At 44.8% G+C, this 52,657-nt stretch overlaps 3 protein-coding genes across 6 annotated transcripts; all 3 read left to right on the top strand.

Annotated features, from left to right (window-relative positions):
• Window positions 1-282: 282 nt before the first annotated feature.
• CCDC28B (coiled-coil domain containing 28B) lies at window positions 283-14,990 on the top strand. 4 transcript variants are annotated; one of them, XM_070949915.1, is made up of 7 exons: window positions 283-415; window positions 2,856-3,041; window positions 7,237-7,406; window positions 11,084-11,238; window positions 12,447-12,520; window positions 13,771-13,903; window positions 14,507-14,990. In XM_070949915.1, the coding sequence occupies exons 2-6, from the start codon at window positions 2,884-2,886 to the stop codon at window positions 13,823-13,825; spliced, it is 612 nt and encodes a 203-aa protein (XP_070806016.1). In that variant the 5' UTR covers window positions 283-415; window positions 2,856-2,883; the 3' UTR covers window positions 13,826-13,903; window positions 14,507-14,990. The 4 variants fall into 4 exon arrangements, with proteins under 4 accessions (XP_070806016.1, XP_070806017.1, XP_070806015.1 ...); XM_070949916.1 differs by lacking the exon at window positions 283-415 and adding an exon at window positions 736-1,078; XM_070949914.1 differs by lacking the exon at window positions 283-415 and having other exon boundaries at window positions 736-3,041.
• A 430-nt stretch (window positions 14,991-15,420) lies between these two features.
• On the top strand, window positions 15,421-20,286 carry IQCC (IQ motif containing C). The gene is made up of 5 exons (XM_070949913.1): window positions 15,421-15,661; window positions 17,157-17,300; window positions 18,664-18,985; window positions 19,201-19,319; window positions 19,720-20,286. The coding sequence occupies exons 1-5, from the start codon at window positions 15,497-15,499 to the stop codon at window positions 19,756-19,758; spliced, it is 789 nt and encodes a 262-aa protein (XP_070806014.1). The 5' UTR covers window positions 15,421-15,496; the 3' UTR covers window positions 19,759-20,286.
• A 99-nt stretch (window positions 20,287-20,385) lies between these two features.
• Window positions 20,386-38,617, top strand: DCDC2B (doublecortin domain containing 2B). Its single transcript, XM_070949912.1, is given in 12 exon segments — window positions 20,386-21,580; window positions 21,582-21,922; window positions 24,097-24,154; window positions 25,345-25,421; window positions 26,804-26,935; window positions 28,697-28,843; window positions 30,531-30,570; window positions 31,756-31,809; window positions 33,522-33,699; window positions 34,766-34,869; window positions 37,844-37,906; window positions 38,439-38,617. Coding segments are annotated over 12 exon segments (1,440 nt in total). The 5' UTR covers window positions 20,386-21,343; the 3' UTR covers window positions 38,448-38,617.
• Window positions 38,618-52,657: the final 14,040 nt, after the last annotated feature.

Genomic DNA, 52,657 nt, shown 5'->3' on the forward strand with positions numbered 1-52,657 from the left:
GTATCTCCTTGGGCGGTAGAATCACAGCAATCTCGGGGTCCTCTGATTAGCGGGGCTCCCATAATTCCGCAGGCCGGGGCTTTGCCGATCGGGGCCTCGAAGGCTCCCCTCGGAAAGCTGCTAGGGCTGAGGAGGCAGGAGGCGCCGGGCCCCCTTCAAAGCTTTCAGCCGCGGAGGGCGGAGCAGACGTCCCCCCCCCCCCCCCCCCCCGCTGAAGCTCCGGCATCCCGCGCGCTTGATCGGCAGCCCCGGCACTGGCTCTGGCCTCTTCCTTCGGAAGCAAGCTGGACGGCTCCGACTCGGCGCTCGGAGGGGCCCGGGCGAAGGGCGGCGCTTCCAGCGGGAGCCAGCTCCTCCAGGGACCCCCAGGCTCGGCGCCGGAGAGCCGCGCGAGAGAGGCCGGGCGGCGGGAGAGGTTCCCTTTGTTATTTCGGGGGGGGGGGCTTCCTCCGCTCCCCGCCTGCGCTGCCCTCGCCCGACAAGCGCGACCCGGATGCTGCGGAGCTCCGGCGGGCGGTGCCGTGGCCGAATCCCGGGGCGGAGGGCAGCAGGGAGGCCGGGATGGCTGGGCTGGCCCGGAGGGCTCTGGTGCCGAGGGCGCGCAGCGTGAACGCCTCGGAGCCCCTTCGGCGGAGCGCGGAGGAAGCAGCTGGAGCTGGGGAGTCCCGGCGGGCCGTGGGGCTTCCCCCGCGGGGGGTGGGGCCTTTCCAAAGCGCCTCCTTTGTCTGAGGAAAGCAAGAGAAGGGGAACAAACTGGGAAGGCCCCGATGGGAAATGAGGCCGTGGAAGAGATTTTTAACCGTTGCTGGTTATTGTGAATCGCTCTTGCGCCCATCCTGAAAGGTTCCTACCCCGGGCTGGCCTTCCGAGACTCTTTCCTCGGGCGGGCACATTTTCCAATGAAACAGATCGAGACAGGAAGATCATTTTATTAAATGTGAACCTTCTGCCCAAAACCGATTCTTTCATTCAAAGAGGGAACCCAAAGACCAGCTTTCGGTCCCTTTGATCAAAGAAAATGCAAGAGAAAAGTTGATTGAACAGAGCAAAAATAACCCCCCTTTGCACTGTAAATCAGGTACATGGAGCTAAACATTGCATGTGACAACACATATGTCCATTTAAATGAGGTCTGACAAAAGGGGGGGTGTAAAATTTGTTAGGGTTAGTCAAATTAAAATACAAAATAACCATGTTAGTTAGCAAGTATAACAATACTACAAAGTCAATGTTGGTACTACAAAATCCATCCTTTGTAGCCCTCAGCCCAAAACATGAACCACTGTATCCAAATCACTGGTCACTGGTGAGAAAGAGCCCTTGCCTCAGATTTAGGTGCCCTGCTCCCCTGGAGAAATCATCATCTCGAAGGAGGTGGGCAGGGCTATTAAATTAATTTAATTTAATAAAGAAGCTGTTTAATTTGCTGTGCAAACTCTCTCAGCCCTACATGCCCTTCCCCTAAAATTCCATAAAGGGAGGTGGCTGGAGTCAGTCTTTAAGCATCTTAAAGTCTTGCTTCAACAAGATAAGGCTGCATATAAATTTAATAAATCAATAAATAAGGCTCCCCAACTTCATTCCAAACTTTGCAAATGACACCAGACTCCCTGTTTCTTCCAAGATTTAACTGATGCTTCATGGCATTTAACCTGTTTCTGAGTACATGTTAAGCCATGGTTTTCACCAGTGTAGTTTACAGAATGAATCCCTATTAACTGGGTTTAAGGGATAAATTAAGTCATAAATTATGGGCTATAAACTAAGAAGGCTGGTTTAATAATCCATGCATAAAACGAATACTTTGATTATGGTTAAGTTGGTAATAAAAAACCTCCAACTCCTTGAGATGCTCGTTTTCTGCACATGAGGAGCTAACAGGTCACAAAATAGTTGGCTATTTTCACATACCCTGCTCTGTTTCTGTCACCATTTTCTCAGTTTCTCTCTTACAAAAGGGTCAGGGGTTGTTTTTCCACACCTGCCATCTGGAGCTCGGGGGACCAGAGGGGTCTTCGTGTATGTGAATTATACCACTTCCTTGAATTGTATAAGTGCCTCCATATCCTGCTGTTTTCTTTAATCAGCATTAACATGAGTGGACTCTTTTTTTCAATTTTTTTTTCAAATTTTATTAAAGTTCGTTATACAATAAAAAGAAAAAAGAAACAAACACTCAGGAGCCTGAGTGGTGTAGGAGGCTAATGCCTCCTAAGGCAACATTTAACATCCAGCTGCCTGCAATTACTGCGAGTTCAATTCTCCCCAGGCTCAAGGTTGACTCAGCCTTCCATCCTTTCTAAGGTGGGTAAATTGAGGACCCAGTTTGTGGGGGCAATAAGGTGACTTTGTATAAATATAAAAAGTATGAAGGCTATTGCTTAATGCATTGTAAGCCGCCCTGAGTCTCCGGAGAAGGGCGGCATATAAATCAAATTAAAAAAAAAAAAGTTAGAGAGATCAAAGAAGGAAAAAAGAGGTGAAAAGAGAAAGACAAAAAGTAGTGACTTTTCCCAACTTTTTTCAGTGCAGTAACATAAAAAAAATTACATCTTCAATCTTTTTGTTTTACAATTACTATATATTTCAAACCATTTCTATAACAACAAAGTCATTCTACTTATCAAAACCTAAAATCAAAGTTTCAGTGTTTTCATTTTTGAACAAAAAGCCCAGAAGTGGTTGCCAGCGTGGACTTGCCTGTTTAGGCAACATTCCTAGTCCTCATTGTCCTTCTGTTCCAGGGCCTGTGAGGCTTTCCTCAAGTATGGAATTCAATGCAGGGCTTTCCAAAGTCATTGCTCAATGGTAACTTTTGCATGGCCTCCTCCATCTTGCTTGCTCTTCTCTTACAGGTTGGGTGGCTGAGAGGGAGACCCCACGATGGAGGAGAGGAAGAAGAAGAGCCCCAAGGCTCACCTCAGCCAACCGGTGCCTGCAAGTGCACTGCGCAAGCTGCCTGGCCCGGCCAGTAAGAGTGCCTCTTTCTCGCTGGGGACACCACACCTCCCATCTCCGAGACCAAGAGCCAAGTTTAAGAGGTCAGCATGAGGATGGGGAAGCCAAGTTTAAGAGCAGGAGGACAGGGAAGTGCCCTCAGGAAGGCCTGAGGGCACTGAGCCAGGTGTTGGCATTCTGGCAGCACTTTCGGGAAGAGTTGGTAGAATCTGAGTCTCACATAGATGGGAGATTCGTTTATTTTCTGTCGCCGCTCCAGCTCATGTCAGAAGCTGTCTCAGAGTATCATAAAGCATTTGAATCAACCCCAGCGAATAAAAGTGATAACAAAAGGCAACAGGGAAAAGCATTTGACTATTTTAAAAAAAATCAATAGTAAGAAACTGTATTAGAACTGTTTCAACTGGGGGCAGCACGTGGTAGGAATCTGAGCTTGGAAAAGTAGCAGGGTCAGGGCTGGGATGAAACTTCAGAATTGGCAAAAACCTCTCAGAAGCCAATGAAACACTGCTCCAGTCTTGCCACTAAGAAAACTTCCTAGTCACGCTGATGAAGTCACCAGGAGACAACCTTGACTTGGGGGAGACTTTATTTATTAAAACACAGAGCTGGAGCCCTTCCTCACATAAGTGTTTGTGATACCCGAAGGGGCTCCGTTTGCATTTTAATCTGTTTTGTGTGTCGCACTTGAGTTCTTGGCTTAGTGATGGGGGATGCCAGCATAATCTACTCTGGATCTCTCTTTTTTTAAAAAGTTTTTTATTTTTTAGACAAACATTTAATACATCAGTTTTCTCTTCCCTGTGACATCTCAGTGTTATCTTCCACAGTTCTTTCTTCATCTGTATAGTTGTCATTACTTCTATCTTGATCCTCATCCACAATATCAATTCGTCACTAACATAATATTCTACTCATCACATATTTTTACACACTTATATAATTATTCATTTATATCTCTTCTCCAACCAATAATAAAAATCATCCCATATTTTAAAATATTCTGAGTCTTCTCTATCTTTAATCATCAAAGTTAATCTATTCATTTCTGCACAATCTAAAATTTTTTTTATTACTTCTTCTTCCAAAGGTATTTTCTCCGCTTTCCAATTTTGTGCATAAACAATCCTTGCAGCTGTTATTACATGTATTATCAAATAAACATTTTCCTTGCTAATTTTTTCAGGTAGGATATCCAGTAGGAACAGCTCTGGTTTAAATTCGATACGTTAATGTATCATTTCCTCCAAGTCTCCAAGACTAACCAAGTCTTGAGTTTAATCCAATAGTTTTTAGCTTCCGGACATGTCCACCACATATGATAATATAATCCTGGTAATTGATGACATTTCCAACATTTAGCTGATTTTTCTTTAAACATTTTTGCTATATTGATTTTCCTTATATGCAGTGGACATTGTTAATTTATAATTCCTTTCCCATAATTGTTGCCATTTTTCCAAATCAATTGAATATCCAAAGTTTCTTCCCCAAGCTATCATTGCTTCTTTTACTTGCTCCTCCTCTAATTCAATACTAAGCAAAAAAGTTATAATTTTTTTAATTAAATTATCGTCTGTTCCCATGAGTATCCTATCCAACTCAGTCTTTTCCATATAGAAACCATATAATTTAGCATCCTTTTCATATCTTGTTTGTATCTGCATATACATATACCAGTCTGTCTCAATCCCCTGTCCTTCTAGTTCCTGTTTCCCTTTCAATTAATTCTCCCTCGTCAGTAAATCTTTATATCTAACAATATTGCCAAAATTAAAAACATTTGGGTGTATGAAAGCTTCCATAGACGATAACCATGTTGGTATAACCATGTTGGTATTTTCACATAGTATTAAGTAAGTATCTCTTACTTTCTCCCAAACCAATAACAATGCATTTCTTACATAGTGTCTATGAAAATATGTGTGTATCTTATTTCTACCATACCACAAAAAGGCATGCCAGCCCAGTTGCAAGTCATAACCTTCCAATGTTAACAACCTTATATTTCTTAACTCCACCCATTCCTTCAACCATGTCAAAGTTGCTGCCTGGTAATATAGTTCCCAATTTGGTAACCCAAATCTACCTCTCAATCTTCTTTCTTGCATCTTTCTTATGCTTATTCTTGTCTTTTTCCCTTGCCATATATATATTTCCTTATTATCTTATTGAGATATTGAAAATAAATCTTTTCAATTTTTATTGGCACAATCTGAAATAAAAATAATAATCTTGGTAGTATTGCATAATACTACCAAGTATCTTTATCAGTGCAATTCGTCCCATGAATGATAGTTGAAAATTCTTCAATTTTTCCAGGTCTCTTTCAATTTGCTGTTTTAATTTATAATAATTATCTTCTTTTATTGTTACACATCTTGAAGTTAAATATACTCCAAGGTACTTAACTTTTTTCACTACTTGTATATTCGAATTTTCTTCCATCTCTCTTTTTTGTTTTTCTGTCATGTTTTTAGCCAACATTTTTGTTTTGTCTTTATTTATTTTCAAACCGGAGACTTTCCCATAATCTTCTATTTGCGCTAATAATTTAGGGCCTGTTATTTGCAGATCCTCTATAATAAATACCAAATCATCTGCAAAGGCCTGCAATTTATACTCTTCTTTTTAAACTTTTATCCCTTTTATCTCTTCATCTCGTCTAATATTTCTATTTAAAACTTCTAATGTCAAGATAAACAACAGTGGCGAAAGAGGACATCCTTGTCTAGTACCTTTCATTATGCTGATCTTTTCTGTCATTTCCTCATTTATCATTATCTTAGCAAATTGTCTATCATATACTGTTTTTATAACATTTATAAATCTCTCCCCAAAATCCATTCTCTGTAATTGTTGTATCATGAACTGCCAACTCACATTATCAAAAGCTTTTTGGGCATCTAAAAACATCAATGACATCTGTTTTTCTGCATGGTTCTCATAATATTCCAAAGCGTTCAAAATCATCCTTATATTGTCTTTAATTTGTCTTTTTGGTAAAAATCCGCTTTGGTCTGCATGTATATATTCATTTAGTAGATTTTTCAATCTGTGTGCCATCATTGACGCAAAAATCTTATAGTCTGCATTTAACAACAAGATCGGTCTATAATTTTTTATCAATTGTAAATCCGTTTCTTTTTTAGGCATAAGTGTTACATATGCCTCCTTCTATGAATCTGGCATTTTTGCCTTTATTAATAAATCATTAAATAAGTCCAACATTATATTACTAATCCCCCCCCTTCACTCAAAGTCTGATAAATTTTTAAAATTCCGGATGTGGATGCAGATATGCACCCACTCCCACTCCTCGCTCAGTCAATCTTTTCCACCCTATCAATCCTTCCGGATGGAGCAAGAAAAAAAAAACCTCAAAAATTAGTAAAAAAAGACAGAAAAATCCTCATCTCGATGTCACAAGCTGTCTCTTTACTTCCTCTTTTGTTGCGGCCGTCCCAGCTTTTTAGCGACTTCTAGGTCGCTTTCCACCCTGTCTGATTTGAGGAGCTTCTTCCGGTCTTTCCATGGAGATTGTGATCTCCCTGTGCTCCTCTTGTTTGTTGTCTCTACAGGACGACTTAGGTCACCGAGGACCCTCGCACAGCGGGGATATCAACGACCCCCTGGGAGGAACCAAGGAGTCTGTGGTATCGCCGCCATGCCTCTCCCTCTGGATCTCATTGAATGATCAGGGGTTAGAAAGCACATCCTGCAGTGATGGGTTTGAATCGAGGGTCTTTGATGATGCCCCTCAGCTCAGTTAAGATAGTTCTTTCACATCCTCCACCACAATTCAGTAAAAGAAAACTCTTTAATAGGGCCAGTTGGGTCCAGCTGTATTCACACAGCATGCTTGGTGTGGTCGCCAAGTAGCTTCCTTTCTGAGTTTGCACAGTGCAGTGAACCCTAAGTCACAAAAAACTATTCAGAGCCTAGGCTTGTGTAAATGCAGGTATATATATAGTATGTTGAGGGACCACCACATTTATAGTGCAGAGTTGCAGGAGAGCGGGCGGGAAGAAGAGACTCAGCCAGCACTTGAGAACAGATCCCATCAGCAGCTATTTAAAGGGCAGCCAAAATGCCACTCCTTGCAGATCACCCTTCAGCAATGCCAAAGCCTTTTCCGCAGGAGAGGAGAGCTGCTGTGCCAATCAGCTGACTGCTTGGCTGATCTTGGGGGAGAACCTGCTTTTCTCTTGAAGGCTGGCTGGCTGGCTTCCTGCCATTCTCACCCCAGATTTTATTTTTCCTTATTTTCTGTTGCAGAGCAAGCAAGGAGACATCACGAGTTCCTCAGCTTGGGGGCAATGCGGGGTCTGTGGTGAGCACCCCCCTGCAGCATTCGTTCCTGACTGACGTCTCTGATGTGTATGAGATGGAAGGGGGTCTCCTTAACCTGCTGAATGATTTCCATTCAGGGAAGTTGCAAGCTTTTGGTAATGTTTTTTTTTATATTAAGTTTTTTATTTTTTCCAATATAAACATACATGTTTCGTGGACAGTACATTGATTGAATCAGGTCTTTTTTATACAACGTTAACAATAACAATACAAATAGTATGTAGAATTCTAATTTCCAATTTCAAACAATACTAGTCTCATTTCATATTCCTTTTACATTTTCCCTTTAATTGGTTTAAGCATAAATAATATTTCTTCGCACCCTGTGTTTATTATCGCTTAGTAAATGTTGTCATTCCATATTTTAAAAATCACTCATTATTCCAGCATAACATCAATATTCCAAATGTATAGGATTACAAATAACACCAATTATTAACAATATTCAATCCATCAATGGATTGGACATCTTAAAGTCCCCACCATTTCTAATCCTTAATATTTTAAATTCACAATATCTTTTAACACACTTAATATTAGTACTTCAGTTAAATTGTCTACTCTTAAATTACCATCTACTAACCTAAAACATTGGGGTTTTGGTGTTTTCCCATTTTATTAATATATTTCCTCATTATCTATCCATCTCTTAGTCTTTCTAAAATTCCATCGTTTATTGATTTTTTGGTCAGTCTTTTATCTCTCTCTTGGAATCTTATATCTCTTTTTAATTTTTTTGTGTCTACTAAACTTTCCCTTCTGGGTGCCTTTTGCCTCTTTCTGCTGCATTTTTTGTACACCCATCCACAAAACTTCCTTTTGTTTTTGTTTTTAAAAAAAGGGGTTTTTTCTCTCTTCTCTCTGTACCCTTATAAATTATGATGTTATATATTTATCTTCTACTTATTAGTCTCTTCTCCTCTTTATTCCTAACTTCTTGCTTCTCATTTTTATTCTCCCCTTCCCCTGCTTTTTTTAGTTTCTTATCTACTTCTCGAATATCCGGTTCCTCTTTTCCCCCCAATTGTTGAGTAGCTTCTACATTCATTTCTGTATCTTTAAACAATTCCTTTGTCTTTGTCATTTCTTAAGAATTCACACAGACTCTTTAATATGCACAATATTTCTTCATACATCTCTAGATCCATTTTATAGTGATTTAATACAGTTTATAAAAAGTATATTTCTATTATTCCAATATCTCAATATTTAAGAAACTTCTATTTAATCCCATAGTTATACTTCCAGAACCCCATATTTTATTTCATAATAGTTTACAACCTTATAGTTCCCCAATTGTCCAAATTTTAAAGTCTTATTTCCTTCTTCTCTCTTTTCTTTTGACCTTTTCTTCTTTTGCCTCTTAGAATATTCTATTAAATAACATTAATAGTCCAAGTCCAAATTTGTCCAGGTTACTCCACTAAATTCTTCCAGTCTTTCCAATCCATAATCCAATGGTCAATTTTAGTAAGATTTAGTTATTTGCAAATTAGTTCCTTTTGTAACTCTTCAAAGGGAAAGAAAAAAAGAACCCACTATTGAATGTTCTTGAATTTTCCCAGGTGTCTTCTAACAACAGAGTCAAGGTCAGACTATTCACTAGATGTTGTTACTTCTGTTTTGTGTATCAGACTTTGTGTGTATTAGATTAGCTTTCATTAAACATATTGCGGCTATAGTGTTGTAGTACTTCTCTTTCTCCAGTAGATGGCTCTCTTATGCCCCATCCAACATAAGCAATCTGTCAAAAATAGCTAATTGTGGGATAAATCCAAGGGGTTTAGAAATTCAAATAAACAAATAATTTCTCCCTCATGTCGCTTTCAGATTATTTGGGCTTTTTTCCACGCTATCTGTGTTTTATAGCTTCTCTTGGGCTATAGCTATAGTTGTATAGTTCTCTTGGGCTTTTTTTTTTTGTCTTTTCATTTCCGGGTTTTTTGTTTTCCTCCGTGTGTCAATTCCTCATTATTTTAAGCTTAGGAGTTTTCTTTTCATAATCTTTTTGTTATTGCAAGTCATTAAAATGAAAGTTGGTAAATATCTCACCCAATTTCAATGTCTGTCCATACATCTTGGTTCCTGATTGTCCCGGCTTTGTGACTGCCAGCAATGGCAGCTGTGCCTGCTGCCGTTCGGGGAGAGCTTGCTTCGGACTTAACGAGGAATTTGCAGATTCCTTGTAGTCTGCGAAGTGCCTCTCCTTCCTTCACCCTCCGTACAAGATGGCTGTGACCCCGAAGGGTCTCCTGGCAGCAGTTACCAGCTGGATTTTCACAGGGCTCAGCAGAGCCTGCTATTTTCCAGCTGTTCTTGCCAAGGTTGCAATTGGAAGTCCTACTTTTGGTAATGTCTTTGATGCTGGAATATCTCTAGACTGTGTTTTGCTGGAGAGAAAGAGAGGAGGCTGGTTTAAATCCAAAATTATCACCAATCTCTCTAGCTGGTCAAGAAAAGCTCTTAGCCATTTGTGAAATCAGAGATGAATTAAATGGATAATTAATTTGGATTTCTCCCCCTCCTTAGTTCCTCTCCTACCGATTCTCTTGTCTCTCTTATGTTAAATCTTGCATCCGCTTGTCAGTCCCTGGCCACCGATTTCCCAATTCTTGGCTAGATGCATTTCTATCTCAAACGGCTCCATCGTTAACCCGTTTGTCTACATGGAAGAAGGTTGTCCTGTCTTTTTAATAATTCTCTTGCTGCAACAATTAATGTTCCTCAGACTTGATAGGGATAGAAAAATTGTCCCAGTATCAACTCTTGATTTTCTCCATAAGATGTGGCAGAGAAGCTTCCCTTAGCAACTTACATATGGATTATATATGGGCATGTATATAAGCTCCAATGTTGGAGGAGGGTGGGGGGGAGAATCAAATTTCAGTTAAGTGCAAGGTTTATGTTCCTTTGATACTTTGGTTTTGTGCTTCTAAGGCTGCATTTCGAAACCTTAGCAACCATGCTGGCGGGGGAATCCAAAGAGTTAAAGTACACACATCTTCAGACTGTCAAGGTTGAGAATCACTGTTCTAAGGATTCCAATAATAGATATAGTTCGTGTTTTTACCAACTGTGATCCTTTTGATTTGGAAGAAATTGTGATGGACTGTTTAACACACAGTGCCTGGTCTGGAGGCGATCATTGAGTTGGGTAGGACTATGACACTGTTAGCGATAAATGCTGGCAGTTCCATTACCTTGCCCAAATAGAACCCGAGCCATAAAAGTAGATTAAAATGTCTTAATTATATACATAAGTAAGAAGAGGCACCTCACCCAAGCAAGGAGATGAGCAGCTTAGAAAAGTAGAAAATCACTTTATATACAGTTCAAACTTACTGGGTTCAGAACGAGTTCTTTCATTTGGTTAGCATCATTTGAGACATCTCTGATGCAGCACACATGCTCAGTACCTTTAGTATGTTGCATTAATATTCTATAGCATCCCATAATATAATTAGTATGATCTTGTTAATGCATATCTTCATATTCAGGAAGTTTTTACATTATAATGAGGCATAAAGAAGATTGCAAGTAACTAAGTCAGGGCCCCCGACAGGTTTAAACCAGTTCTCTTCTCAGGCTGTACAGAGCTTTCTTTGTTCCCTCAAGGACTAGAAACATTAATCAAAGAAACTCCTAGTTTCTGGAAACATTTATCAATGCTGCTGCCGCCATTAATACCTTGGTAAGGCCAGGTCACCTTTTCTTTCTTTTTTCTCTTTGGCTCACCTTTGCTCTGCACCCCTGTCCTCGGCTGGGCCTGCAGGCAGAGAATGTTCTTTTGAGCAGCTGGAACACGTGCGGGAGATGCAGGAGAAACTCGCCCGCCTGCACTTCAGCCTGGATGTCTATGTGGAGGAACTTGTGGAAGATCAGAAGAAAACTGTGGCTGACAGGAATCTGGACCAGCTGCTGACCAATGTGGGTATCCCAAGCAACTGCCCTCTTCCCTTCAAAGGACCCCTCCCTTTCCTGTCCTCCTCAGAAGATCCACCTGTGATGGAATATTGTGCGGAGGTGGATTCCCAGAGGGTGGATTCCCAGGATGAGGGGGTGCATTCCAGAGGAGGAAGAGGCAGACCGGATATCCTGTGTGAGAGAAAGAGGATGAAGACAGCCCCTCCCTTCACAGAGCAAACGGTAGATGCCGATGGCTTGCAGAGTCCTCGGTCTGGCAAGATTCCATCCATAGAATCAATAAATAGAGTTCAATAAAGAACTCGGCTTGGCAGAATTGCCACATGCCGTTCTTGGTTTTGGACTTGACATCAATCTTGCCAGGCTTGGGAGTCTGCTATTGGCATCTACCATGTAATCTGAGAACTCTTAGGGAGGATCTGTCTTCCCCCTCTTTCTCTCCCACAGGATACCTGGGCTGAGTTGCCTCTTCTACCTCTGGGATGCAACCCTGCCTCCTCGGGACCCACCTCCTCACTCCCTTCCATCACATCCCTAGACTGAAGTCGGCTTGGTATTTTGTCCTTTAGGAGGAATGCAACACATTAGAACATAAAGTTTGGTTCACTGTTGCATGGATCCAGCAGCTCAGGATGAAATGGTGGTGGTGGGAGGCACAGCAGGCAGGGGCTGGAAGGAGGAGACCCACCTCCCGCCCTGCCCATGTGAGAGGAATGCAATCTCCAATGAAATGAAGCTAAAGCACAGTTTGAACGGCTTTCTTTGAGGCAGAGCAGGAGGAGACAGGGAGAGCCCAGAGACAATGCTGTGCGTTTGTGTCCTTGGCCAGAACAAGTGGGATGCGATGAGGCTGACTGGGTTCCCACAACACACTGAACGTGCCCCAGGTTAGTCTAGCCGAGGATGAGGGCTTAGACAGGCCCTGCAGAAGGGCCCTTCTCTAGGCCTCCGGAGATGGAGTGAAATGGGCACTGAGATGAGGTTGCATCTCCTCTCCAATTAATTCTGGTTATTCCAAACCCAGCCTGGCTACCACATATCTTTATCTTGTTTCATTGTTTAAATTAAGCTCTTGGAAGGATAGTTGGGTAGCTTCCCCAATGCCTGTCCCTGCGCCTGGTGTGACGTGATCTTGGACAAGGCTTCTGGGGTTGTGCCTCCTGCATATGTTCATAATGCCTTTTTTGCTTTTTTTTCATTTGTTTTTGCAGCTGGAAGAACTCAGCAATTCCATGTATCCTTTCTGTAGGGCCCAATGTGGTTCTCCTGGCAAATTGATCTGGAGGTGGGAAAGGAAGAAGGATGTGAATGGGGTGCTGTTTCAGAGAACACGTTGGGCTATGGGGAGGCAGTGCCTGGGTGTCCATGGGGATGGTGATATCTTGTGTATAGGGCTTCATTGTGCTTTGTCCTGGACACCTAAATCCAAGTGACAGCCAATCTCTTGCCTACAATAACTCTAATTAAGATAATATAATACAATATCCCTGCCATTGGATGACTTGAACAAAGTACAGGTAGTCCTTGACTTACCACCCTAATGGAGCCTGGAATTTCCATACGTCATGATGGTTATAACTTGAGACACCCACAGGACCGCCTTGATTTTGCAACATTTTTTGAAGCAGTTGCTAAGCAGAAGCAATTATGTTGTGGGCTGCAGTAGGCAAGAACAGACAGCATAGATATAACATAGCAATCCATGCTAAAATGGCCCTGGGTGGCTCATGTATGGTGTGAAACCACTCACACAATTGTTACAAGAGCCAACCTGGTTTAAGAGTGCTAAATTTTGCACCTTGCATAAATCCACATTCGGTCATGAAGCTCAGAGACTGATCCTGAGAACTGTCAGTATGCAAACATTCCATGAGCCACATCTATGTTGCTTGGTCCTCCCAAATCCAAGCCAGCAGTCTTAACCGATGTTTGTGCCCATCCTTCCAAGTATTGGTATGGGTGTACACTTCCAGCTTCCTCAATGTTCATGTTACATCCTGCAGATTCAATAGAGAGCTGCAGTCTAAACTAAGTCAGCATGGCTGATGTTCATAATATTATGCTTCATAGGATGAACCAATGGCAGAGACGTCCCTGGGTAGATGGGGGTCAAAAAAGGCAAGATCAGCGTTTCTCAACTTTGGCAACTTTAAGATAGTGGACTTCAACTCCCAGAATTCCCCAGCCAGCAAGTCTGTTGAAGTGCACCCATCTTAAAAGTTACCAAGCTTAAGAAACATTAGTCAAGACAAGGACTGCAGCTGCACAACTGAAGCCTTGCCCTTTTGTTTACATGTATTTGCATCTGTAAAACAGGGTGGGACTTTGGTTGTGGCTGCCATCTTGGCTTTTTTCACCCCGAGATGCAATCTTGCATCAAAGTTAGCCAAGATTCCTTGCTGTTGGTCATTTGGACTGAGACTGATAGGAGCTGAAGTCCAAAACTTCAGGCAGCTGGTCTATCCAAGCTATAGAAGCCTGGAGAAATGGCTGCTCTCCGCCTCCTCCTACTCATTTCTTAACCCTTTACCTTAGACAAAAGCTTCACCTGGCTGAAAATCCTGATGTGGAAGAAGCTCCCAACGCCTAGAAGAGGCATCGGGAAGGGCCAGGCCAGCCCCCTTCTGACGAGGCCTCAAGAAAGATGTTCCACAAGGATGTCTGGCAGGTAACTACTTCTGAATTGTGCTGTAAAAAAGTTAGGGGCTGCTGGATGGAAAGAGGCAGAGGGACATAAGCAGCAGGACTGGAGATCGGCCGGAGGCAGAAATCTCAAGGGAAAAGCCTATCCTGCATGGCTATCGAAAAATAAAAGAAGCAAGGAAGGCAAAGAAGAGGGACCGGCCAGGATGCTGATCCTCCACATTGGAGCCCCGAGTTGAGCTGAGAGACCCCCTTTTGTTCAGGTGTGGCAAGAGGAGGCGGCTTTTGGTTTCCTTCCCCTTGCAGTGTTGCTCCAGGTTCCATAACTGACAAACCTCTCAGGAAATTTGTGATGAGCAGCAGACACAATACCAATGGCAGCCCTGCATTCTCGCTCCTCCTGCACCTCTCATTTTAAATAGTTTTGTTTTTGTAATGCTGCATGAGTTTGATCTCCTGCATCCTATGCCTGCTCTGCACATGGCCTTAGTCTGAGAGCTGTATATTATTCTTTCTGAGAACACAATTACTATATTAGGGGTGGGACAATTGCTTTGGGGAGAGTTTGGAAAAAGCCCCCATTATTCTTGATACTTTTTTGTTCCTCCTTTTTCACTTGGATCTATAGCTGTGGGGAACAGATGAATTCCAACAGCATCAAACGTGAAGGCAACTGGGGAACATTTGTGCTGAGATGATTCTTGAGAACACGATCTATCCCTGCAACCCCCACCCCCCTCCAATCTCCTGGGCTGGGGATGTGCAGAAGAAGGAGCAGGCTGAGCTGCTTGGTTTGCTTGTCGCAGGCTGTCAAGTCAGAAAAGCCTCTTCAGCCGGGAGCCACCGCAGAACCAGATGGAGAGACCTTCTGCTCAGCAGTGGGGAAGCAGGGAATTCCATCCCAAAAACTATTTGGATCTTCTATTAGCCTATTTCCAGAAGGCTTTGTCTGTTGCTGGAATTGGGGACGGTTTATTCCTTTGTAACCGATTTCTAGGGAGAAGAGGCCTGCGTTGAGTTCACTCCTAATTGCGGACTCTGAGCCAGCAATGTGGTGCCGAGAGCGCTTAGCCATGAGTCTTGGTCATAAAAGAGAAACACATTTGAAATTACACTCTCTGTTTTTGGTTACTTTTATTGGGGGGGGGGGGTGCTGCTCGTTCTGAGGTCTTCCTGTGGAACGGGTGGGGAACTAGGGCCCCTTTATGACTTGAGGACTTCCAGCTCCCAGAATTTCCAAGGCGGCTCTGCCGGTGCGCGGATTCCGGCAGTCGGAGTCCGCAAGTGAAAAGGGCCCCTAGTTCCCCACCCGATGTAGGGTAAAGCTTTAGGAGCGGCGTTGGATCATTTCCCTGTTTCTATGGCCGGGAACGTCGGCGGGGGTCGGGTGGGGAACGGGGCGGGCGGGCGGGCCGGCGTTGGAGCGTGGCTGGCGGGGGGAAGCCCCCCCCCCCGTTTTACAGCCGCCTCTGCCTTCTGGCGGAACGTCGCGCAGTGAAGACGTCAAACGCAGCCGACGTCCCGTCGCACATCTGACTGAGGGATCGGCCCCTTGCGCGCTCTTGTTTTAGCCCACAGAACCTCTTCGGCCGATCGGGGCTGGGGCTTCGGGCGCACAATGGAGATGATGGGACCCGGCACTCAGCGCAGCTGGAAAGCGGACCCCGCCCAAACAGCCTCTGGCTGTGGCGCGAGTCGCTCTTCGCTGACGTCATCAGGGGGCGCGATCGCCGTTTCTCGCAGCAGGATGCGGGGGGAGGAGGAGGCGGCGGCGCGGCTGCAGGTGCGCGCGGGCTCGGCCGAGGGGGGCGCCGGGGTCGGTGGCCAGAAGTCCCGGGCGGGCCGACCCCGGGATCCCCGGCCGCAGCGGGGCCGCCTCGATTCGGGGGTGCGCTGAAGCAGCGGCGTTTCCCAGCCTCTGAGAGGCGTCGAGGGGGGGAAGCGGAGGGAAGCGCTGTGTGGCGCCGCGGGGACCGTGCTGGCTCTTACGGCGGGGGCCTCGGTGCCGCCCAGCCCTTGGCCCGGGAGATGGAGGCTCGGGGAGCAGCGCCCGCCCCTCGCGGACCGTCCGAGGCCCCGCAGTGGGAAAGAAGGCGCCTCTCCTGCTTCGCCCCGGGATTTGCGTGCTCCCTCGTGGGGAGGGGAGGTCTTTGTCGACTTGGAACCATTGATTTAGTGACCGTTCGAAGACACAACAGCACTGAAAAAGTGGCTTACGGCCGTTCTTCACCGTTAGGACGGCTGCGGCGCTCCCATGGTCGCGGGATGAAAGCTGAGTCGCCTGGCAACGCGGGTCGGAGCGTCCGGGGTGACGTGGTCCCCTTTTGCGACTTTCTGACAAGCAAAGTCAATGCGGGAGCCAGATTCATTTAATAACCGTGTTACTAACCTAATAACTGGAGTGAATCACTTAACAAGGGGAGCAAGGAAGGTTGTAAAGGGGGGCAAAACTCATTGAACTTGCTTAGCAATGGAGATTTGGGGCTCGATTGTGATTGTAAGTCAAGGACTACTTGTAATAGAAATGGTGAGGAGTTAAAAGGTCCTGGGCTTCCTTCCTCCTCTTCCGTATTTCCTGGAATTGGAACTGGCACAAGTAAGTGCTGACTTCCTCCTTGCCCTCGCTCCCATGTCAAATGGCAGCTGGACGAACAAGATGTGAGGGAGAAAAACCACCTGTTAGATGTCTCCCTATCAACTCCTGTGTCAGGACCAGCCTCTCCCCCCCCCTCCAAGAAAATACGAACTCTTAAGAACTTTATATTTCAAAAGGAACCTTTTATTGAAAGGGATGAAAGCAAGTCAAAACTCAAAGCAAGCTCATGAGGTCTCAGAGCATGCAGTTCAGGATAAAGGAAATTAGGAACCCCTCCCCACCGTCCAATGTGCATTCCCACCAATTGGCTGGTGTGAAGATTAGCCTCTCTGAGAAGCAGATAAGAAGAGCTTCTCAGGGCCATCTTGCAATCCACACGTTTCCCCCCCTCCTCTCATTTCACAGAAGGTGAGATTTCTTCAGGCACTCCTGGTGCCAGGCAACGGTTATAAATCAGGTTAAAGTTTATATAAAGAGGACCAGGCAAGAAATAGGATACTTAGGATACATAGGAAAGAGAACTAAATGTGACGAATCCAAATACCCCCCTTCTTCTACGAAGAATGGCAGATACATGGATCTGACATCTGTAATACTGGAGAAACTCAATCCTTGTTCTATGCCAGGACTCATCATTTCTGTGCTGCTGTGATTGTGCTTTTAACAATTTGTTCCCTTTTAGGCTGTTGTCAGGGGTTACCTGATCAGGAAAAGGCTTCAAAGCATAAGGAGTAAGTATGAGAGCATCGTCAAGGAAATTGAAGGTGACTTGGATTGGGTCCAGTGGACTGGCCATTTCTTCCCAAGACCAGCGTTTCTCTCAAAGGTAGGACTGTTGATCGGCTCAACTCTTAGCAGAAGTGGGAGTATCGACCCTTTCTTGAATTGCTCCAGAGGGGAATTAAAGGCCTAGAGGTTAAGGCATCAGCAGAATCAGCACAACCAGAAGGCTGTGAGTTCTAGTTTTACCTTACGCATGAAAAACATCTAGATCAGCAGTCCCCAAACTTTGCAGCTTGGCAGCCTGGCTTGTGGGGGTGGGTGGGGGTGTTGAACTGAGCTGTGCAAGCATGTCAATGCACACACAGCTCGACTGCGCGTGGTCCGTGGCCCGATTGCAAATATGCCACAGCCTGGTAGTGGGCTAGGGATTGGGGACCCCTGATCTAGATAACTATTTTTCAGTCTAATAAACTGCCCTGTTTCCTTTTTTTTAATGCACTATAATCTGCATTTGATAATATATGAATGAAAAAGCTCATTAGGACTTGAGGATTTGGCTAGAAATAGTCCAATATGCCCATTTGTTTTTACAGCTGATCTGTGGCTCTTAGTGTAATATCTAATAGGAGAGCTTGAATTTAGCCAGGTAACAAGGAATGCAAGTTTCCCCCAGACTCCATGGATTGTTGTAACAAAACTAAGTCTGGTGGCATTCAGTATAGAGCCGTGATGGCGAACCTATGGCACGCATGCCACAGGTGGCACATATAGCCATATCAGTGGGCATGCCAGCTTAGCTCTGGCATGCATGTGCGTGCCGGCCAGCTGATTTTCGGGCCTTCTGGGCCCACCAGAAGTAGGGAAACAGGCTGTTTCCTGCCTCTGGAGGGCCGGGGGTGGGGGTGGGGGTTTAGGGATAGAGTTAGAGACTCCTAGAGGCTCTGGAGACTGGGGACAGCAAAAAACGTCACTTCCTGTCCCACCGGGAGTTGGGAAATGGGCTGTTTCAGGCCTCCTAGGGCCTCCGAGGGAATGGGAAAGACTGTTTTCACCCTCCCCAGATGCACAGAGAGGATCTGGAGCCAGGTGAGAAGGAAAAATGGGCCTATCGGGCCATCGCATGCCAGGAGTGGGAGGGGGTGGGTGTTGCGCACGCATGCGCAGGGTGGGGTGCATAGAATTATGGGTGTGGGCACGCACGCGCGCACACCTCCCCCACCCCCTCTCCTGGCACGCGATGGCAAAAAGGTTAGCCATCACTGGTATAGAGAATGCTGCCTTTGCTTATCATATAAATTTTTGCTTTTTGTTTGATGTGTAATAGGATATGCAATGCTCTGTGCAACACATTCAACTTGAAAATACCTTGCTCTGTACATAATGATCATTCTCTTTTTAAAGATAATCTTTTTATTTTGTATTATTGTTTTATATTAATGAACTTTATTTTTATATTTTATTTACAGTCTGCCAAGAAATCAATAAAGCCATTCAACAGAGAAAAGGTTAAAATTGACAAGCCACAAAAACAGGATGCACAATATTTTCAAGAGATATCACAGTCTAAACAAATGTGTGACTTTGAGATGCAGTTTCCAAGCCGATTACTGGCTGAGGTGGAACCCAAGGAACCCAAGATCAGTGAGGTAGGACAGCAAGCTGTGGATGCTCACTCTGGGAATGTCTGCAGCCTGTCAGGAGAAAACGAGGAAGGCGGGGAACCCAGCAATGCCTCATCTGACTGGAGCAGCACAGTTCTGGGGATGGAGTCTCCTAGGATGAGCCAGGGTAAGTTAGGCACTGGAAGAACCCTGGACTTTGGTAAACTGGGAGGCAGTTACTACATCTGTACATCCAAGTCCTGGTTGGCATCAGTCTTCTTCCTAACAACTTTACAGAAGCAGCATTTTGTGTGTGTGTGTGTGTGTGTGTGTGTGTGTGCCTTGCCCGGCTTGAGAAGAGTGAGGCAGTCTTGATTCTGACCATCTTCTTTTCTTCCCCAGAGTCTCATTTCCCCAAAGCACCGGAAATGCTCAGAGGGATGCCTGGCTTGCAGAACTACCGCAAGCACCTGGCTATGGAGCTGCTCTGGCTGCAACAGGCAATTGCCAGCCGTAAGAATGTAAGGACCCTGCCTTTGGGTCGCTTGCCTGACTTTTGTCTTGGGGAGCAGCCATAATCCAAATGCCGGCTGGTCTGGCACAGTTCTGTGATCATCGCTTCTTCTATAAACTGATAGATGGCATGGGGAGGAGAGGTATTTCAGCATTGTCCCGGGCTTGGGCAAAAGCAGGTGGCCTTGGCAGGATCCCTCAAGGTGTGGAAGAGCGTGCATCTTCAAAATTCAGAACTGTACTAATAGATGCATTGGACAGGGGTTAAAACTATCAAGGAAAGGATTAATGGTCTCCTTTGGAATATAGTGATTCGTATAATTTTATTAGGATAGCTGCAACCGTTGATGTAGATTTCGTCTGCTTTCATTTGTTTTTATTTCCTTTTTATTCTGTCATCCCTTATAGTATTTGATCCTGAAACACAGACTGGGGAAACCAGCTTGAGAGCTCACATGCGATCTTTTCACACTGAACTGACCCACTACCTCCAGAAAGGAAGCAAGGGGCTGCAGGCAAGGTGTCCGCCGTGCTTCTTTTAGAGAGGCCACATCCTGAAGTCACCATTCAGATTTACAAAAGGAACTCTAAAAACTGGGGATTGCGAAAGCTTTTCAAGGCTGGCAGGCTTTTTGGAATTGCTGTTGCAGAAGCTCCTTTTGTGCACTTTTGGTGGAGCAACATCAGTTTTGCCAGCATTTGCAAAGCTATGGTAGCTAGTGATCAGTGGGCCTTTTCCCCCTGTCAGTTACATTAGAGCAGCTTTGACCAGGAAGTTTTCAATTTCTGGAGATTATTCCAGGGCCCTGTGTTGTAGCTGGAGCCCTTCTGCTTTTTGTGGCCACTGGCTGTTTGCTTATTCTTAAAGTCTTTACTGCATGGCTGTTTCTGCTGTTTTGCTGGCTTATTTTTTGAAATTTGGATGCTCTCTATTAATGAACTGTTATGAAATTAAATAAAACATTTTTTCCTCCATGCCCCATTTTTGGCCCATGACTGTAAAATTAGGCAGTACCCCACATTTTTCAACTGTGCTAGGCAGTATGAACCTGCCAGGAGACATTACGGGTATTTCTTAACTTAGAATCACAATTGGGATCAGTTCTGTTGCTAATCAAGGTGGTTGTTCAATGAGTCATGCCTGATTTTAAAACCTCTTTGCCACGGTGGTTAAGTAAATTACTGCAGTTATTAAATGAATCACATGGTTGTTGAAGAAATCCAGCTTCGCTTGTTGACTTAGCTTTTGGAAAGTTGCAGTTTTACTGTATGGAATTCTGGGAGTTGAAGTCCAGATGTCTTAAAGATGCTGAGGTTGAGAAATGTTGCCCTAAATTGAACAAGGCAGTAGCAATATTGTAGTGTGATTTTTAGCCAAAAATCCTCAGGGTGGATTACATTAGACAACAAAAGACAGCCCCGTCTGTGCAAGCTTGAACACTAAAAAAGAGAAAGCAAAAGAAGGCATTTAAAGAGAGAAGCTCTCCAAATGGAACTAGCAGCAGAGCCAGAAGTAATAACTTCTCTGGCAGGACTAGTCAGTCTCATAATCTTTAGTTTTTTAAGGGGATTTGGGAAACTGCAGGATCTGCAATGAATATGTTGAAGAGTGGGGGCCAAGAATGGAGAGGGACCCCTACACACTGGGCACTGTTGCTTTGTTACGGTTTTTATTTCCTTCCAAATCCACTTGTGGGTTTTACAGTATCTGCAAAACAGATTTGCATTTTACATGAGCTGCTCACCACAACTTCAGAGTCATTTTGTAGCACTTGCATTTCCACCCTGCTGGCAGCCCAAGGCCGCTCATCGTGCCTGGGGGGGATGTGAAAAGCCCACTGACTGGAAAGCGCTTCACTGTGTGTGGTGGGGTTTATTACATTTTTTGCCCAAGAACTCTCCTTTGATTGGGGCAACCCTGGCTTAATTCCCAGCAGCCATTGGCACTGGATCGAGCCACGGCAGAAGAGTAGAGAGGAGCATGTTATTGTCTTTGTAGTTCCACCTTCATTATGGCACAACCTCTGATCTCATGGACAGCGGAGCTGACATCTCTGCTTCCAGGTCTGAGGGGCGTTCCGCTCTCTTTCGAGCGTACCTCCAGAAAAGAGGAGTTTCTGCCACAGACACACCCGAGTCTTTCACCAAGTGGAGGGCACTCCCTCTCTGTTTCCTTGTTGAACCGGCACTATGGAAACGGCATAGTTCTCCTCTCAGAAGGCAGCCTGGCACACTCAAAAGAGTAGTGCTGTTTGGCTACAGAAGCCCCCAAGGTGCCCCTCTGCCAGGGAGCTTTCTCAGACAAGCAGCCTGGGGTCTGCAGCCCAGGAGAGATGGTCTCAAGTACTGTGGCAGTGGCACCCCTTGCCAAGAATGTGGTGGTCTTTCGCAATGGGGACCCCTTTTTCCTTGGCCGGAAATTTGTTGTGAGCCAGCGCCGGTTCCTGACTTTTGATGCCTTTTTGAATGAGGTGACCAGCACCATCCAAGCCCCCGTGGCCATTAGGAGCATCTACACACCTCGAGAGGGTCATCGCATTGCGGAGCTGAGTGAACTGCAGAACGGGTGCCGATACGTGGCTGCAGGTTTTGAGCGGTTCAAAAGGCTTGAGTAAGTAACCTAACCCAATCCATTTTTATTACAGTCATAAAAACTTAAAAGTATATATGAATCATCAAGGACAAGATGAGAATCTAAGAAAAGAGGCCTATAGGAGTTAAAAGATTTTAATGTAGAAATGAAAATGTAAAAATAAAATAAATGAAAATGTACTAGATTACAGGTACCTAAATGCGGTAAGATCAGTTTAGTTCATAATGATGATTATGTTAAAGCACAATAATTATCTGATGAAGTTTGACCCTGATAGTGCTGAATGATGTAGCAGGGTGAATATCCAAGAACAGCAGAGATACACAATTGTTCTGGGTGTCCTTGTAGTCATGGTAGAATGAGAGTAGCCCAAATTCCTCTGCAGTGTGAGCATCAGAGGAACACATACTGTTTCTCTGCATCCAGAGCTGCAGGGGCCTTGCCGCTCCAAGTCAGAGGTGCCTTCCTCACGGACTGTGGGGGTCAGAATGGAGGCCCTTCTGTGCTAGCAACTGTGGGGGTGGGTGGGTAGGCAGAGGACCGATTCACTGGCAAGAAAGTTCAAGGTAAAGATGTAGATTCCTTGCAGGTTGTGACAGAATGTGAGTCTGCTGGTGGGGCAGGGAGAGACCCTTCCATGACCTAGAGTTCCAGGGCAAGCCCAGCCAAACCAACTGCCAATCTGGCCCTGGCAGTGGAACCAAAGCACATTCTCAGCAATTTACTTTCCTTCCCCCTTGCAATCAAAGACCTGAGTCAAAGCAGAACAGGCAGCCTGAGCAGGCTCTTAAAGCTCTGGGCTATTCTCTAGAGCTGGGCGTCTGTTCTAGACTCCAAGGGAGGACCACGACCCTTGAATTATGACACCACCAACCTCCTGATGTCAGTCTTCAAGCAGCCCTTGTCCTTGTGGGAGTATCAGAGGGCTGTTCTCGGCACCCAGCAATATGTAAATTGCGAAGATACGTGGCAACTTCTCCAGCACAAGATTCAAATGAGCTTTGTTTAAAGAGAGTCACAGCTCTGTAGAACGCCTGGAATAGTGCAGAGAAGTCCTACCCATGGCGGAATCCTTCATAGGTCTTGGGACTTCAAGTCCAGACTTTGGAGTGTAGAGAATTCATAGCTCCAATACTGTACATCTGGAAAACCAGGTTGGGAAAAGATGTAGTAGAAAGTTTCTATTTTTGTGGGTTTTTCTGGCATTTGACTTGAGGTCCTGAGGACCACACTTCCCATTAAATCTCATTTGGTTCTCCTGTCCCAAGGCAAAGATGTGCCTTAAGTCTCTTCACTGGTTGCCTCTGGCTTTGTTTTCAAAAAATGAGAAAAGTTTGAACTTCTGCCCCTTGGACATCTTTTTCCAATCAGCCACCGGAGGGCCATTTTTGGGCTTGCCAGCTGGCACAGACCAACTCCTGCAGTGGGTGCTTAATTGGCAAAAGCTAAGGAACATCGGCCTCACAGCCATCTCTTAGCTATGGTGTGGGATTAATTACTGTCTTGCTGCGCAGAATTTTTGGGTTGGTTGCCTTTGGCTGGCCAATTATTTGAACTGTCAGAAACATTAAAATCATAAGAAGGTGGTGGTGGTGGTGGAACTCTGCTTCTTACTTCAAGGATGCATCACATGTGCAACTCATCTTCTGGAGAATAAAGTTTTTTTGGGGCAGACGAATTAAAGATAAATTCAAACTCTTCTTCGAATTAAAGATGAACTGAAGGGGCAGCACTTAATTCTCTGGTTGACCCAACTCAGTGTTTCCCAATCTTGGCAGCTTGAAGTATGTGGACTTCAAGTCACAGCATGGCTGGCTGGGAAATTCTGGGAGTTGAAGTCCACACATCTTTCCTCTCTTCTTCCCTGAAAGGCATCTGGAGCATATCTAATGGCACTGGAGGTAATGGAAGTTGTAATCTAACCCATATCTATGGCAAAGAATATGCTGGTTGTTTGACTGGGAAACACCTCTTAAGAGTTACTTTGCCACACTCTTGGCCATTTCCAGAGGTATGAATGTGTCAGCCTGTTGCAACAACCAGGGATTATAGAATTTGAAGCCTGCAGCATTCATGGAAGAAATAGTTGTATGGAGAAGTAGGGGAGTCTGTTCTGGACTGAGACGAACTCCCCAGGACAGTCTCCTGAATCGGCTCAGTGGCTCATTTTCTTCCCAAATTACTTTTGACAGCTATGCAAATGCTGGAATGAAACAGCTGAAGAAGCACCAGAAAAAAAATGGAGCCCAGGTGAGTGAGTGGTCATGGGTGGGCCAGAACTGATTTCAGAACGGAACAGTCTAGTTCTGCTTTAGGAAGGTTCTGGGACGAGCGGATTTTACACAGTACTGGCCGTTAGACAATTGCAAGTTGGCATTGGCTTACAACCACAATTGGGATCCGAATTTCTGTTGCTAAATAAGGTGCTTGTTAAGTCTCCCACCCATTTTTACAACCTTTTTTCCACAGTTGCTAAGCAAATCATTGCAGTTGCTAAGTGAATCACATTAAACAAATCCAGGTCCCCCCATCGAGTTTGCTTGTGGGAAGCCGGCTGGGAAGGTTGTAAATGGCAGCCATGTGGCCAGTTGCCAAACACCCAAAACGTTGGTCGCAGGACCCTGGGGATGCTGTGGCACTTTTTTCAGTGCTGTTGTAACTTTCAACACACTAAAGGAATGCTTGTAAGTCAAGGACTACATGTATAACCATAATGAAGGTTTGCTTGCAGAATGTTGTGTGTAATAATTGTCTCCAATTATTTATTTAGCACCTCCCTCCAGGTGCTAAATGTTTTGTTACCCAAACTGAGAACAAAGGGGTGGAATGGGACAACTTGCCATGGCCAGCTCACCCCAGCCATCTCTCTGCGTACAACTCATTGCAGAACAACTTGCCCTGGGACAATTCAACACGGGATGACTCGAGGGAGGGACCAGTAGAGTTGCAGCTCACCCCAGCCTCAAGGACTTCCCACCTGGGAAGGTCCAATGCTAAAGCAAGACAAGGCCCGCTGCAATTCGCTGGTCCCTCTCTTGAGTCATCCCCCATTGAATTGTCCTATGGCGTCCTGCACTGAGTTCGTACAGTGAGTTGTTCTAGACCGAGACCCTTGTAAAGGCAGAGGGCTCAACTACCAGGAGAAGCTTTTGATCCTCTGTCTAGTGTCAAAACTCTGTATTATGTACCAATATATTATATGCAACCTAAAAGAGGTTCCTTCTCCCTAAGGAGAGAGGGGCAAGCAAGGATCTTCTCAGGCCTCAAGCAAATTGGGCTTGGACTTTGGAGCTGGCTGGGAATTCTGGGAGTTGAAGTCCCATCTTAAAGGCACTAAGGTTAAGAAACGTAGTGCTAGAACCTACAAAGGACAGATAATGATGTGTTATTGTTGCTGCTATTGATGATGATGATGATGATGATGATGTTTTGGCATTCAGAATTATCCAGGTATTCCTCAGAAGATGATGGTTACTGTAGGATGGAAGCAGCAAACGGACCTTCCTTGTGTTATCTAGTAAGTGACTCTTCTGTCCTTGGAAATTCCCTCTTGGATTAGTGGACGAAGAAATGGGGAAGCTCAGGGAAGGAGACCCACTTTAAGATAGCAGACCAGAAACCAAAGACAGTGAGTTCTACTCTTGCCTTGACCATGAGAGCTGGCTAGGTGACTTTGGGCTGGTCACTCTCTCTCAGCCTGACCCACAGAGTTGTTATGGGGGAAAAGACCTAGGCTTCCTGAGTCAGTGAAACACACGAGTAGTCCCAAAAACCTCTTTTATTGCAACAGCTGTGAATTCTGTTCATTCACAGATTGAGTCCCAAATAGTTGTAAAGAGTCCTTCAGGATAAGGCTGATAATCACCCACTTTTATCTCCCTTGACATGCTGCCAAAGACCTAATTGGCAAAGCCACATGGAGTCCAGAATCAAACAGCTTCTGACTTTAAACTGAATTAACAACGTTGCTTCCTGCAAAGGCCCACCTGCCTTTGCTCCTTTTTTAAGTCTTATGGGAGGAGCCAATCATCTCCAAGCCCTACTCCCAAGTCGTCCCTTTTGTCTTAACTGTTCTTGCCTTCTGGCAGCTCTGCACATGCGCACACTGGGAAAGGCTCCCCCTTCCCTCACTGAGGTCTGACTTGAGGCTCCGGAGGCAGCACATACCACCCAGATGGTCCTTTCTCTGCCTCCGACACAGAGCCCTCGTCCAAGGCTTCCCCAGACTCTGGGACTGGCCCTTGTTCCTCCCCAACCTCCTCACTGTCCGACTCTGCTGCCAGCTCCGCAGGCCACACCAACAGAGTTGGAGGAAGGAGTATTAGGTATGTTAGCTGCCTTGAATTACTTTAAAATAATAAAGGCGGAATAAAAATCTGATAAAAAAATAAACAACTAACTAAAGGCAGAATGGGCACCGTTCTTTGTCTCTGAAGTTTGTTCAATTTATATCCCCAGGACCTACATCCTTAGTGCTCCCAACAGCCCTGGAAGGAGGCAGTACTGAGGGGGGATGTCCTCAGCAGAGGGCCTTCCCAGTCTTAATCCAGCCTTTAATGCCAGTAAAGCTTTTCCTGATAAGAAAAAAGATGGCCAAAGTGATTGGAAAATGCAGGCAGGGTTATGAACAAGGGACCAAACCCTTGTTCCCTCCTCCAGGTAAAATTCTGCCAGAATCTGAAGTATAAATAGAAATAAATAAAGACTCACAGAACACTTAAAATTCTCTCTGTTTGTGGTGGAGTCTAGAAGTTCATCTGTGCTCCATTCATATAGTTTTATGAAGTCCAGATCTTCTCATTCTCTCGCTGAATGAGAGGAAAATAGGAATAGTTGGAAGTCTTCCCTTAGGAAGCTACGCAGGGAAGAAAGCCAGGATTTCTGCTTCTGCCATTCCAGCGTTTTCCGCAACGGAGACCTACTGAGCCCCCCCTTCCGAATGGTCCTGGCCAGGAGCGCCCTGCAGGAATGGGGCATTGTCCTCGGGCGCTTGTCAGAAAAGGCAAACCTGTGCACTGGAGCAGTGAAGAAGTAAGTGCTGTCTCCGTTTTTTAAATTATTCTTGGCTATTTTTTTTGCGGGGGGGGGAGAAATCAAAGGCTCTGCCGCCTCCTTGCTAGGCCAGAACTAGGCTAGTCCAGCCCCCCCAAGTTCTCTGGGTTAAGGTCTGGAGTGGGCTGCCTCCTGGGGGTCTCTCTGCACGGGGGTCCTGGCAATGAGCCAGCTGGGTATCATTGGGGGGAATTCTGCGCCCAGGGAGATTCCTTCACAATTGTGAGCTTTCTATGCCAAAAAGCAGCTTAGCTTTATTTATATCTTTTTATTTGGGCTTTACTATTTTTACAAATAACTCAAGGCAGTGAACATATCCAACACACCTGCCTCCTCCTATTTTCCCCACATCAACCCTGTTAGGTGGGCTGGGCTGAGAGAGAGGGACTGGCCCAAAGTCACCCAGCCGACTTTCATTGCTGAGATAGGACTTGAACCACTTTCTAGCCTGGTGTCTTAACCACTAGATCAAACTGGCTCTATTTATACCACCTCAATTGTCACAGCTTCAAATTAAATAGTTCCAGGTTTTTGGCAAAAGGACTGAGAGTCTGAAAAAGGAATCTCAGTTTCAGGGAAGGGAAAATCTGGTAAACAATACATTTGTTTTAAGGCAGATGCAATTCTTTTGATCTATATGTATGGTACAGTAACTTACTGTGAAAGCAGGCAGATCAGCTGAGGTGGCTGGGGCAAACTGGACCTTTCCTGCTCCCTCCAAAGCCCATCGCCAGAGCAGAAGCTCCTGGGATCAGCTGGGCTTTAGCAACACACCTTCCTCCCACAAAAGCTGGAGCCAAAAGAAAGAAAACCACCGGACGGCTTCAGGTTATGTCGGAAGTGTGGGTGAACAGGAAAAAAGCTCATTGGCAGAAACAGCCATCAGGGGTTCGGTTAGCTAAGTTTTGCGTAATAGTGGCTGTGGGAGCCAAGTCTACCTGCAAAACACAAAACAGAGGGGTCATTGGTTTTAGTTTACAAATGGGTTTTTCTGACCCAACGCTTTCTTGGTTTCCTCTTTGGTCTTTAAACAGGAGGAAATTTGTAGAAGGTGTCACTGCCTTTACAAGTCTCTGGCTATGTTTTCACAGAGGTTTTACATGGCCAAATAAAGCCCCAGCAGGTGCCTTTGCCCATGTGATGAACTTGCCTAGTGTTCATCTCGGTTGGTTTGTGATTCAGGGCTTGGGGAACCCAGCGTACAACTTACCGTGTTTCCCTGAAAATAAGACCCTGTCTTGTATTTTTTTGAACCCTGAAATAAGCGCTTGGCCTTATTGCCATGCGCTCAAAAACCCAGTTGGGCTTATGATCAGGGGATAATGTCTTATTTGAGGGGAAACAGGGTAATATAGTGCTCCAATTCAGCAATGGGTAAATTCAGTAACCTTGTTAAGGGTATATTCACATATAACTGTTTTGTATCTACATACAATTATGCTGCATAGTTCATCTTAAAGTTTGTCCAATTAAATTCCATTTTAGGCAGCACCATGTAGGGTCTAAAAGCTGATAACCATTGTGCTTCATATTTAAGTTCAGAATTACAGGAAATATAGAAATTTGTCTGTAAATTTTGTCCCGTGTACTTCAAAGAAGCTTTCTTTAAGATTGCTTCTCAACCTTGACAACTTTAATATGGGTGGACTTCAACTCCCAGAATTCCCCAGCCAGCCTTGCTCCTTCCTCAGATTCTTCCCACTTTTCATGAACTTGTTTCTGCTATGCTTTTCCTGCCAGGCTCTGCAAGCTGAATGGTGACCTCATCTCCCAGGGGGAGGAACTGGTGAACGGCGAATATTATGTGGCTGTGGGGCTGGAGAAATACAAAGATTTGCCTTATTTTGAACTACTGGTGCCTCCCAAAATCCCTCATCGTCCCTTTCGGTAGGCAATTGAAGTGCTTCTGCTTAGCTCAGCTTTTTCGGTTGGGGAAAGATTGATTTAAATAGCAGCCAATCTGGCACACGTCCAGATGGCTGAATCGATTTGACTAAAATGCAGCAGCAGGCTCCTTTGTGCAGAATACAATCCCTTAGAACAGGAAAAAAAGCAACCTTGTCCAAACACATTCTCCAAATACCCCTGTGCTTCCAATCTTCTCTTCCTTGTCTGGGAGAAACAAAGTGAGATGTTGGGGAAACTTGGGAGCGGTCATAACTTGTGTTCTCTGAAAGTGAAACAGGGTCTACTGGTAAAAGAATATTTGGGGCTCAGGGTTGAACCATGGGGTCCTGGGTGCTTGGTTGTTTTCTTGCAGACTAGGTAACATCCTTAGTGCTAGAAGGGAGGGGTGTCTTTTGCTGTCTTTTTATATACCAGAGGGCTTGCCCTGTCAGAGACAAAAAAAAAAGAAAAAAAAGAAAGAAAGCAAAAAGGCCAAAACACGCCCTTGCCAGCAATCAATACCCAGATAAACAGATCAACACCAAGTTTAATACTAGACCAACAATCAAGAAGCAAACAATACCCCAATGAGGAATTGCCAAACAAACTAACAGTAAGCAACAGTGTCCCAAAGGTGCTTTTCCAAAAGGCAACTGGCCCTTCTTGGTTTGTTTCCTTGAAAACATTTTGCTTCTCATCCAAGAAGCTTTTCTAGTTTCAGTTCTTCAGTTTCTTGAATGAGAAGCAAAATGTTTTCAAGGAAACAAACCAAGAAGGGCCAGTTATTTTTTCGAAAAGCAACTTTGGGACTATGACCTGGATGATTGAGAAACTCCATAGACAAAAAACCGACAGTCTAACCAAGGAACTACCTAGAAGAGAGCCACATTCCCAGAGCAAGCCACTAGCACAGCGATGGCTACTCTTTTCCGGACCGAATGCCCAAAGTGCGTCTGCGCGCCTGAACACCCAAAATGCAATGCGTGCGTGGCCCCCACACATGCACCCTGACCTCTATGCATGCGTGTGCCCCACGCACATGCCCCCCAGGCATGCACATGCGGCCCCACACAACGCCCCACCCCCCACATGCGCCCCATCCACCTTGCACACGCCCCACCCCCGTGCATGTGCACGTGGCCCCCCGCATGTGCCCCACCCTCCGCACATGCACTGCAGAGACCCCATGGCCAGCTGGCCGGTGGGAGGTGCTCACGTATGCATGATGGAACTGAACTGGGGCAACAGCTCACATGCCCAGAGTGGGTGCTGCGTGCCACAGGTTCGCCATCATGGCACTAGCACATAAAAAGAGAGCCAACCCCAGCTGAGAGGCAGGGTGAGCTGGGTCTACAGATTCTGAGTGTCAAGGTAGTCCAGGCTAAGAAACTAATCCCATGGAGGTGTCAACTGTTTTTACTGTAACAGCCATAGTAACAGGATCTTGCAAGTGTGAATATGCTCCCTTGCCCCTTCCTTTTCTCTTCAGAAGAACTAGAGAGGTTGTTGTCTGAGATGCTTTCTCAGGTCACACTCAGATTTCTCTTATCTGTTGTCTGGGTAGCAGCTCTCCTTCCTGTTCCTCAAGGTGATTCCTTCTGCCCGTCACCCTGCAAGGTATCTCAGTAAGGTAGGAAAAACATCTCCGGGTGCTGCGGATATGAATGTGCTGCTTTTCTGCTCATAGGAACTTTCCTTCTAACAGAAGAAGGATCTACAATCAGGGGGTAAGTAGCCACGATGACGGATTTCCTAAGGCCACCCCTGTCTGAAAAGGAGCAAAGATACTTTGCCTCTGGAGAAGATGTGTGACGTGCAAATGTTCCTGTTAGATTTTTTAAAAATAAAATGTCTCCTGCTGTGCTTGGGGTTAACAGATGGGTCAGATATGGCCATGCCTCCTAGTGAGGGAAAATTCTTGTGGCTTGAGCTGAGCAGACCCTGAAAATTGTGGAGGAATTCTGCTCAAGTAGCTTCTTTTTCCCCCTCCTCCTAGGAGACCATGGAGCAGACGTTCCACTTCTTGGACAAATCCCAGAGAAGAGGGTCCTTTTTCTTCCCCTTACTAGTAATACTGCCAATGGATGTGGTATTCATTAACGGGAACCAAATTAAAATGCTGTAATTGTTCCCTTAGAAGGCAAAAGGCTATTACTGGTCTAAATGTTTTTATTAAGTCTGGAGAGAAGCAGCATTCTGCAAAGCAAAGTGTCAGCCTCTGTCACTGCAAATGCCCCCGGGCCGCAAATGTAAACTAGAGTAGTCTCTGGCTCTATGTGCCCTTGCCCAGAAAAAGGGTAAAGTGAGGAGGGGTGGTAGCATGGAGCCTTTGGTGGAGGGAAGGAGGCAGGACACAGGCTAGTAAACAAGTGAGCGTCTGTTATTTTTCCTGTGTAGTGGTACCATCTTTCCCTGAAAATAAGACCCTGCCTTATATTTTTTTGAATCCTGAAATAAGCGCTTGGTCTTATTGCCATGTGCTCAAAAACATGACTGGGGAGGTCTTATTTTGGGGGAAACAGGGTAGATGGGTTATGTGTGCATGGTAGCCGTTTGGTGAGAATGCCCTCTGCCTGTTCCAGAATTCCCCATAGGGGACCTGAGCTGTGCTGAAAGAAGAAAATTCACCTATAGTGGTCATTTGTCAGAGGGAGGGAAAGAATAAGGTGGCCAAATATTGAATCTTTATCCCTTGGAAGTCTTTGGGAGGTTGTGGGCTAATATGCTTCTTGATGTGTAGTGATCAGATTTTTTTCTTAAAAAAAAATAAAATGTGTACAACATTATTACATTTTACTCGTATTTCTCTAATGTCTTACCAGTTTTTGTTTTCGCATTAGTTAAGATCAGAATCAGCAAAATCTCACAATTTTATTTACCTGTTTAGTTATTATAACTTCTATTCTCTCCAGGTGGTCTGTGAAGACGGAGCCAGTGACTCGGCACTCCTTGAGCCAGCACAACAGGTAAAGTGAATTGGGAGGGTTTAGTCTGCCAAACTTAAAACAAAAAGTTCAAGATTTTAATGTTTCATGTTGACTGAAAGTGGGATTCTATATTCTCAAATACCTCTAAATTATACATACATAAAACACTGAAGTTTCTGCAATAAAAACCTCATTTTGAGGAATATTTTTTTTTTCGCCACGATAAAAGTCTCAAGTGTGCTAAATTCATGAATATTGTGGCCCACTTGTATGTACCGGAAAGCCCAAGCAAAGCCTTTCCTGCACCTTAAGACCTCCAGCTGATTGGTAGGAAATAAGGCGGAAACACTATTTCCTAAGACTTCGGAAGCAGGCTCTCTGATCAACCTTTGCCTAAAACCTTACACCCATCCTACTGTGCTGATTTGGGTTCAACTCGTAATTAGCAGCGGCATCTGCAGGAATTTGTGGGTGTCCAAAAAGTCAAGATAGCAGCTGCAATCACCTAATCAAAGTTCCATCCTTTTAAAAAATACAATGCACATGAAAGGGCTTGGATTTTTTTTTTTTTTTTTTTTAATTTGATTTATATGCCGCCCTTCTCCGGAGACTCAGGGCGGCTTACAATGCTTTAAGCAATAGCCTTCATTCTTTTGTATATTTTATACAAAGTCAGCTTATTGCCCCCACAAACTGGGTCCTCATTTCACCTACCTTAGAAAGGATGGAAGGCTGAGTCAGCCTTGAGCCTTGGAGAGATTCGAACCAGCAGAAATTGCAGGCAGCTGTGTTAATAACAGGGTGCACTAAACCCTTGTACTATCAAGGCTCTTTTGTAGCCACAGCTGCCCTATGGACTTCTCCAAATATCCTGCTTTTTTCTTCTAATTAGTTTTATGAAAAAAAGATTTTACATTATCAACTGGGTCATCACATTGCCAGCCTGATTTTAGGCTTTTTTGGCAGTTGTTAAGAGAATCACGGTTTTTAAGTTGATTTGTGGTTATTAAATAGACTCATTGTTCACAATGGGCATTTTTTGCTGGAAATTAGAAGTAAACGTCAGTATGTGGCCAAAAAGTCAATTGTGGTTATGTGACTACAATACAGGATGCTGCGAATGGTTATAAATGCAGGTCAGTTGCTGAGTATCCGAAACACAATTGTGTGACTGTGGGGGAGGGGGGCAGTCATTGTAACTTCAAATCTGGGTCCTAAGTACCTGTTTTGGGGCCCATCGCAACTTCAGATGGTTGCTAAGCAGTTGGTCATAATTTGAGGACTACCTGTAATAATAATTTAGCCTTTTACAAACTGTGGAGTCTTGTGAAAGTCAGACACTCTTCTTTGGGCCTTCTGGATTCAGGGCCTTAAAATCCCAAAGCGCTGGGCTAGAGCCTGTCCTGGGAAATCTCCCTAGAGCAAGTGTGGGGAAGCGGCTTCCCACCAAACAAGTCTTGGATTTCTTGCCGTCCTTCCTGGCCTGGATGGAGCTGGGGCGAGTTGAAATCTCGCAGCGCTGAGTGTGCGCCAGAGACTCCCCACTTTTTTGGCTATGGATCCAAAAGCAGGGGAGCTGCGGCACCTTTTCTGCAGGAAATTGGGGTTTTTTTGGTTTTGGTTTTGTATGAAAAGAGATGGAGGGGGGGACTTTGAGAGAATGGAAATAGGAGCTGCTGATGTTTGGAGATGATTCAAACTGGCCAGGACTTACATCTGAAGGCCCTAATGAACATTCCTTGAACTTCCAGCTGAAACTTTGGCGGGTGCATTCCACAGGGATTGTGCCTGCAAGAGACCGTCCAAGTCCCTCTGAGTCCAAGCCAGCCAAGAAATATCCTCACCAAGACAAAGTGACATCCATCTTCCATGCCAAGCCATGCCAGGTCGGACAAGCGAACCAGGTCCCTGGCAACTATTCTGCCCGAGGTAAAAAATAAATGGAAAAGGAGAAGCAGGCGTGTCTAGGCCTGAGAGACAGAGGGTGGACTATAACTGGTGAGGGTTCTATGGTGATGGGGGCTTTGGCCATGCTCCTTGTGAATCTAGCCCCTGGAGGGCATCAGGCTGCTCAACTCTGTTGACCAATGGGAGCGTCCAAGGAAATTGGGAAGGACGGGCTGAAGCAACAGGCCTCTGATTCTTCAGTCCAGGGTCCCTAGGGAGTTTCAAGGCCCATCATTCTGGGCCAATTGGTCAGACATTTTTTCCAGAGGAAGCTGCCAAATGAATTTGTTAAACTGGCAGATTACACACAGGGGATAATCTTTAATTATGATTAGAACATCTGACAGGCTGAGTTTGCACACAATGATACACTACAATGTGCTTGGCTCCCGTGTGGCTTGTGTAGAGCACCTGGTGGCACCTGGTGGCCTCAGGTGTTTTTGGAGAAAACAAGGGAAGGTTGGGTTGGGTTTGTTTGAAGAACACAGGGAAGTCCAGGGCTTCCCAAATTTGGAAGACCAGAAAATTAGTGAAGAAGCCAGAGGCAAAATCCTTCTGTTTGGTAAAACAGGGTTAGGCAAAACCCTACCAGTTGTCCGCAGAGTCACTAGGGCTATGTTTCTCAATCTTGTCTACTTTAAGATGTGGGGACTTCAACTCTCAGGATTCCCCAGCCAGCTAAAGAATTCTGGCTGTTGAAGTCCTCCCATCTTGAACTGGCCAAGATTGAGAAACACAGGACTAGTGGCTCCAGGCCTGTGATGATGTCCGCAGCAGCTCACGAAAGCGAATGCCTAAAATGCTGGAAAAGGGCTAGCATAGACTCCACAGGGCTCTTCCCACAATGTCTTCAGTGAACCATGGCTTTGTTAATCATGGGCTGGTTTGTTTTGTAAACACAGGCAGGGCTTTCTTCTGCAGATCAGTCATAAAGGTATCAAAGCTAATTTTTAGCTACCGCCTGGGTCTGGAGCTTTCGCGCAAGGAGGGAAGGGCACGTTATTCACAAAGGATCTCATGTTGCCCTGTGTTTTATTTTTTTTTTCAGAAAATGAAAGTGTTTATAAAAGGAGAGGGGCAAGGCAGGAGATGGTGGATGCGCAGGAAGTTGGAGAAGATGAAGACACGCAGGTTGAATTGCCTGTAGACCAGGTAGGAGGGTCTCTCAGTGCACGGATTCTAGACTCCTGGCATGCACAAGCAATCCGAATACAGAGTAACAGAGTTGGAAGGGATTTGGGAAGTCATCTAGTCCACCCCCCTGCTCAAGCAGCAGATCCTATACCATTTCTGACAGGTGGCTGGCCAATCAGTCTCTTCTTGAAAGCTTCCAGTCATGAAGCTCCCACATCTTCTGAAGGCAACTTCTGTTCCATTGGCTGATTGTTCTCATTGTCGGAACATTTCTCCTTATTTCTAGGTTAAATCTCTCCTTGATCAGCTTCCATCCATTATTCCTTGTCTGGACTTCAGGTGCTTTGGAAAATAGCTTGACCCCCTCCTCCTCAAATATTGGAAGACTGCTATCATGTCTCCCCTGGTCCTTCCCTTCACTAGACTAGCCATGCCCAATTCTTGCAACCGTTCATCATATGTTTTAGCCTCCAGTCCCCTAATCATCTCGTTGCTGTTCTGCATTCTTTCTAGAGTCTCAACATCTTTTTTATAGTGTGATGACCAAAACTGGATGCAGTATTCTAGGTGTGCCCTTACTAAGGCTTTATAGTGTGGTATTAGTACCTCACGTGATCTTGATTGAATCCCTCTGTTAATGCAATTTAGGATTGCATTGGCTTTTTTGGCTGCCGCCACACACTGCTGGCTCATATCTCTCACCCAAAAGCAGGGGTGAGTGGCATTGGCAACTTTAAGATTTGTGAACCTCAACTCCCTGAATTCCCCAGCCAGTCTGGACACCCCTGCCCTGAGGAACTGCAATGGGTGTTCAGAGCTGCCCACAGGCCTGGAAATCTCTCTCTATCTTAGGACCTGGTCCAGTTTTGTGGCTTAATGTTTTCCTTTTGCTTAGAATTCTGTCAGAGACCCAACAAGGGGATTGGATCCCATGTATTTGACATCAAACGACAGCATCTTTCATTCAGCCCCCAGGACTGTCATGTTGCTATACGGATAGTTCTTGCGTTACAGCTATTCATTTAGCGACCATTTAAAGTTAGAGTGCACTGAAAAAAAGTGGCTTACGACCATGTCAGCATCCCCACAGTCACGTGATCAGAATTCAGGCACTTACAATGGTTGCAGTATCCTTGGCTCATGTGATTGACCTTTGCGACCTTCCCAGCTGGCTTCTCACAAGCAAAGTCTCACCTACCATCTGGAACGGGCTTCCCCCGGAGTTACGAAACATCCAAGACTTACGCATTTTCCGCCGAGCCCTGAAAACATTTCTATTCCAACAAGCTGGTCTGGCCTAACTCTCCCTTTTTAATTGGCTTTTAAACTGTCTTTTAAATTGGGTTTTAAACCTCTTTAGATAAATTTGGATGTTTTTTAATCTTTGAGCCTAAATTACTTAATCTGTTTCTTAATAGTTTTTAACTTCTATATGTATTTGTATTTATTATGGCTGTTCACCGCCCTGAGTCCTTCGGGAGTAGGGCGGTATACAAATATGAAAAATAAATAAATAAAAATAAAATAAAAGTCAACGGGGGAAGCCAGATTCACTTAGTGATCATGTGATTCATTTAACAAATGAAGTGATTTGCTTATCAACTGTGGCAAAAAGGTCATAAAATTAGACATGACTCAATGACCACCTTGCTTAGCGACAGAAATTCTGGTCCCAGTTGTGGTCGTAAGTCAAAGACTACCTGTACTGTGTTTGGGGGAGCTGGGAAGGCTGAAGGGCAAAATAGTGTTTCAGACCTGGGTACGTTGTCCAGTGCCTCACCTCCTTACCCAACTGCCCTGCATTTCCTTGATTTGGGTGGCTTCAGGAGCAACATAGCTCCTCTGAATTGGTCCCCAAGACAGACGAAAAGCCATTGATTTGAACTGGATCTGGCACTTTCTAGGCTGCAAGACTCTCCTGGTTGCTGTACAGCTAGATGGTGCTTAGGGTCAGCCACGATTTCTGAAGCTTTGTGGATACTCAAAGTTTATTGGTTGACAAGTAATGACAAGTGATTAGTCTCCACCTTCTCCCCGGATGTTTCTTTGTAACATATCTAATCTAATTTCAATTTCCCAATTTCCTGATAAACTCCCATTCAAGTGCTCAAACCAGGTTTTCTCCTATTTAGTTTGAGTTCAGCCAAAACATCTTCAAGGAAAAACAGAAGGGACACATTATAAGTTTATTTTTTCCTCCTGAAAGATTTCAATTTTTCAGTTGAATTGTACAGCTTATAGGTTATATTAAAGGTGGAAAAAAATTCTGAAGTGAGTTACCTTGGTCTGATTTTTTTACATCTCAAAAACCTGACATTTTAACAAGGGTGTGTAGAATTTTTATATCCACTGTAGAATACAATCACAGACTAACCATAGGAGCCGGATTGTCATAGTTTAAACTACAACTACAAATTTAAGATTAACATTATCAAAAGCACTTGAACTGACCTGCTTTGGTATACAAATGCAGCAGCGGTGAAATGCACTTAACTTTCGCTACCGGTTCAGAAATGTGAGTGCGCGCGCCTCTTCTGCTTATGTGCAGAGGGTCAAAAATGGGATGTAATGACATCCTGGCAGTTGGGCGGAGTCTCCTGCTGCAGACCCTACCGGTTTATGTGAGCTGGATAGATTTGGCCGGATTTCATTGCTGAAATGCAGCACCTGGAACATGATCTGGAGATAAAATATTAATGGGGTAGGAGAGCTTAGTAACTTTGGAAAAGACTCTTTGCTTTCATCAAAGAAGTTCCCAGGGCTTTTCTCCCTGTGAAACTGTTTTCCCCAGATCTTTGTTGTCTTTGTAGGTAGCTGAGGTCAGATGCTTCCATCCTAGTCACACTAGTTACTTGACTTCCTGCCTGGCAAGAATGGAAGATTCCCTTCTATAACTTTTTTAGTTGTGCTGGTTGACCACAAGGGCAGCCTTCTCTCATTGCCTTGAACGGACATGGCCTGAGTGCTTGTACCTTTCCCCCTTTTCCCCCAGAAAGCTGCAGAGATTGTGGAAGAGGAAGTTATATCAAAGACCAAAGGAGGGCCATCCACGAAGGTAATTAGCTTGTACTAATAAATATGTTAATCTAAGTGCTGGAGAGAAGAAAGAAGAATGGGGTTTACACAACAACTGATTCATTTTAGTTTACTGTAGGGAATGAATCTGCATTTATGTAAAAACAAGCCAACTTAAAAGAAGGGCAGTCTCTGGAGTCTTTGGTACACTCTGAGCTTGGTTGCTTTCTTGCAGGTATTTCAGTGTCTGGCAAGGTAACGTCTTCACAGTATAGAAGGGAGCAGGTTTGTTTCTTGGTTCTATGCAATTTAAGCCAGTCTAAGGATTTTAACTCTGAGCTACACATAGTCTCTTCTACTCAAGTGCAATCTATTCAGGAGAAAACAAACCAGACATGCTGCACATGCCAGCACAAGCTCTTCTCCGAGATTGAGCAACGGCCTGCTCCCACATCACCTGGGAGCTCCTTCCCAGAGCACTCTAAATACACATGTTCATCTGCCTTTGAAGTCAACAGACGTTCTGACATTTTCATTCCTTTTACAATGACAAGACTTTCTCCTCTTTGTAGTGCTTGTGAGTTTGCAGCCACCGAGGAGAAGCTCTCCTGGATCAGAGAAGTGCCTCTAATGAAACAGGCCCAGCAAGGTTTGCCAGAGGGAATATCTTTAACCAAATATGTGGTAGTTTTGTGCATTTTGGTAATTTTTGTTTATAGAATTTGTTCTTACAATAAATGTAGAAACTCCAGCTGCGTCTCTCTGATTTGAATTTTTTTTTTTTTTTTGCTTTAATTTATATGCCGCCCTTCTCCAGAGACTCAGGGCAGCTTACAATACGTTGAGCAATAGCCTTCATACTTTTGTATATTTATACAAAGTCATCTTATTGCCCGCACAATCTGGGTCCTCATTTCACCTACCTTTGAAAGGATGGAAGGCTGAGTCAACCTTGAGCCTGGTGAGATTTGAACTTGCAGTAATTGCAAGCAGCAGATGTTAATAATAGTTAATAACAGTGTTTTAGTCCACTGTACTACAGGTTTATATCAGAAATGCTTATCTGATACAAGATTTTGGTAAGGGGCCAGTGAGGGTGGGGGGGTCGGGGGGAGAAACAGGCATGGTGACCAAGAGCTGACAGCTGTTCCAAGTTTAACAAAGAGGCCACCAATATGGCATCAGGTAAAGAGGGTGCTAACAAATTGTAGATCTTAGAGTGGGAAAGGGCTTGTTATACAAGCAAACTGACACTTCATATGCCAAAGGAAGGGAGCAGCAGGAAATCCATAGACGGGTTAGGACTTTTCACCTCCACCACATGCTTGCGCCCCCTTCACCCCTGCCCTCCAGCCACAGCCAATTCACAGCGAGCATTCAGACTCAGTTGAACCCCTTGCTGGTGTTTCTCCAATGTTGACGGACCCCTGGCCTTCCATGTCCTTTGTCGCTCCATCATGGGTGCTTCGCTGAGGAATCATTGTAACAGGATGCTTGGCCCAGGGTTGGGCTGTCAGCTTAATGATGATAGCTGACCAGCTGCTGTAATGTAATACTGTAACGCTGTAACAATGATGCAGTGGTAGCAATGAGTCAGCAGGGTTATTTGACTGCTACTGCTTTAAGAGGCTGTAATATAAGAGGCCCTGTTAGGGCGTATATCTCTCTCCATGTGTGCTTCTGTGCTGTAGTTGGTGATTGATTGCCTGACTTTGCCTAGTATGTATTCCTTGTATATAAACCACTATTTGAAAGACAAATCTCTGTTTACTGTATTTTGCTCCTGAGTTGTCTCAAAATAGTCACACTGTATGCACTCTGATAGGTTATGGGCCCAGTCCAGAGAGAAGGCCAGAGTGACTAGAGAAATCAGAGAGAAGAGAAACCCAGTGAGAGCTTGCACCAGAGTCAGAGTAGTTGTGCATCGTGATTTGTTAGTGGTTGGTGATTGTAAAGACAACAAGCAACACTCTGACACGGGCCCTCTGTGAAGGTGCTGGAGGAAGGACTGCATTAGTGTTTGTGTGTGTATACGTGTGACCCTCCCCACAGAAAAGGATTGCCTGCCCGATCCTGCAGTGGAGTGTGTGTGTCTGTGAGAGAGAAAGAGGGAGAAGGGGGGAGAGAGAATGCCACTGCCTGCCCAGCGCCTTCACAGAAGGCCCGACCCTGGACCAAGCATCCTGCTACCATTGCCCCACTGGCCAGTGCCACTGGCCAGCGCCTCAATGGTTTAGCAGAGGCCCACCCCTCGGAGCCCCGATTGGCTGCTGGCAGGCATGTTGGCTTGTCTTTGAGGCAAATCAGTGGAGTACAATGATCCCTCAGGGAAGCACCTGTGATGGGGGGATGGAAGAGGTGGAGAGCCAGAGGTCCATTGGTGTCAGAGAAACATCGGCAGAGGTTCTGCTGAGTCTGAATGCTCGCTGTGGCTGGAGGGCTGGAGGGTGAAGGCATGAGCATCTGGTGGAGGCGAAAAGTCCCATTCTGCCCACATGAACAAAAGGGCTTTAACAAAAAAAAATAAAAATGAACCAGTGAAGAATAACTAGGTTCTAGGTAAGTTAAGCAGAAGGTTGGAATGGAAGAACAACTTTCTCCATTGCCACCAGCCTCTTCTCTTGGTTCAATTTCAGTGCTAGAGTGCAGCAATGCATGTGAATTGGATGCCCCACTGCACAGAAGGAGTGAGGGAAAAAGGCCCTGCACTCAGATTGATCATTAAAGTCTTATTTATCCCCCATGGGGGGGGGCAAAAACACTCAATTTTCAGCTCCGAGCTTTCCCTAAGGAGTTAGACAAAGGCGCATCTCAGATTTGGCGGTAGGATTCAATTCAGCCAGAACACTTTTCGTACATAGCTCAGATTTGGAAAAGAAACACATATTCATATTCCTCAGTTTCTGGAAAGCCCAAAACACACTCAATTTTCAGATCTGAGCTTTTCCTGAGGATTTAGACCAAACTGTATCTCAGAATTGGCGGTAGGGCTCAATTCAGCCAGAACACTTTTGATAGATAGCTCAGATTTGGAAAAGATACACATATTAATGTTCCCCAGGGTCTGGAAAGCGCAAAACACACTCAATTTCCAGTTCTGAGCTTTCCCTGAGGAGTTAGACCAAGCGGTATCACAGATTTGTCTATAGGTCTCAATTTAGTCAGAAAACTTCACTTTTGTGACAGAGTTCAGATTTGGAAAAGAAACACATACTCATGTTCCCCAGGGTCTGGAAAGTCCAAGACACACTCAATTTTCAGATCTGAGCTTTCCCTGAGGAGTGAGACAAAGCTGTATGTCAGCCTCCGCCTTTATATTGCTTGCTCGGCTGCCATTGTAACGGGGGGAGGGGGGAACTGTCTGGATATTTGGGAGGGGGGAAGTGAGCTGGTGGAGTAAATTGGAGAAAGTTTTCCTCAATGTTTCTCTGCAGCTGGGAGGCGTGCTGATAACCAGTCAAGGTCAATCGTTCTCCCATACCAAAAGGATGGAGCCATTGGAAGCTGCACCGCACATGACCCCTTGGGGGAATGTGGATTAAATAATTTATTTATTTATTTATTTATTTATTTTAATTAGATTTATATGCCGCCCTATCTCCATAGGACTCAGGGCGACTCACAACAATTAAGATATACAATCTCAATCCAAGTAAGAAACATGTTAAAATACATATTAAACGCATATTAAAATACATTAAAAATCAAAACCCCATCAATCCAGGCTGGGCAATTTAAACAGCAATTAAATTAAGCAATTTAAATGGATAATCCTGACTGGACCATTAAGGGAGGGTTTTAAGGATGCTTCCTTTATGTGATTTTCGTGCCTATTGCCTTAGACCTTGCTTTTCTTTGGTTGCATTCAGTTCATATTCAGTAAAAGTACCTTTCTCTATGAAAATGAAGTCGGGGGTTTTCTTTCTTGAGTACTGAAAGGAGGCATACCTGACACTGTATCTCTGAATTGGCAGTAGGACTCAATGCAGACAGAAAACGTCACTTTTAACACAAAGTTCAGATTTGCTAAAGAAACACATTTATGTTCCCCAGGGTCTGGAAAGTCCAAGACACACTCAATTTTCAGATTTGATCTTTCCCTGAGGAGTGAGGCAAAGGTGTATCTCAGAATTGGTGGTAGGATTCATTTCAGCCAGAACACTTTTGATGCATAGCTCAGATTTGGAAAAGAAACACATATTCATATTCCTCAGGGTCTGGAAAACCCAAAACACTCAATTTTCAGCTCCGAGCTTTTCTTGATGAGTTAGACGAAGGTGTATCTCAGAATTGACGGTAGGATTCAATTCAGCCAGAAATCTTCACTTTTGACACAGAGCTCAGATTTGGGAAAAAAACACATATTCATGTTCCCCAGGGTCTTGGAAGCCCAAAATACACACAATTTTCAGGTCCAAGCTTTTCCTGAAGAGAAAGGCGTATCTCAGAATTGGCGGTAGGACTCAATTCAGTGAGAAATCTTCACTTTTGACACAGAGCTCAGATTTGGAAAAGAAATGCATATTCATGTTCCCCAGGGTCTGGAAAACCCAAAACACACTCAATTTTCAGCTCCGAGCTTTTCTTGACTAGTTAGTATCTCAGAATTGGCAGTAGGACTCAATTCAGCCAGAAAACGTCACTTTTGATACAGCTCAGATTTAAAAAAAAGAACACATATTCATGTTCCCCAGGGACTGGGAAGCCCAAAACACACTCAATTTTCAGATCTTAGCTTTCCCTGAGGAGTTAGACCAAGCTGTATCTCAGAATTGGTGGTAGGGCTGCATAAACAGAGGGATAGAATCAAGATCACGTGAACTGTTAATACCACTTTATAATGCCTTGGTAAGGCCACACTTGGAATATTGCATTCAGTTTTGGTCGCCACGATTTAAAAAAATGTTGAGACTCTAGAAAGAGTGCAGAGAAGAGCAACAAAGATGATTAGGGGACTGGAGGCTAAAACATATGAAGAATGGTTGCAGGAACTGAGTATGTCTAGTTTAATGAAAAGAAAGACTAGGGGAGTCATGATAGTGTTCCAATATCTCAGGGGTTGCCACAAAGAAGAGGGAGTCAAAGTATTCTCCAAAGCACCTGAGGGTAGAACAAGAAGCAATGGGACTCCTAGAGAGGCTCTGGAGGCTGGGGACAGCAAAAAACATCACTTCCTGTCCCATCAGGAATTGGAAAATTGGCCATTTCAGGCCTCCGGAGGGTCTCTGAGGGAGTGGGAAAGGCTGTTTTCGCCCTTCCCAGATGCATAGAGAGGATCTGGAGCCAGGTGAGAAAGAAAACAGGCCTACCGGACCATCGCGTGCCAGAAGTGGGGGGAGGGAGCGGGGGTTGTGTGCGCATGCGCAGGGCAGGGCACATAGAATTATGGGTGTGGGCATGTGCACACGCGAAGCTCCCCCATCCCCCCCTCTCCTGGCATGCGATGGCAAAAAGGTTAGCCATCACTGTTCTATCACTGGATATTTTCAAGAGACTGTCCTGCTTGACCTGGGGTTGGACTAGGTCCCTTCCAACGCTATTATTCCATGTTCTGTGTTCCTGTTCTAGCAGCATTATTTCCAGTCCCTTCACCTCTTCCTCAGTCCAGCGAAGAAGCAACGGACACAAATAAAAAGGGAGGGGAATTGTGAAGCCCTTCTCACAATAGAAGAGGAATACTTTATGGAAGACTTGATGGGTCTTCCCGTTGATGGGAAACCACCTTGCATACATTCACATTCCCTTTACCACCTGTTTAATTGGCAAAGGGGAATGCCCCCATATAGAGAAGCCCTTCAATCATATGTAGAACTGGTCCAGGGAATTGTGGCAATCCACAGACCAACAGTGCCCAACCTGCATACTTCGCTTGCTGCCTTCTTGGGCCCGGAAGACAAGCGGCAAGTTTTGCAGGCTGCAGAAAAACGTTATAAAGCCAAAAGGGAAACCATTAACAATCCTCCGTTGGGACACTGGCCTCAGGTTGCAGATTTATTGTCTCCAGCCTTTGTAATCAATGCCAATGACCCTATAGGCATGGAAGTTCTGAGGGAGGCTCAGGAAGCCATTATTCTGGGTCTCAAGAAAGGAGTACCAAAAACTGTAAATTTTCATCGGGTACACCACATTATGCAAGACCCAAAAGAAAGCCCAACTGACTTTTTAATCCGTTTGAAATATGGCTTTCGGCACTTCACAGACCCAAAAGCTCCACTGAAACAATTCTGAAAATGACTTTTGTGGGACAAAGTGCCCCTGATATCAGGAAGAAACTCCAAAGATTAGATGCCCCAACTACACAAAATTTGGAACTCCTGATACAGACAACTTTTACAGTCTACTCCCAATGAGAGAAAAAAGAGGAAGAAAAGGAAGATAAAAAGATGAAGAAACAGGCCACCCTTCTAGCAGTGGCATTACAGTCACAAGGACTGTAATGTCCTTGTGACTGTAATGAAAGGACCTCCAAGCCAATATTTTGGGAGTTTGAAGAAAACCAATGTGCCCAATGCAGACCGATGGGGCATTGGAAGAATGAATGTCCACTAAATCACCAAAGTCCTCAGCCCAATCGACAATTCCAACAGCGATGGCCTCGATCCCAGCCCTCCCCAAAGGCAGATGACGGCAAGACAAGAAGTATACTGATGGAACTCAAGAGGATTTGAGGGAAATTTCAATCTTTTCTTGTCGACACCAGGGCAACCTACAATGTTCTGAATGACCCTACTGTGCCATGCCTAGCCACTCAAAGTATCCCCACTGTAGGTGTTACAGGGAGAATGGAAACTGCCAGAGTAGATGCTTGGAAGTCAAAGGAATCCAAGGTCCCAATGTGACCCATTCATTTCTCATTCTGCCCCAATGCCCTATTAACTTGTTAGGAAGGGATCTATTAGGAAAACTTGGAGTACTCCTGAGGGAGTACAGCTAAATTTCCCCTGATCAAGCATATTTGTGTTTTCTGAGTCTGCAGAATTTTAAGTCACCTTCAGACATTAACCCTTCTGTGTGGTACCAGGGAAAGCTTGGATATGCTAAATTTGCTGTCCCTCATTTGGCAAAACTGAAACATGATGCAGCCCCCATGTCAATAAAGCAATATCCAATAAAAAGGGAGGCTTGCATTGGCACAAAAGAACATATTCAAACCTTTTTGAATTTGGTCATTCTTAGAGAGACTCAGTCTCCGTGGTCTACCCCAATTTTTCCAGTCCCAAAACCAGACAGGACTTGGAGGGCGGTCCAGGATTTGAAAGAGACCAACTACAGGATTCAAGCTTTACACCCTGTAGTGGCCAGTCCTTACACTGCCAAGTGTGGTACACCGTAATAGACCTAAATGATGCCTTTTTCTGTATCCCCTTGGCCACAGTGCCAAGATTACTTTGCTTTCGAATAGTCCGATCCAGATAATAGACGTTGCTGTCAACTGACATGGACTAGATCAGAGGTCATTAACCTTTCGGACCTCAGGGACTACTAAATTCATAATTTTAAATCCTGCGGACCACTAATACGAATCCAGCACGCCGCTTGCTGAAGCGCCTGGACTCCCAGTGACGGGATGGGGTCCTTCAGGCACTCTCTCCCCCCTCTTTCTCTCTCCCCTTCTCTCTCTCCCCCCTTCTCTCATTTCTCCCCTCTCTCTCCATCCATCCCTTTCTCTCATCTCTCCCCTCCTTCTCTCCCCCTTTTGCTCTCCCTTTCTCTCTCATCTCTCCCCCTCATCTCTCCTTTTTCTTTTTCACTCTCTTCCTCATCTCTCTCCCTTTCTCTCTCATCTCTCTCCCTTTCTCTTTCTCTCCCTTCTCTCCCCACCCTCTCTCCCATCTCTTCCCCTTCTCCCCCTTTCTATTTTTCTCCCCCTTTCTGTCTCTCCCCCCTTTCTCTTTCTCTCTCATCTTTCCCACCCTCTTTCTCTCTTTCTGATTCTCCTGCGCTCTCTGGGTCTTGTGGGCTTCTTTGGCCTTTGTTGGTGCTGGATGCATGACCTGCTCTCTCTCCATTGTGAAGCGCACTAAATTTAACTGCGCTGCAAGAGCAGTGGGCCATGGAGGCACCAACAGCAGGGGCAGGGAAAAGTGGCCGGGCCGGGCCATTGTCTCAGGGCTGAGAGGAAGTCACATGTCTCCCCGAGAGACCGAGCTGCACGGAGCACCAACAAGGGCTGGAAGAAACGCCTGCAAGACCCAGCAACAGATGAAGCTTCGCTCCCAGTCCAAAACATTTTATTATTTATTTATTTATTTATTTATTTATTTATTTATTTATTTATTATTAAATTTTTATACCACCCTTCTCCCGAAGGACTCAGGGTGGTATACAGCCAAAAATAAAACCCACAACTATATGAAAGTTAAAAGACAATTTAAAAATATTAAATAATTTGGCCGAAAGAGCTAAAATAGAAACCACCCATTAAAATAGCATTGAGGCCAGCCCTGTTTGGTGAAACAAGAGCGTTTTGAGGGCGTGGCAAAAGGTGCGAAGGTCGGGGATCCGACGAATCTCCGGGGGCAGCTCATTCCAGAGAGCAGGTGCCCCCACAGAGAAGGCCCTCCCCCTGGGGGTCGCCAGTCGACATTGTTTGACCGACGGCACCCTGAGGAGTCCCTCTCTGTGGGAGCGTACTGGTTGATGGGAGGCTATCGGTGGCAGAAGGCGGGCTCATAAGTACCCGGATCATAAGCCATGGAGTGCTTTAAAGATGGCAACCAACACCTTGAATTGCACCTGGAGGACTACCGGGAGCCAGTGCAGCTCGTGCAGGAGTGGTGTTACATGGGAGCATCAAGTCGCCCCCATAATCACCTGCGCAGCTGCATTCTGGTCCAGCTGGAGCCTCCGGGTGCTCTTCAAGGGGAGCCCCATGTAGAGAGTGTTACAGTAGTCCAGACGGGAGGTGACGAGGACATGAGTGACTGTGCACAAGGAGTCCCGGTCCAGAAAGGGACGCAACTGGTAGATCAGGCAAACCTGATAAAAAGCCCCCCTTTTCAGGCCAGGTGAGGAATGACTGGGAGGGCAAGGGGCGGGGACAGCCAGTGGTGGGTTAAGCTGACAGGAAGCCACAGCAGGGGGAAGAAAGAGCTGCGGGTTGCTGACACCCGTTGCTTTGGCCCACCTGCGCTGCCATCCCCCCTCCCCTTGCACCATTACCTCGTTCCAGCCGGTGAGGGCTGTGTTACTCCTTCCTGCAAAGTTGCAAGTTGAAGGTAGCTCCCTCTACGGTGGAGATTTCCAGCCCTACCATGAGCTGCCTGGCTGGTCCCATATTCCAGAGCTCTAGTCACAGGACTGGCCATTGGTCATCCCGGAGCAGCTCGGGTGTGCTGCGGACCACCAAAATTTTCTTGCGGATCACCAGTGGTCCATGGACCACCGGTTGGTGACCTCTGGACTAGATTACCCCAGGGATATAGAAACAGCCCTACAGCCTTTGCTGTTGCCCTTTCTGCAGATTTAAAAGACTTTGATGCTCCACCCACAACGCTTTTACAATATGTAGATGATTTGTTATTGGCAGCCAAAAATGAACAACAGTTGGAAGAAAAATCAATTGAGTTACTGAATCATCTGGCTAAAAAAAGGATACACAGTGTCCCAAAAGAAAATCCAATGGACTAAGTAAACTGTAAACTATTTAGGTTATGTGCTGGACAAAGGAACTCGACGTTTACATGAAAGCAGACTCCAAGCACCGATGGCCCTGCCAGTGCCAACCAATGTGAAACAACTTAGGTCCTTCTTAGGTATTACAGGATATGCCAGATTTTGGATCCCCCTCTATTCTGTAATAGCTAAACCATTGTACCAACTGACCCAAAAGGATATGGCTTGGGAGTGGACAGGGGAGCTTGGAAGACCTTAAGGGGAAGTCTAGTGAGAGCAGCTTGTTTGGTTCTACCAGATCAGTCCCAAGGATTTGACTTGTACCTCACAGAACAAAAAGGCTGTGCTGTGGGAGTCTTGCTACAAAAGGTGGTCCCAGTGGCCCACTTGCCAAAAGGCCTGGATAATGCTGTTAAAGGATGGCCTGTGTGCAGCCACAGCTACAGCTGTCCTGACTGCAGAATCACAGAAAATTATTCTTGGAGCCCCTCTCCACTTTTTCACACTCCATGCGGTTCAGACCCTATTAGAACAAAAGCTTCCTGCTTGGGCAACATTCAATAGGATTTCCCAATATGTGAGTATTATAGTAGAGCAAGAAAATGTTCAATTATCCAGATGCCAGCTTTTAAACTCTGCTTTTTACCGTGGCCCGAAGAAGACACACCCCATGTAGTGACAGAAGATGGACCATTGCTTCAGATATGGCTTCCTTCACACATGCCTGCAGAAGCAGCTGAACAGCTGATGGCTCTCATAGAAGTGTGCTATTTAGCTGAAGGCCGAGTATGTAATGTATACTGAGAGCTGATATGTCTTTTTAGCTGCACATACCCACGCCACCTTGTAGGAGCTGATGGAAAAGCTTTAAAGATGAAACCCCTTCTGGAAGATTTGAAGGAAGCTATTCACCTACCTAAAGCCATTGCAACCATCCTTTGCCATGGACATCAAACTGGCTCCGGTCCAGTCTCTAGCGGCAATAAGGTAGCGGACTATTGGGCTAAACAGGCTGCCATGGGCCCAGAGACCACAACTTGTGCAGTTGCATTAATTCCAGAAGAACCTATTGATTACCTTCCTCCCTTGTACGATGGTAGAGACAAGTTAGAAACAGAGGGTCAGTGGAAAGATGGCTGGTGGATAGTAAAGGATAAAGTACAACTGCCTAGGCAGCTAACTTGGCCAATAGTGAGACCTGTCCACCAGGCCACTCATTTAATAATTTAATTTAATTTAATTTAATTTAATTTAATTTAATTTAATAATTTAATTTAATTTAATTTAATTTAATTTAATTTAATTTAATTTAATTTAATTTAATTATTTAATTTAATTTAATTTAATTTAATTTAATTTAATTTAATTTAATTTAATTTAATAATTTAATTTAATTTAATTATTTAATTTAATTTAATTTAATTTAATTTAATTTAATTTAATTTAATTATTTAATTTAATTTAATTTAATTTAATTTTTTAATTTAATTTAATTTAATTTAATAATTTAATTTAATTTTTTAATTTAATTTAATTTAATTTAATTTAATTTAATTTAATTTAATTTAATTATTTAATTTAATTTAATTTAATTTAATTTAATTTAATTTAATTATTTAATTTAATTTAATTTATCGCATTTCTATGCCACCCAATTCCAAAGGGACTCTGGGCGTCTTACAGCAAAAATAATGCGAACAATGAACATAGAAAAATTATTTAAAAACATTTAAAAACATTAAAAGCCCATGCACACCATTCATGGCCAGATCTTGCAAGATTGCAACAGTGAGATCAACGGCCCCAGGCCTGCCGGAAAAGCCAGGTCTTCACTGCTTTCCGGAAGGCCAATAGGGTGGGGGTAGTCCGGATCTCAGGAGGTAACTGGTTCCAGAGAGCTGGGCCAGCCACAGAGAAGGCCCTCCCCCGCGGACCCGCCAGCCGGCATTGTTTAGCTGACGGGACCCGGAGGAGACCAACTCTGTGGGATCTTACCGGTCACTGGGAGCTATGCGGGAGAAGGCGGTCTCGAAGATAACCTGGCCCTGAGCCATGTAGGGCTTTAAAGGTAATAACCAACACCTTGAATTGTGCCCGGAGACCAATAGGGAGCCAGTGCAGCTCGCGGAGAATTGGTGTAATGTGGGTGTACCTAGCTGTACCCACAACAGCTCACGCAGCTGTATTCTGGACCAACTGTAGTCTCCAAACACTCTTCAAGGGTAACCCCATGTAGAGCGCGTTGCAATAATCTAACCGTAAGATGACAAGGGCATGAGTGACTGTGAGGAGAACCTCCCGATCCAAGTAGGGTCGCAATTGGTGCACCAGGCGAAGCTGTAGCAAAGGTCCCCCTAGCTACAGCTGCCAAATGTTGCTCTAATCTTAGCTGTGAGTCTAGGAGGACACCCAAATTGCCAGCCTGTTCCGAGGGGGGCACTTTCCCCGCCCCCCAGAACCAAAGATGGACAGTTGACAGTCTTTAGGAGACAATACCCACAGCCACTGGGTCTTGTCTGGGTTAAGTCTGAGCCTGTTGACTCCCATCCAGACCTTCACAGCCTCCAGGCACCGGCACATCACATCCACCGCTTCATTAAACTGACGCGGGGTGGAGATATACAGCTGGGTATCATCAGCATATTGCTGATACCCCACCCCGTATCGTCGGATGATCTCACCCAGCGGTTTCATGTAGATGTTAAATAGGAGGGGAGAGAGGACCGAGCCCTGAGACACCCCGCAAACGAGGGGTCTAGGGGTCGACCTCTATCCTCCTGCCAACACCAACTGTGACCAACCAGAGAGATAGGAGGAGAACCACCGTAACACGGTGCCTCCCACTTCCAACTCCCTTAGTCGTCCTAGAAGGATACCATGGTCAATGGTATTGAAAGCTGCTGAGACCCCCTTCTGTATTTTACACTTCCAACAGTTCTGATTAGTATTGGGAAACATCCTTGCCAACCGTGCAGGGGGGAAATGCCACCTATAAAACATCTTGTATGTATTTTCTTTGTAAGGCACGGACATTGTCAGCTTAGTATTTACTTTCCATATTTTTTCCCAATTTTCTAGGTTAATATTATATCCAAAGTTTTTGGCCCAAATAATCATATTTTCCTTCACCACTTCTTCTTCCAATTTGTATTTTAGTAGATAATTATATATTTTAGTTATTAATTTGTCGTCTGATTGCATTATAATTTTATCTAATTCATTTCTTTCTTTTTGGATTCCAAATTTTTCCATATCACTTTTATATCTTGATTTTATCTGTAAATACAGCCACCAATCAATATCCGTGCCCTGTTGTCTCAGTTCCTCTCTTGTTTTCATGTCTCCCTCTGTGTTCAACAATTCGTCATAGGTTTTCATCTTGTCTGTATCCATTGTGTTGGGGTAGATTTGGGCCTCCATGGTTGATAGCCATCTTGGGATTTTGTCGTAGTGTTTTCTCCTTATTTCAGTCCAAATTTTTGCCAATGCTCCTCTGATATAATGTCTCCTGAAGTGTTCATGTTGTCTGGGCTTTTCCTCCCATAAAAATGCGTGCCAGCCTTTTGACAAGTCAAATCCTTCTAGTGCTAGTGTTCGTTTATCTTTGAGTGTCATCCAATCCTTAATCCAAGTTAAAGCTGTTGCAGTGTAATAAATTTGCCAATCTGGTAATCCCAGGCCACCCCTTTCTTTGGTGTCCTGCAGGTGTTTCAGTTTAATCCTGGCTCCTGGGACCTACTACCACATGTGGTGGTCATGCCCAAAAGTCAAAAAATTTTGGAAAACAATTCAAAGTCAGCTGGAAGAAATTACTGCCCAAAAAGTACCCCTCAGACCGGAAACTTACCTATTAGGTATATTGACAAAGGACTATAAAAAAGAGACACAATACTTGATAATACACATCCTAACTGCAGCTAGAATCGTCTTCGCACAAATGTGGAAATTGGAAAACACGCCACCAGAAGAAAAAATAATACAAAAAACAATGGAATGTGCAGAAATGGATAAACTGACCAAAGAAATACAGGGAAAAGAAGATACAGACTTTTACTTAATTTGGCAAGAATGGTACAACTGGTTAGATAAAAAAGACACGAAATAAGGGAATACCACCCAATGATACAAAAATAAGGAAATAAAATGAAATATCGTTATATAAACATTGATACAAGATGAAAGATAATATATATAGATATATAGATATATAATTACTGAAGTAACTCTATTTTCAAAGCTCAAGTTCTATGACTTGATTTTATTGTATAGTTAGTTTATGTTTAGTTTGTTTAAACATTTATGTCTGTATGTGTATGTTTGTTTACAATAAAAAATTAAAAAAAAAAGAAAAAAAAAAGAAAGCTGCTGAGACCCCTATCTCGGGCTCGCCAGAGATAATCCATCAATGTGACAAAATCAGTTTCCATGCTGTAGCCAGACCTGAAGCCAGACTGAAAAGTGTCTAGATAATCCGTTTAATCCAATGACCGTAGGAGCTGAAATGCCACCACTTTCTCTACAACCTTTCCCACAAAGGGTAGGTTGGAGACTGGACGAAAGTTCTTTAATTCTGCTGGGCCCAGCGAAGGCTTCTTGAGAAGGGGCCTTACAACCGCTTCCTTTAATGGTTGCGGGAAGGACCCTTCCCTCAAGGACGCATTAACTAAAGCCTGGAGTCAGCCTCGTGTCACCTCCCTACTGGCTGAAACAGCCAGGAGGGGCACGGGTCCAACAAACAAGTGGAGGAACTCATCGCTCCTACAGCCTTGTCCACTTCCTCAGGAGTCACAGGCTCAAATTCATCCCACACAATAGGACTAAGACCGGCCCCCGTCATCTTGGTCGGAATTGCCCAGTCAGAGTCCAGGTCCATCCAAATCTGAGCGACTTTACCCGACAGAAACTGCACAAACTCCTCAGCTCTACCCTGCAAGGGCTCCTCCACTCCCCCTACATTAAGGAGGGAACGAGTCACCCTAAATAGGGCGGCTGGGCGCGAATCAGCGGATGCAATAAGTGCGGAAAAATGTGAACATTTTGCCGCCCGTATCACCACTAAATAAGTCCTAATAAAGGCTCTTAAGAGTGTTCGGTCAGATTCAGAGTTACTGGTCCTCCAGCGTCGCTCTAGACATTTCTTCTGGCACTTCATCTCCCGGAGCTCCTCGGTAAACCA

This window comes from Pituophis catenifer, unplaced genomic scaffold, assembly GCF_029215685.1.
Source record: "Pituophis catenifer annectens isolate HBS135680 unplaced genomic scaffold, rPitCat1.0.hap2 SCAF_9, whole genome shotgun sequence".
Lineage (NCBI taxonomy): Eukaryota > Metazoa > Chordata > Lepidosauria > Squamata > Colubridae > Pituophis > Pituophis catenifer.

What these genes read in the sequence shown, in the direction of transcription:
- CCDC28B (XM_070949915.1), top strand. Translation starts at nt 2,884, where the DNA reads ATGGAGGAGAGGAAGAAGAAGAGCCCCAAGGCTCACCTCAGCCAACCG. An exon ending in CCAAGAGCCAAGTTTAAGAG is followed by an intron (nt 3,042 to 7,236) that starts GTCAGCATGAGG and finishes TTTCTGTTGCAG; the next exon opens with AGCAAGCAAGGAGACATCAC. An exon ending in CCTGGCAAATTGATCTGGAG is followed by an intron (nt 12,521 to 13,770) that starts GTGGGAAAGGAA and finishes CCTTTACCTTAG; the next exon opens with ACAAAAGCTTCACCTGGCTG.
- IQCC (XM_070949913.1), top strand. Translation starts at nt 15,497, where the DNA reads ATGGAGATGATGGGACCCGGCACTCAGCGCAGCTGGAAAGCGGACCCC. An exon ending in AGGCGGCGGCGCGGCTGCAG is followed by an intron (nt 15,662 to 17,156) that starts GTGCGCGCGGGC and finishes GTTCCCTTTTAG; the next exon opens with GCTGTTGTCAGGGGTTACCT. An exon ending in CAATTGCCAGCCGTAAGAAT is followed by an intron (nt 19,320 to 19,719) that starts GTAAGGACCCTG and finishes CATCCCTTATAG; the next exon opens with TATTTGATCCTGAAACACAG.